Source organism: Gossypium hirsutum, chromosome A07 (assembly GCF_007990345.1).
Source record: "Gossypium hirsutum isolate 1008001.06 chromosome A07, Gossypium_hirsutum_v2.1, whole genome shotgun sequence".
NCBI lineage: Eukaryota > Viridiplantae > Streptophyta > Magnoliopsida > Malvales > Malvaceae > Gossypium > Gossypium hirsutum.
In genome coordinates, this window is record NC_053430.1 from 86,468,847 (window position 1) to 86,540,935 (window position 72,089).

General features: G+C 34.9%; 3 protein-coding genes across 12 annotated transcripts; 1 reads left to right on the plus strand and 2 right to left on the minus strand.

Moving 5' to 3' along the window:
• Positions 1-33,167: 33,167 nt before the first annotated feature.
• On the plus strand, positions 33,168-38,323 carry LOC107955637 (oxygen-dependent coproporphyrinogen-III oxidase, chloroplastic). Of its 6 annotated transcripts, none has more exons than XM_016891440.2 (9): positions 33,168-33,743; positions 33,830-33,905; positions 34,219-34,313; positions 34,807-34,890; positions 35,242-35,329; positions 35,423-35,532; positions 35,638-35,736; positions 35,872-35,961; positions 36,100-36,275. In XM_016891440.2, the coding sequence occupies exons 1-8, from the start codon at positions 33,231-33,233 to the stop codon at positions 35,938-35,940; spliced, it is 1,134 nt and encodes a 377-aa protein (XP_016746929.2). In that variant the 5' UTR covers positions 33,168-33,230; the 3' UTR covers positions 35,941-35,961; positions 36,100-36,275. The 6 variants fall into 6 exon arrangements, 4 of the variants coding, with proteins under 4 accessions (XP_016746929.2, XP_040972466.1, XP_040972465.1 ...); XR_005929829.1 differs by having other exon boundaries at positions 33,178-33,743; positions 35,423-35,547; positions 35,868-35,961; XR_005929828.1 differs by lacking the exon at positions 36,100-36,275 and adding an exon at positions 37,426-38,323 and having other exon boundaries at positions 33,179-33,743; positions 35,423-35,547; positions 35,868-35,961.
• Positions 37,087-38,511, minus strand: LOC107955638 (formin-like protein 7). The gene is made up of 3 exons (XM_016891441.2): positions 38,293-38,511; positions 37,440-38,186; positions 37,087-37,340 (listed from the first exon to the last, which is right to left on the minus strand). The coding sequence occupies exons 1-3, from the start codon at positions 38,369-38,371 to the stop codon at positions 37,309-37,311; spliced, it is 858 nt and encodes a 285-aa protein (XP_016746930.1). The 5' UTR covers positions 38,372-38,511; the 3' UTR covers positions 37,087-37,308.
• A 1,489-nt stretch (positions 38,512-40,000) lies between these two features.
• Positions 40,001-43,422, minus strand: LOC107955639 (cell division protein FtsZ homolog 2-1, chloroplastic). 5 transcript variants are annotated; one of them, XM_041116533.1, is made up of 6 exons: positions 43,267-43,422; positions 42,929-43,061; positions 41,536-42,247; positions 40,699-40,799; positions 40,332-40,535; positions 40,001-40,210 (listed from the first exon to the last, which is right to left on the minus strand). In XM_041116533.1, exons 3-6 carry the CDS (start codon positions 42,154-42,156, stop codon positions 40,156-40,158), a joined length of 981 nt encoding a protein of 326 aa, XP_040972467.1. In that variant the 5' UTR covers positions 42,157-42,247; positions 42,929-43,061; positions 43,267-43,422; the 3' UTR covers positions 40,001-40,155. The 5 variants fall into 5 exon arrangements, with proteins under 5 accessions (XP_040972467.1, XP_016746932.2, XP_040972468.1 ...); XM_016891443.2 differs by having other exon boundaries at positions 42,929-43,073; positions 43,267-43,402; XM_041116534.1 differs by having other exon boundaries at positions 42,929-42,937; positions 43,267-43,400.
• Between the last annotated feature and the right edge of the window lie 28,667 nt (positions 43,423-72,089).

The following is a 72,089-nucleotide window of genomic DNA, read 5'->3' on the forward strand; positions in this document are numbered from 1 at the left end:
AACATGATTTAGGGACTCATTTGTAAAGTTGTGAAAATTGAAGAAAAATTTTGAATTTTATCGAATATATGTGTTGTAAATTTTATATTGAAAATCTTTTAGGCTTAAAAAAAAGGAGTAAATTGTATGAATTTCATTTTCCGAGCCTAAGGACAAAATTGGAATTTATGGAAAGTTTAGGGGCAAAATGGTAATTTTGCCTAGGATGTAAATTGAGTCCAAATGAATATGAAATGTGATAAATTGATAATTAAATTCATTTATATAGATCCGGATAACTCAAATTCAAAGTTAGATCGGGGAAAGGAGAAAGTTTCGAATTAGTAAATCTATATACGTGAACAAGTGTCGAGGTAAATTAGTGTAACTTAATTGAGCATGTAAATATGTTTAATTGGATGTTGTATTTGTATAGAATTTGGTTTATTTGTATGTGAATTGTTTGGATGTTACAATATAAGAAATGAATACATGCTTGAAATTGTTTGAAAAGGGTTAAGTTCCGTTTGAATATTGAATTTCGATGTATAAATGTTATTTCCCTTATTGAATGAGGTCCTGCATTTTTTGCTGATGGGATTTAGCTCGGATGAGTAATCCTATTTACCTCATTACAGAAAAGATTTAGCCTGGACTGATAATCCTGATATAAGCCTCTTGAGCATATTTTATAGATAGGATTTAGCTTGGACGGGTAATCTTGATTAAGCTCTTATGAGCATATGTTGGAAACAGGATTTAGCTTGGGCAAGTAATCCTGTTATGTGATATGTGGCTCGAGAGTGTGCTCACTGATTATGTGCCATAATGGGTATTCTAGACTATAAAATGATGGGTTATTGAATTGTACACCTTGAGTGTACTATCTGAGTATCCATCAGAATTTATCAGAATTTTAATAATTCAATGGATACAATACTTGACATGTTATGAGAATTATAAGACGAAATTAATAATTTCTTGAAAGAATATAGCATGATGAGCTCATCTATGTTTACTTGATGTATATGAGAATTAAGTTACTAACTTGTTTGATTGAATGCATGTGTTTAGGCAATTTTGCCAAGTTGATGGAAACATGTTATTATATGCTTAATTTTAATAAATGAGATTGGTAAGTTTAATTCCAGTTATACGAACTTAGTAAGCATATAATGCTTACTAGGTTTACTTTTCTCTGTTTTATAATGCTCGGAAGTTCGCGAAGGTTGGTGAATGGTTGGAGCATCATCACACATCCACAAGCTTATTTTGGTATAAATAGTAAATTTATTTTGGTATAATGGCATGTATAGGTTAACTTGACCATAGATGGTTTGAATATGTTATTTGTAAATTAGCCATTGGAATGGCTAGTAATGGTTTGTTTTGGTACTTATAAAGTATTATGTCATGGTAAATACATATATGTTAAGTATGTATGATCAAGTGATGTTTACGTTTAGGTTATACTAAGATAAGATTATAAACATAATAATATATGCAATGATATATCATATTAGATGTTAGAATTTGCTTGAAAACAATGCTTGAATTGGTTGGTATATGAATGTAAGTTTTGGTGCAGGATATTGGTAAAATTATGGGTGAGAAATGAAGCTAGAAATGGCTTTATTTTATCCACACAGGTAGACACACAAGCGTGTGTCTAGACCGTATGTGACACATGGCCTGGTACATGGACGTGTAGTTAGATCGTGTGTCCCCTGCATTTTAAATTTGAGAAATAGAATGCTTAAAATTAAGCACACGGGCAGAGAAACGGGCGTGTGTCTTAGCCTCGTGTGCTATACGGTCTAGAACACAGGCGTGTGTCCTGGCCGTGTGAACCCTACACCTAAGTTTTGAAAAATAAATTGATCACATGGCCTACTCACATGGGTGTGTGGCTATCCATGTGGCATAAGTCAGAGAGTTACACGGGGTCGAACACAGCCTGCAGCACGGGCGTGTCTTAAGGTCACACGGGCGTGTCCCTAGACTACACAAGCAAGTGAGCCCTGTACCTAGGAAAAATTTTCAAAATTTTGCGAAAAATTCTTTGAGTCCTCGATTAAGTTCTTATTTAATTCTAATAATCGTTTTAGGCTTCGAGGTTCCATTTAAGGGACATTAAGAATAATCTTGGAAAATGAATAGTAAATTATATGAAATATTTGTAAATGTTCTGTAAACTTCGATAATACTTTATAACCCTATTCCGATGACGAATACAGGTTAGAGGTGTTACAACAATTGTGTATATGCTTCAGTGGTTAAGTATTCTGGGGTGTGTATGAGGTCTTAGGTTCAAGTCCCAAATTTGTTAATTTTTTCATTTTTGATCCAAGCCTTACCCTTGTTGAATGAGTTTTTATAAAATTGTCTATTAATTCATATAAGAATGAGCCTGATGATTCGAGTGGTATGGGAGTTGGTGTGTTGGAGGTCTTGTGTTTGAATCTCTATGCAAACGAGGGAATTAATTTTTGTCTCGTTTGATTGAGAGAGTTTGGATGGGATTAGGAGTCTGTGTGAGTGGGTGGTTGTAGATGAGAGAATAGTGGGGAGTTGGGATATAGGGGAGTTATCAGGTTTAATTTTATTTTTTTTCAAAAATTTATTTTTCTCTTTCCTTCAAAAAAATCTGACGTTAAAAATTCTTCTGTTTTCCCCTTTCTGGTATTTTATTTTCTCTTTCTCTACAAACCTTTGCTTTGTTCTTCTGTATTTCAGTTTGTTAATCTATTGTTCAATCATGCTGTGGAATTGTCGGGTTTTCCTTCTGATTCAGTAAGTAAAATTTTTTCTATTGCTTCGATTAGTTTTGTGATAATAGCGGTGTTTGATTTTTGAAAACCATTATTAGGGATTTATTCGATAAAATCCATGTTAAGTGAAGGTTGTGAGGCAGAAGATTTCACTACAGCAGCTTAATTCGAGGTTGTGGTTGTTTTTGTTAGCGGTGAGTTAGTTTTTGTATTTTTGGTTAATCCTGATAGACCCAGAAATAGGTTGCTAAAGGTTTTAGGTACTCTGTTTTTAGGTGTTGGTAGTCTCAGAAGTGGTTTCGTGTAAAAAATGTACTAAGTGTGTACCCCTTACGCAGAAAATTAAGTTTTGGTGAAAGCTGAAAAACTGCACTGTCAACACCACACGGGCTTGTGCCTGGCTGTGTGTTTGGCCGTATGCGAGACAGGGCCGTATGGTCTACAAAGGCATGGCTGTGCGCTAGACACGACCGTATGTGGTGCCAGTGTGGCTGTGTGGTCCACACAGGCTAGGCTAAGTAAGGCGTGTGGGCCACACGGGCATGTGGGTTCTAGGCCAGGTAGTGTGGGCCACACGGGCATGTGGGCCCAAATTTTTGAAATTTTCCCTAGGGTCACATGGGTCGTTCCGATCGACTGTGAGCCTGTTGTAGGGCCGATAAGGGCTAACTAAAACCTAGATTATGTGATCTGTTATTCTGATAGTATGCTCTGAGTAGGACATTTTTATGAATGTCTAATTATCCTGCTATATATATATCTGATATCTGTACACAAACATGATAAGCATGTTATATCTATATCTGTTTTTGGACAGGGTTTATATATATGGAGGAAGTGTTCTGTATGGCATTCACCGCCTATATTCTGGCAGTTTGGCTGCACTTTATCTGATATGTGTCATAATGGCATGATACGGTGTGTAGGGCTAGGTGGGTGTTTTTAACCCCACATGGCGTAATGGGATGGTTGGAATTGGTGTGTAAAGGATGGGGGGTAGGATTTTGTTTATTTGATCTGCGTATATGCATTTGTTATCCGTATCTAAAATAGACATTAGTCTGAATCTGTATCTGACTGTTTGTATTGATTTCTATATAAATTGTATGCCTAATTCTTTTGGGTTACACACTAAGTTTATGAAAACTCACATCTGTTGTCTGTTCTGTTTAGGTAATCCACAAACTTAGGCAGATCGATATGACAGAGCCTCTTGGTGACCACGAGTTTATAAACAGTTAATAATTATGATTTTATAATGATTTTAAGGATTATTTCTGGAGTTTTGTAATTTATGGACTATCCAGACTGTTTGATTTTATTTTGGAATTTGGATTTTGATTTGACTATTAATTTCCGATGGTTTACTTAAACAATGGTTTTCTGAAAATACAAACGGGATTACCAAATTTTACGTTTTATGGCTTTCGCTGTAACTAATGTTTTGGAAAATAAATAATTTAAATAAATGTTTTCCAAAATGGATATAAATGAGTTTCAACTTTGAAAACTTGAATGATTTAACGAAATGACTCTGTTTTCAAAACCAACCTTTGTAACATCTCCGGATTCGGTCATAATGTCTAGGCCGGGTTTGGGGTGTTACATTTAGTGGTATCAGAGTCAGGTTACAAAACTCAGGCTGTGAATTTTGGGTTTCAAAATTATGACTTAAAAAGAATTGGTTTCTAAATTATTGATAAAGTATGTGGTATACCGAGTCTTCAGCGCCGATCCTGTAAGTATGTCTGAACTTAGATAGAAAACTCTGAAACACTGTAGTTAGTCCTTTATAAAATTGTACTGAAATAGATAGATATTGAAACTTCTGAAAATATTTCTGAACTTCTGATAATTTATGCATAAAATATCTACTAATAAAAACTGGAACTGACACATAAAATTTTATAATGTAGATAAAATTTAAAATTTACGATGAGCACTCGTGGAACACGCTGACATGGTATTTGGGGCCGTGGTAGAGGTCGTAGAGGGCTCGAGCTGAGTCTTCCTCTCTGGGCAGTATGCCAAACTTTAGATATGAATGAGATGTCAGTTTCGCCTGCTACTGAGACTGGATCTCAAAGCCGCTCGGCTAGGGCCGACGCACTGTCACAGGCGATGTTGAGGATATTGAAGAGGGTCACTAGACCTCATTCTAGATTTAGGGGCCATGGGTTGGTAACTAAACGACTCCGGTCCAATGGTGCTGAGTTGTTTAGGGGTATCACTAGAGTCGCCCCTACTGTGGTTGAGTATTGGTTGGAGGCCACCGAGAGGATCATGAATGATGTAGATTGTACTCTCGAGCAGAAACTAAAAGGTGCAGTATATTTGCTTCGTAATGAGGCATATCAGTGGTGGTTAACGGTTGAGGAGGGTACTCAGCCTGATCGACTGAACTAGAATTTCTTTAAGACTAACTTCCAAAGAAAGTATGTGGGGGCGAGCTTTGTAGATTCTCATAGGCGTGAGCTCATGAATCTTACGCAAGATGATAGATCTGTGGCTGAGTATGGGGTCGAATTTCTAAGGTTGAACCGTTACGCTCGAGGCATGGTGTCATTTGAGTATAAGAAGTGTGTCCGTTTTGAGGACGTCTGAGACTATGTCTAAGGGTTCTGATTGCTCTACAGAGGGAGCGTGGTTTGCAGTTCTGGTTGATAAGGCAAAGATTGCCGAAGAGGTTAAGCGTGTGGAGTGCCAGAATAGGGACAGTGAGAGAGGCAAGAATTGGGACCAATTTTTTCAGCCATATATGGATAAGATCATCGTGGTCTTTATCGACGACATTTTGGTTTACTCTAAGACTGAGGGTGAGCATGATGAGCTTCTTAGAGCAGTACTTTAGATACTCTAGGAAAATAGCTTTACCCTAAGTTGAGTAAGGGTGAGTTCTGGTTGCGTGAGGTAACTTTTTTGGGGCACATGGTTTCTGTTGAGGGGATCTGAGTTGATCCTAGAAAGATTGAGGCTGTGCTTAATTGGAAGCAGCCCAAGAATGTTTTAGAGATTCGCAATGTTCTAGGACTTACGGGGTATTATCGACATTTTGTTGAGGGGTTCTCTCTGATTGCAACTTCTTTGACTAAGCTTTTGCGCAAGAGTGTTCCTTTTGTTTGGACTGAAGCGCAATAATAGAGCTTAGAAAAGCTCAAGTCTGTTTTGACTCAGGCTTCTGTTTTGATATAGCCTGAATCTGGTAAAGAGTTCGTGGTCTACTGTGATGCATCGTACATCAGTTTGGAATGTGTATTGATGCAAGATGGTAAGGTTGTAGCTTATGTGTCCCATTAGCTTAAGACACACGAGGGGAATTATTCGATGCATGACCTCGAGTTAGCTGCTGTAGTTTTTGCGTTGAAGATCTGGAGGCATTATTTGTACGGTGAGAAGTGTATCATTTACACTGATTACAAGAGCCTCAACTACCTCCTTACTCAGAAGGAGTTGAATCTTAGACAGCGCTGATGGTTTGAAATGCTCAAAAATTATGACTGTAAGATAGAGTATCATTCTGATAAGGCCATTGTAGTGGCCAAAGCTCTAAATCGTAGAGAAATAACTAATTTGAGAGTGATGTTTGCTCGTCTTAGTCTGTTTCATGATGGGAATCTGTTAGCTGAGCTGCAAGTTAAGCTGACTTGGATTGATCAGATTTGAGATAAGCAGTTGAGGGATGAATATCTGGGTTTATGGTTTTTTCAGATTGAGAGTGGCAATACTTTAGATTTTGGGCTGAATAAAGATGGAGTTCCTTATTTTCGGGGTCGGATCTGTATGCCAAATAATTCTGATTTGAGGCAGTCGATTATGAGGGAAGCGCATAGTAGTCATTATGCTATACATCCTTATAGAAATAAAATGTATCAGGATCTCCGTGAACTATATTGGTGTTTGGGTTTAAAACATGAGGTTACGGAGTTCGTTGCTTATTGTCTGATGTGTCAGCAAGTTAAGATTGAGCATCAGTTGCCTTCCAGTTTGCTACAACCCGTTAAGATTCCTTTATGGAAGTGAGAATGAGTAACGATGTACTTCATTAGTGGGTTGCCCTTAACACCCACTAAGAAGGATTCTGTTTGTGTCATCGTGGATCGATTGACCAAGTCTGGTCATTTTATTCTGGTTCAGACAGACTACTCTCTGTAAAAGGGAGCGAAGCTCTATATCTCTGAGATTGTAAGCCTGTATGGGGTTCCTGTATCGATTATTTCTGATAGAGATCCTTGCTTTACTTCTCAGTTTTGGAAGAAATTGCATGAGACTCTAGGTTCGAGATTGGACTTTAATACTGTGTTCCATCATCAGACCGATGGTCAATTTGAGATGGTGATTCAAATACTGAGGGATATGCTTTGGAGTTGTGTGATAGATTTCTGAGGTAGTTGGGAGGATTATTTGCCACTAGCTGAGTTCGCCTACAATAACAGTTTCCAAGCTAGCATCCATATGGCACATTACGAGGCTTTATATGGTCGTAAATGTCGTATTCTGCTATGTTGGACTGAGCTGGGTGAGCGTCAGGTTTTGTGTTTGAGCTGGTTTCTGAGACTGAAGATCAGGTTAGACTGATTTGGGATCATTTGAAGGTGGCTTTTGATAGACAAAAGTCTTATGCGGATCTGAAGAGGAGAGATATTGAGTACTCTGTAGGGGATTTCGTCTTTCTTAAGGTTTCTCTGTGAAAGAAAGTTCTGAGGTTCGGTCTTAAGGGCAAGTTAAGCCTTAGGTTTATTAGGCCGTATAAGGTTTTGAAGCGTGTGGGACCAGTCGCTTATCAGTTGGAGTTACCTCAAGAGTTGGACCGTATTCACGATGTTTTCCATTTCTCGATGTTGAGGCAGTATCGGTCTGATCCATCTCACGTTGTCTCTGTTGAGGAGATCGAGGTTAGACCAAATTTGACTTTTAAGGAGAAGCCGATTTAGATTTTGGATCGAGATGTTAATATTCTGAGGAGGAAGTCTATTCCGTTAGTAAAGGTTTTGTGGTGGAATCATGGCACTGAGGAAGCAGCATGGGAACCTAAGGACTAAATGTGTCAGTAATATCCTCATTTGTTCTGATCAAGTAAATTTTGAGTCGAAATTTCTTTTAGGGGGTAGAGTGGTAACGCCCTAAATAATTTATTTCTATTTCTGTAAATATCTTACGCAACTATGTATCTACTTTAGTGGTTAAGTGTTCTGGGGGTATGTATGAGGTCTTAGGTTCAAGTCCCAGATTTTTTAATTTTGTTATTTTGATCCAAGCCTTACCATTGTTGAATGGGTTTTTATAAAATTGTCTATTAATTCATATCAAAATGAGCCTGATGATTCGAGTGGTAAGGGAGTTGGTGTGTTGGAGGTCTTGTGTTTGAATCTCTATACAAGCGAGGGAATTAATTTTTGTCTCGTTTGACTGAGAGAGTTTGGATATGATTGGGAGTCTGTGTGAGTGGGTGGTTGTAGATGAGAGAATAGTAGAGAGTTGGGATATAAGGGAGTTTCAGGTTTATTTTTATTTTGTTTTTTTCCAAAATTCATTTTTCTCTCTCCTTCAAAAAAATCTGACGTTAAAATTTCTTCTGTTTTCTCCTTTCTGGTATTTTATTTTCTCTTTCTCTACAAACCTTTGCTTTGTTCTTCTGCATTTCAGTTTGTCAATCTATGGTTCAATCATGCTATGGAATTGTCGGGTTTTCCTTCTGATTCGGTAAGTAGAACTTTGTCTATTGCTTCGATTGGTTTTGTGATAATAACGGTGTTTGATTTTTGATAACCATTATTAGGGATTTAATCGATAAAATCCATGTTTAGGTGAAGGTTGTGAGGCAGAAGATTTCATTACAGCAGCTTAATTCGAGGTTGTGGTTGTTTTTGTTAGCGGTGAGTCAGTTTTTATGTTTTTGGTTAATCCTGATTGACTCAGAAATAGGTTGCTAAAGGTTTTAGGTACTCTGTTTTTAGGTGTTGGTAGTCTCGGAAGTGGTTTTGTGTAAAAAATGTACCAGGTGCATACCCCTTAGGCAGAAAATTGAGTTTCGACGAAAGCCGAAAAACTTTACTGTCAACACTATACGGGCGTGTGCCTGGCTGTGTGTTTGGCCGTGTGCGAGACATGGCCGTATGGTCGACGAAAGCATAGCCGTACGCAAGGCACAGCCGTATGTGGTGCCAGTGTGGTCGTGTGGTCCATACAGGCTAGGCCAAGTTAGGTGTGTAGGTTTTGGGCCAGGTTGTGTGGGCCACACTGGTGAGGCCAAGCTAGGCGTGTGGGCCCACACAGGCATGTGGGCCTAAATTTTTGAAATTTTCCATAAGGTCGCATGGGTCATTCCGATTGACAAGTTAGATGAGTGGCGAACCAATGCATATAAAAATTCACGCCTTTACAAGGAAGCAACGAAGCGCTACCACGACGCTCATTTAAGGCAACATAAGCAATCTGAAGTTGGAGATCTTGTCCTATTATATAACTCGAGGCTCAAATTGTTTCCTGGGAAGCTTAAATCACGATGGTCAGGTCCTTTCGTAGTCCAAACTATCTTTCCATATGGCACAGTAGAGGTAAGTCACCCATCACAAGGCACTTTCAAGATAAATGGACATAGTCTCAAACTTTATAATGGTGAGAATTTTAATGACGATAAAGAGGAGGTACGACTCCACAAACTTCCCTAAATACACCCATAAGGTAGAGTCGAGCTTAGACTCTAAATAAGCGCTTCTTATGAGGCAACCCAAGCACTAAGCTCACTAAATAGAGTTTAATTTTTCTTAACTGTTCATAGTTTAACTGTAGGAAATTTTGACATTTGACAGGGGCAAACACGGCCTGGCCCATGGGCGTGGCCAAGCCCGTACTGAAACAAGACTCTTATTTTTTTTCCCAAACAGAGGCACACGGGCTGGGACAAAGGAGCCACGGCCTTGCGATACGACCATGTGAATCCCACGGTCAAGGGACACGGGCGTGTCCCAGACCGTGGTAAAACTACACCTTAATTTTTACAAAAATTCAGCAGAGACACGGCCTACGATAAAACACCATGGCCGTGCGAGGCGACCGTAGGAGACACACGGCCTGAGACACAGTCGTGCATGAGGCCGTGTGAGGACTTTCCTAAAAATTGAATCAATAAACGAAGTCAGGATCGAACACGAGTGAAAGCCACAGCCGTGCTTAAAGGTAGTGCACAATCTTGACTAATAGACACGGGCGTGGAGGATCTAATAAAGGCGTGGGAGAAGTGAACGAACATGCACACGGCTTTGCAATTCGATCGTACGTACCGGCCACACGGGCGTGTCCAATGGCCAGTGTGCGAACCTGACTACGAAAACACAAAAAACACGAGTTGAGAGACTAACACACGGGCGTGGGCCGCAGTCGTGTGGCCCAAAACGGGGCTCACACAATTGTGGCCCTTTTTTAAATTACCCCTAACCCTAATTCCTTCCCTATTCCCTTTACCATTCATCATCTTCTTCCTTCAGCCACCCTTCTTCCTCTTTCCTTTTTCTTCCCCTTCTCACTATTCAAACCCTTTCTCTTCATCGACAACTCCCATTTTCCTTTCTTTTCCCCTTATCCCTAACTTCCCCCTCCGAAATCCTCTTCCCCAAACAACCCCAACCACTCACCCCATACCCCACCGTCGTACAACCACCGCACGTCGCCGGCCACTTCCTTATCTACTCCTCAGACGACCAACCTCCTCCCTCTACCAAGGACTATTACGTTTGTCCATTCTTTCTTCTCTATTATCTTCTTTTCTCTTACTAATTTTATGTTATCTCTTGTTTTATTTGACTGTTTTTGATTAACCTTCACACTTCTAATGATATTCTTATTTATGCTCTTTGTTCTTGTTTAGTAATTTAACATTTTAGTTGAACTTACCCTATGCATTATAATACATTTAGTCATTCTTGTGTTTCCATGGATTTTATACCTTCATGCTTTACCCACACCATATTCCATATTATCATCCCCATATACATTGTTTCCTCACCAATTTACTGGTTTTATGTCCAATATAAGTTGTCTATATTATTCACTAGGTATTTCGTTTGACACTATTCTCGTATTCCTATTGCTAAAAATGATTTGATATGTCTACCAATTAGGATGTGGTTATGAAATATTTCAATTTAGTTTCAACCTACTTGCATACTTATCCATGCTATTCGTGGGGATTATTTCTATTAATAACTTTGACTTTTTATTCGCAGGCACAATATGACAAACCCTAGAGGCAAGAAGACTTTCATCCCCGCCTCAAAGAAGCGAAAAGGAGCAGCATCCTCCTCAGGTCCTACTACCGAGATACGGCACCTATTCCTCTAATTTCCATCGGGACTTCAGGAGGAACTATTCCAGATGCTACGGGCCCGACCCCTAGGTGTGGGCCGTTACATTGATTAGACCGCACTAGAGCAAGTCTATCTAGCCGATTCAGTTCGAGCCCTCTTAGCCACTACTCCTTGGGACCGGTTCTTTGACATCATCGAGCTGACATATCTAGAATTTACTTTGGAACTAGGCTTAACTTTCCAGTTACAGACAGTGATGGTGGAACATGACAACCCAGGGACAGTTTAACTCCACCTTGGCGGTCTAGTACGTCAATTGAGCGTCCCTGAATTTGGAGTTGCCTTGGGACTCTATACGGACGAGTTCATGGATGTCGACATCTTCCCCACCTTCCACTGTTACATTCATCATTTGCATTTGGTGTGCTAGAACGACCTCCAACCTGCTACAGGTGTTTATGATCCTAGTCATTCAAAGCCATCGACACTACCTCTAGCTCTGCACTATCTCCATGCCCTTTTAGCACACACATTAACGGGGAGGCGAGAGAGCACTGGCGTCGTCAACACTCACAATGCCTACTTCTTGTGGAGCATGAGGAGAGGGCACATCTTTGATCTTGCGTACTTCATCGCCCTTGCTATTCGCCACCAGACAGAACGACACAGTAAAGGAGTCATCAGTATCGACCCATATGTGACTTGTCTAGCGCGCTATTTTAGGCTCCTGAATACGATAGCACAGTCTTCATCGCTCACTCTCATTTGCTAAATGTCCCCACAGGGCATCCAAAGTATGCTTCATATACAAATGATTGAGCGTCGGCATGGGTTCGACCCTCCTCAGTATTCTCAGTATTGACTTGCACAAGCCGCCGATGAAGATAACGACGAGGATATTCATGATGATATCCCTCTAGTTTAGGATAAGCCATATTTTCAGCCACCACCGAGACACCAGCCAGTTTATACAGCTACTTCACTGTCTGAAGTTTTAGACCACCTTCATTGCTTTGAGCAATATTGCACTCAATGATTCGACAGCATCGAGGCGACTTTACAACAAACCTGCCAACATTTTCACATATCGCCTCTAGCACCACCACCGCAGGATCCAGTTGTCGACGAGGACTTTTAAGTCCATTTAATTTTTAAATTGTTTTTCTTTTTAGTTTATTTTTATTTTTGCATTTCTTTTGGATTTTATTTATCATTTTCTTCCAAGACTTTTATTAGTTTAATTTGAATTTTATTTTATCTAGTTATTTCATTATTACTAACCCTAACAACCCTATACATATAAATCCCTTAAACATTACTGATGGCATCGCAGTTTCAAAAGGTTCAGTTGATGGGAACTACTTAGGAATAAACAAACACCCCTCCACGACTACCATGTCCTGCTCGACCAGGACCATAGCCACCACGACACCGACCACCACGATAACCTCTTTGCTGGACGCTGTGGTTGTGGAACCCAACCTCTACCACCACCTTCACCTCTGTCTACATACATATCACTTTCAATGCCTCTAAACCTGTTTCCGCTCTTTCAAAGAGTACATTCAAATTCAGGGCAGTTTCGCTTCTCTCCCTTTCTTCTGATATACTACTTATATTGCTATTATCTATCTTTGTACATTGAGGACAATGTACATCTTAAGTGTGGGGAGGATATTTATGTGATTATCAGAAAATCCCTGAATTTTTATCTATTCTTAAATAATTTTCTCATATCATTATTAAAGTAAATTCTGATTGATCTATGATTTTTATTGATATGTTTTGAATTAAATCATAGGTAAGTGTGCATTAATTGTTTAAACTTTAAGACATTAGGGAATCAAGCATGATGAGTTGGCTTTTGAGAAATAAAATTGCTAGGTTGTTTCCTGAATCGAGGTATTATCTTGAAGTTTTGATTTTACAAGATTGATATCAAATACACATAATTTTCGTGAGATTTTGAGCCTTTTAGAGCATGTATCTTTCTTGCTCACTAATTTTATTGATTATGAGTGTGTCAACATTGATTTGTTATTCTAGAACTTGCTTCGATTATGCATGTCAAGACCACACCTTTGATTTGATATACGAAAATGATAAAGGCACTTAGGTTCTAACCCATTTACCCCTTAAAAGCCTACCCACACAATTGGCCATACCTTAACTATTATTTCTTGAATTTTTCCCTTAATATTAACCCATAACTTAACCCTTTTTGATTTATTAAGAATTTCTCCTTTTTATTGACTCCCTTTTTAGTCGAGATTTAATTTGATTAGTATCATTCATTCTAGTTGCTGAATTTTTCCTTATGATGTATTCTCTAAAATACTTGTTCTTATTCTTAAAAGAAAATCGTATATTTATATTCATACAGTTACATATTAAGCTTGGATGAGTTAAAGTTGTTATGTTATGAAAAAGAAGCTCACATTATTTGCTTTTGATTGTCCAATTTCTGGCACTTTCTTGTAATTCAGTACTTCGCTTCACTCTTCTAAGTTTGGTAATTTAGTTAAATTAATCTCTATTCTAACCCTTTTTTCAGCTTTCATCCACACCTTTAACCCAAGCACCATTACAACCCTGTTAAAGGCCTTTTGATTTGTGTATCATTTCATTATAGTGGTGGAGATTTGATTTTCATGCAAGCCTATGGTAATAACTTTCCATGTTTGACTATTGAGTGCTTAATTATTAAACTCTAAACACCCTGAGTGATTTGAGTGAATCAATAGTGAGGATGTCAACCTTGTCGATTTGGAATTAAAGGTGATTACTTAGATAAAGAGGGATACCTATCATTTAATGATTGAAATGCTCGATTTGAATTGTTTGAAACTTTGATGTCTTATAGTTAAGCTCTTAATGTATGATTACTTATGGATTAGTTCGAACATCATTAATGAGAATTATAAGTTGGGAAGGATTTATTTTAACTGTGAGTTAAGGATTTTGTTTAAGGATAAGAAAATGCTTAAGTGTAGGGATATTTGATAAACTATAATATATACATATTTGTACCCCATGCTTGGCATATTTATGAATAGTTTTTTCCTTGGTTTTATTGAATTTGATGCTCCTAATCCCTTAAATTCATGTTTTATATTCAGGAAAGCTTAGGATAACCAGAAGAGCGAGAAACAGGCCAAAAACGGATAAATTAGGCCTAAATTAGTGTTTCACACGGCCTAGGCACTTTCACAGGGTGATCCACACGCCCGTGTGTCCTGGTCGTGTCGATATTATTCCAAGTCAGAATTGTACAGGGCCTGAGCATCTTCACACGGGCATGGCACACGGTCGTGTCCCTGTCGAGCCTAAGTCTAGTTCTACTCAGAAAAGGCTTGTTTTGGGCTAATTTGGGCATTTGAAAGTTTATATAAAGACCCTAGAAGGGGATTAGAATGGGAGAAAGAGAGTTGGAGGCAGAAAATACTCGCGATTAGCCATCGGAATCACCTTGGAGCCATGATCTACATCGAGACTAAAGATTTCCTTCCAATTTCTTAGAAGTTATTGGGTTTTCTTTATGTTTTGTTGTTTTCCAAACTCTGAGATGTTTTCAATTATTATGACGAACTAAACTCCCTAAATACCTAAAGGAGATGAACCCTATGATGAATCTTATTATGCTTTGATTTATATGATAAATATTTGTTCTTATTCTTAATTATAAGTTTTAATTCTTGCTTTAATATTTCAGGAAATTAATCCAAGTTTTTGATGTGCTTATTCAGTAGAGTAAAAGTCCCTGTTTAAGAGTAGATCATTCATAATTAATCGGAGTTGAATGCAATCATAGAGATAGGACGACATAAATCTGTCGGATTATAATTAATCGGAGTTGAATGCAATCATAGAGATAGGACGACATAAATCTGTCGGATTAGAGTCAAATCTATTAAGGGACTGAGTTAATATGACAATAGGGGTTTTAGTTAGAAAGAGATTTCAATTAATCAACCTAGAGTCAGTTGTTCTTAGTCTCGAGAGAGATATTAACATAAATTAGGGATTTCTATGGAATAAGTCAAGTGAATAAATCGTCTAAGTCAAAGGTAACAAGTGAAGTCTAGGTGGATTCTTTCTTGGGTATTGTCTTCTCAATTGGTTTTCCTAAAGTATTTTCCAACTTTCGCCTCTGTCGTGATCTTAAATAAATTAGAAAATTAGTTTAGTTTAAAAACACCCTTAAATTCTTAGGCTAGATAATAAAAAGAGAGTAACTACTAGTACTTTTAGTCCTTGTGGATACGATATTTCGGTCTCACCATAACTATACTACTGTTCGATAGGTGCGCTTGCCTTAAGTCAAATTATTAGTTAGTTTTTCGATCATCAAGCTATATAAATAATCCATCCAGATAGTCATTTAAGAATGTTGTCTTGACATCCATTTACTAAATTTCGTAATTAAGTGCAATAGCAATGGATAAGAGTATGCGAATAGACTTGGGTATGGCTACTGGAGAAAAAGTCTTATCGTAATCGATACCTTCTTTCTGTATGTAGCCTTTCCCTACAAGTCTAGCTATGTCTGTTTCCATTTTCCCTTCCGTATTTCTTTTATTCTTGTAGATCCACTTACACCCTATGAGTTTAATCCCAATCGGTAACTCTACAAGTTCCAACACCGTATTGGATATCATAAAATCTATCTCGGTATCAATGGTCTGTTTCTAAAGCTTAAAATCAACGTCCTGCATAACCTTCTCGTAAGTGAATGGATTATCATCCTCATGATTGGCTTCCGTATTATAAATACTACCATTATAGATCAAGAAGTCTGGTTTCTTAGAAACTCTCCTATTACGATGAATTCCCCTATGATGTTGACCGTTTGCAGGTCTTTCTTCAACTTTCTCGAGAATTAAACTTGGTGATTGTTCTACCACTTCCAAAAGTTCCTCAAGTACCACTTACTTCGAGGCTTAAAGTTTTCCATATATCTTTCCTCGAGGAAAGTAGCATAAGTAGAAACTTTAATCGTATTATCTTTCAAATTGTAGAATAATCCTTCCTTTGTTTCTTTTGGATATCCTACAAACATACGCACTTCTGTCCGTGCATCCAAATTTTTTACATCCTTATCCAGAACGTGTACTAGACAACCCCATATTATAAAGTGATTTAGAGTGGGTTTCTTTCCATGCTACAGTTCATAAGGTGTCTTACTAGTAGACTTGGTTGGCACATAATTCAAAATATAGCAAGCCGTTTGTATCGCATATCCCTAGAAGAAAGTAAGAAGTTGTGAATAGCTTAACATTGGATGAACCATGTCAATCAAGGTTTTATTCCTTCTCTCAACTACACCATTCTACTGTGGAGTACCCAGCGCAGTAAATTGGGATAAAATCCCATTCTCTATGAGCTATCCTAAAAACTCAACGGACAAATATTCCCCACCTCGGCCAGACTGAAGATTTTTTATGAATAAACCTAATTGATTTTCCACTTCCGCACAAAACTCTTAAATTTTATCAAAGTTTTCGCTTTTGAGGTGTATTAGATACACATGATAATCCACATCGAGAATAATCATCGATAAAAGTCACGTAATAATCGTAACTTCCTCGGACAATGATTCTCATAGGACTACCTACATTAGTGTGCACAAGTTCTAAAGGTTAGCTGACCCTTGTATGTTTTGCATTAAAAGACCTATTAGTTATTTTATCTTCCAAGCAAGATTCACATTGTGAAAGACTAACTTTGTAACGACCCGACAATCACGGGTGTTGAAAAGTGCATTTTTGGGACTCTATTTTTGTAAATCAAACTCGTAAATATTTATTAAAAATATTTACGAAGTTAGTTGTATGGTTAATTAGGTTTTGATTAGGTGAATTTGCATGAATTAAGAGTAATTAGGTATAAGGATTAAATTGCATAAAGGGTGAAAGTTGAATTATAGATTAATGAAAAATTAAAGGGACTATATAAGCAACTATAACATTGCTTATAAATGAGACAACATAAGATAGATATTTATAAAACTTAAAGTTAAAATATATATTATAATATTATAATATATATCTTCCTTATTAAGTATATATATTATATTATATATTATAATAAGTAAATATAATAAATAAAAGAAACAAAAAGAAAGACAGAAGGTTAAACGAAATAGAAAGAAAAAGAAAGCAAAAGAAAAAGAGAAAGAAGGAAGGAGAAAGATACAAATTATAATATTATAATATATATATCTTCCTTATTAAGTATATATTATATTATATATTATAATAAGTAAATATAATAAATAAAAGAAACAAAAAGAAAGACAGAAGGTTAAACGAAATAGAAAGAAAAAGAAAGCAAAAGAAAAAGAGAAAGAAGGAAGGAGAAAGATACAAAGCTAGGGATTTCAATTGTTCAAAGCTCAATTGGTTAGTCAATTCAGTCCCTTTTTCTTGTAATTTTTATGTTTTTGGAATTTCAGTATTAAAAACTACCCGACCCATGTCAAAATTTTAGAAATTATTGAGTTTTTAGATGTTGTTAATGTTGGATAATTTTAGTATTAGGGATTAAATTGATAGATTTTTAAGTTAGAAATGAAAAAGGATTGAATTGTATAATAAATTGTAAATTTTGAGTAATAGGGACTAAATTGTGAAAAATGCAAAATTTAGAAATTTATGTGAAAATAGGGAGTTGAATTTAGTCTAAAGTGGAATTTGCTTGAAAATAAAGAATTAAATGTGAAGAATAAAAGTTAGTCTCGGTTTAGGGACTGAATTGAAATTTAGGCAATATGTGAGTAAAAATTGAAATATTCAATATGAAATTGAATTGTGTTGTATTGATGATTTTTAATTGTTTTAATTTCGTAGCTAACCTTGTATCGGAACCCTCGACTAAAAAGGGAAAAGATAAAGTCGACGAGGAATAGCTCGGAATTTTCGATTTGTATGTCTATAATCTGAATTTTGTTGTTAATTGTTATAATTCAATTTAATGTATATGATAAGTGTTGAGGTGAGAATTGTATTTTGCAATTGAAATCGATTGATTTAGTATGTGATGAATTTATTAAATTTATATTGATTGAATTGGTATATATATTGAATATATATTGATTATTTGAATTGAATTGAATATTGGTTGTATTTTGAAAGTGAAATTAAACCCTATTAACTGTATCGGGCTGAGTCGGATATAGATGGCATGCCATAGGATTGGAAAAGTTCAGGGATTTCTTCGACTTCGAGTCGATGAGACACTGGGTGTCAATTTATTACTTCAGATATATTCGATGAGGCACTGGATGCCAATTTACTTCGGTTTAGCCGATGAGACATTGGGTGTCAAATTATACTTTGAATTATCCGATGAGGCACTGGGTGCCAAACTGGTGTGTTTGGTTGAATCTGTATATCCGTCCGAGTCCGAGTTGTGTTAATAGGGGTAATTAATTGAAATTGCATTATGATTTATGTTAGATGATATTGTATGTGAAATGAAAATGGGACAGTGAATTGAAATATGGATTGAGGCACATAAATTGTGTATTCATGAATTGGACATGGAATGAACAAAATTATTGTTTAAATGATATGTGTATTATATTGTGAAGAGCTATTTATATAGCAAATATGAGAATTGAGATATTGTGAAACAAATGAAATGTGATATGGTTATTCAAATATTTAGATTGTATATTCATGATTTCATTTTTTTTTATATTCGGATTATAAAAATACCATTGAGTTTTACTTAGCGTATGGTTTTGTTTTCTGTGCGCAGGTTAGGTACTAAATTTTGATCGCCGATTCAGCATCCAACAATGGTCCCGAACTCAAACGTGGTGATGTTTTATCCTTTTGTGTCGGCATGCACCTAGGGTGTCTAAATAATAATTATTTTATGGTTTGATTGTAAAGTAAATGGGATTATAAGTTTAACATTGGTTGGTTATATACATATAATATGTGTTTATGTTTGAGGCCATATTATGGCATATTTTAAGTTAATGCTAAAATGAACATGATTTAGGTAAAATAGATTAAATTTGACATGTTTACAAGTTGGATTTGAATGATGTTCTATTGATATGTTTTATTGATATAATTGTGGTACCTATGAGGTACGTTGGTTAGGCACCTAGGATGATTATTATGACATGCTTTGGGTGCGTTTGATTGTGTTTTGAAATTATGTCTGTTTGATCGGTAATGCTCCGAAACCCTATTCTGGCGATGGATGTAGGTTAAGGGTATTACAAAATTCCTTAAGCATACTTAAGGGACCATCTTTCACGAGTCTAGTGATTGTTTCTTCGTTAATATGACCAAGTCTTAAGTGCCTTAGGTACCCCTCATTAGAGTGAGAAGTTTTAAGCTTTTTATTCACTATTTTAGTTTGAAGCATCGAGTATTTATTTGGTTTGATAAAGTAGAGATCATTTTCCATCCATCAATAACAAATTAAAGAATGATTTTTATGAATAGCAATCCCTTTTATTGAATGTCAATGTATAACCGTCATAAAATAAATATGCTACAGAAATTAAATTCCTCTTAAATTAGGTACATAAAACACGTTCTTTAAAACAATCTTCGTAAAATTATCAAAATGTAAAATAATTCTTTCCACTGCTTTGGCTCAAACATAGCTCCTATCTCCGGTCCTCAACGAGAGGCTCCTGTCACGTAAACTTCTCGTTTCACTGAACCCTTGAAAAGAAACACACACATGGTTAGTGGCTTTAGAATCAATATCCTAATTGTCAATTGATTCTCCCACTAAGCAAGCTTTAGCCACAAAGAGTTTCATACCTTTGCCCTTTTCGACTAGGTAATCCAAATACATCTTGCAGTTTGATTTGAAATGCCCTTTCTTGTTGCAGAAGAAACATTTTATCTTTTTAGCATCTTTTGACTTCTTAGCATTCTTCCTATCTATACGTTGGAACCGAAGAATTAATCAGTTTTTTCTTTCCCTTAGCTTTCTGTTTCTCCTTAAAGAATGAGCGCCCACAGCTAAGTTTGTCTCAAGTTTCTCCTGAACCTACTTACCACCATTCAGCATCAACTCATAGGATTGTAATTCATTCATAAGCTGAGTTAAGGTAAGCATCTTATTCCCCCAGTTGTAAGCGGCCTAAAACCAGCAAATTTATTTGTTAATGATTTGAACAATATTTCAATTTACGTGTTCAGGTTTAATTCAGCCCAATTTTCCTCTACTTCTACAAAGAATCCCATCAGCTTAAGCATATATTCTTTGACTGGAGTGTCAATTTTCTATTGAGAGTTCGTCAAATTTGTAATAGCAGATTGTCGAGCCAATACAACTTGGCCTTTGAGCAAATCTTCCAATTTTTTCATGATCTCTTGGGTAGTATGAAAATTCTCATATTGCTTTTGCGATACACTACTCATGTTAGCTAACATATAACATTGAACAATCGAGTCAGAATCTCTCCAAGGATTTCTCACTTTGGGCTGAGCTTCATGAGGGCACGTTTCGTCAAGAACGAATTTGTGTTTCTCATTACTGAGAACTATCAACAAGTTCCGTTTCCATTCTCAAAATTTATCCCTATTTAATTTATTATTAGTAAGAATGCTAATAAGAGGAGTATGAGACATTTTTGAACTGAGAAAATAAAGGTTTCACTAATTACTATCTTTGTATTAAGTAAATATTTTTCATTTCAGCAACGTAGTGTGGCTAGTGTAGGAACCGGCTCGAAACTTTATCTTGCTATCACTTAAGGACCGTCAATGGAGGTCGTAGGTCTTGTTCAATAATTTTCTCCCACTCAATATATTAAAAAACATGCAATGTTTTTTTTTATCCCAAATTTCAAGAATGACCATACAATAGTCCTAGTGACATTGTTACCTAATCCAAATGACATGCTTCCAATATACGCATGACATACTATGAAAATTTTATAATATCCATTCATCAGAATTAATCAATCTTAAAACAAACAATTTTGATTCTCCACGGTTTTTCTTTTAAGGGAAAAACCGAAGAAGTAAATGCGAACCGTGCACCAGGTAAGGTCCCAGTAAAAAGAGGTGAGTAAAATTTGACCACTTAAAAACCAAGTCTTTCCTAGCCAGAGCCAATCCTAGACATGCAACTTATCATTACCACACTTCTCACAGTTATTGAACAACCTAAAGAAGTGAATAGAATAATACAACACATGTATTTTCTCATTACCACTCTTTTATTTTTAATCAATCAACTGTGGATCATCTCATATATATATATATCACAATTATAACATTACATAATATAAATATTATAAACAATTATAAAATAGATATATAATGAGATAGGTAATTAAAATAAAAATACCAGCCAAGGTTTCCATGGTTCTATTTCTAAAAGATAAATGGAAAAATAAAATTTTATAATTTTTCACCACAAGGCATTCCTTGGGTCTTCAACCGTCATCACATCTTTTCCTTGCCAATGACTCTTTTTGGAAAAATTACATTTAAGTCCTAATCGTTTTCGGCTCACAAGAATTTTATGAATTTAAAAAAAAAGTCATATATAGAGATGATAGTACACGATCTATTTCTTAAGAACCACAACTTTGGAAATAAAAAACAATTATATAATAAATATATAATATCACATTCATTCCTATATATAACTCAAAACATGCAAAAGATCTAAAGAATGTTACTTTCTATGTAATTAAATCATTCAAGAAGAAGAGAAATTTATTTTAATTATCTGTTTATATTTATAGATAGAATACAACCTGGCTCTGATACTAGTTTTTAGAAAACGTAGCGAAAAATAAATTTAGAGAAAAAACTAGAGTTTTAAATTTTTTTCCAGAATAAGATCTTGATTGTGATATCTAAAGTAATAAACATTTAGTCAGAATTGTACCATTTCGATTTGTCTAGGATGAACGCTTCGACCGAGTAGTCTTCTCTACTATCTTCAAGCTCACATTTGCCAAGTGTAGGTTCGCTTCGAATTATAAAATTTCACAACAATTATCAGTGGGGTAATTTTGCAATTTCTCTAAACTTTTGGGTCAAGTTGTAAATAAGAAAAATATCTCTAGAAATTTTCTAACATAATCTCTTTAGAAAGTTTTCTCTCTACAACTTTCTCTTGAATTCAAATATGTGTAAATAATGATCCAAGGCTCTCCTTATATAGGGAGAGTTTAGAGAGTTTGACTATAATTAAACTTAATCACTTTAGTGTTAAATTAATATAATATTTTTCAAAATAAATATTAAATTAAATTTAATATTAAATCTTATTAAAATAATAGAATGTTTATCTACAAAATATGCATTAAATTAAATTTAATATTAAATCTTATTAAAATAATAGAATGCTTATATACAAGAAAAGTATTATTAAATTAATAAAATAATATTAAGATAAGTATTAAATTTAATTTAATATTAAACTATTAAAATAATATTATTTTTAGAATAATTAATCTGAAATCAAATTATCTGGTAGAATTCCAGTAAGAATGTAACTCTTCTACTACTCAACCATTGATTACCAACCATCGCCGGCCATCGGGATGCCACCTTTGCAGCTAGTAGTACTGCTGTGTCTGGTGATGCAGGTGCGACACCATTATAGCACCCCAAGCTGGTTCAACTACTGTCGGTTTGGTTCGGGTCAGTGACGACCCGACCAATCCGATCTAGCCACTAGTTGGATCGTCGGCTCGGTTTCACATATTGGGCCTGGTTCGACCAGTTTTTAGGTCATGATCTCAGTTTTTTTTGGGTTTAGGTCTCGTTTTTTGGGCTCCTGGACCCAATTTACGATCTCAGGTTCAATTTTCAAGTTCAATTACTAATTGGGCCTTGTTTGACTTGAAAATTAATTTCCAAAAATATCATATTAATTTAATTAATTTAATTAATTTAATTAATTAAATTTTACTTAATCAAAATTAATTTTTCTAAAACTCACTTAGATTTTCCAAATTAATTTTTCAAGAAAATTCTTTAATCAAATTCTATAGTTGAACAATTCTTATGACCACTTAATTTAATTCCACATCGAATAAATTGACTCTATTAAATTATTCTCAAAGTCGTAGAATTTTCTTCTGATTCAAATGTAGTCCAATCGAGCTTTTGTTGAGGTAGAAGAGGGACCAATAAAATATATACAATTATGCTCTAGTAATTGCAATTATGTCTAGAAGCATCATTCCAATAATTTGCAATTACTTAATCATGGAGTCAGTTCATAAGAAGTATCATGATTGAAAACTCATTGTATACTCTTTACGAAAGCAATTCATCCAACTGCTTTATCCAATGACCTCGTCATATGTGTGTTACCCTCATATGATATCCTTAATTCCTTTGAGTTAAATCCGTTCACTCAAGACGATCATATTTTATCTCATTGTCACCATTGTGTCTTCTTAATGATTAATATGATTATTGTCAACAAATGACTGTGATAAATTGCTCATTCGAGAACAAACAACATATGGCCATGTTCCAAATTTATCAATCCATACAATGCTAGTGAGATGATATCATTAACTCTTTAATTGAGCCATGACTTCCACTGTTGCTAGTAAAGCCGTGCCATACACAAGTCATGTACTGAACATACCGACTATGGGCTCGATCATATTTAGAGCATAAACCTCCACTTATATCAAAGCACATGAGTTGCATACGCATAGTCAATGACTAAGGGATTTAGGTAAATCACACCATGAATGTCACAAGTGAATTAATTTACAAACGGATTCAGAATTAATTCATCATGTGTCCAGTCCAATGTATCATTCTACCAATGAATACATCTATGTCTCTACTCGTGGAGTCAACTGCTCCGATAGTCAAGACTAGCCATCTCCCTAATTGGAATTATAAATGACATAATAATTCTTTTCAGTATTTGAATCAAATGCTCACTTCGATTCTTTTACGGGATTACAAACTTATTTAGATGATCTACTGAAGCAAATTGTCTTTCTCATAATATAAACGTTCTTTACAATGTCACTTATCTTCAATTTGAACTTTAGACAATCAATGAGCTAATATTTTCTTGTCACAATTTCGCTATGCATGCAAAAATTAAAAGACAGAAAATAGAAAAGGACATAATAGTGAAATGTGAAACTAACTTTATTTATTTAGTCATTGTTCAATTATTTAGTCATTGTTCAAATAAATAGAAAATAATTACATGTTTACTACAATATGGGCACATTTCCCAACAATTCTCCCCAAGGTAAGGATACTTCATAGTAAGTATAAATACACTCTTTATTGTATCGATACTATAGCCTTTAACGATCACTAAAATTAGGCATTAAAGGCCCAATGTATCGATACCCCTTCAAATGTATCGATACCTTTTGTTGTAGGAGTCATTAATGCGTTGGTTTTTTACACCTCTAATAGCTCTATTCAATTTCTCAACAACCACAATGGTTGAAAATCAATTATGGGTTATAAATACCATCTTCCAAAGCTTCTATAACAAAAAGAGAGATTATAAAAGATCAAGAGCTATCAAGAAAGATAAAAAACTTTTATACCAACATTTGTGCTTTAAATTATTCATCTTTTTCTTGTGTGAGCATTCTTTTATTCTATCAGCTCAAGTTTTGTTATTGTGTAAGTGCTTAATTGGAAAACATCCTAATCTTGTAAGGATTGTTTTTTTTTTATTTGCTCATTTGTCTACTCTTTTGAAAGAGTTTAAGTCTTATGATTTGGGTAGAAATCTTGAGGGAATTGTAAGGCCAAACCTTGTCCTCAAAGGTTAATCAAAGTAGTGAATTTGGGAAAATTCTTAGTGGTAGAAATCTAAGGTAGTGGACTAGATAATTGGGGTTGAACCACTATAAATTATTGTGTTTATTGTCTCATTTTTTTATTCTTGCTTCCACAAAATTTTAAAAGGCCAATTCACTCCTCTCTTGGCTATTTCGGTTGATTGATAGAGCAAACAAAATGATTAATTGAAAATCTCAAATATTTGAGTTTGAACCGCAAACATAATCACATGAAAAGTGGGTCAGTTTACGATTGAGGTTGAAAATTGCTTTTGAAAAGTACTATGAGAAAGTGCTTTGAAAAAGTTTAACAGTGTTTACCATTATTGTTAAAAAGTACTTTTGAGAAGATAAAATGTCTATTTTAGACATGATGCAGTAAGATAGAATATATATTTAAATGATACTTATATAGGATTATCTATATGACATGAAATATATACACTTCAATTATAATAAAAATCATATGCAAATATACCCATTACAAATTAAAGTATATATATGAGGGCAAATAACTGTGTACTCAATATAAATATTACAAAAAAACCAAATATATTACTTTCCTGATTCAAAATGAGTTTATTAAACTATAAGTAATGCCATCCCTTATTGATTCCATTTCGTAACTAGATGATTTGTTTAATTCACCATCATCATAACTTTCTCCATTATGCACATCTTCTGGGTCTAAAATATTCTCATATGCTTCATCATTAATTTCATATTCCATAAAACCTGCATCACCTTGGCCTACATGTTTTCGAATAAAATTGTGTATTACCATTGTAGCAATAATAATCAACCTTTGTTTTTTGAAACTATAACTCGAAATATAGCTTAAAATGACCTATTTTTTAAAATACCCTAACAGTTCGCTCAATCATACCATGCAATGATGACTGTGAATGATTGAATACCTCTTCTTTACCAGATATAGATCTACCTTTATAAAAGTTAGGTAGATGATATCTTTGTCCTCTATATGGTTTGAGAAAGCCTTTCATTTAAGTATATCTAGAATCACTAAGATAATATTTTCCTATACATCATAAGATAATAAAAATAACTCTAAAATGTATACTCAAAGAATTTATAGATTATTTTAAAAAATAAATATTTCAAATATTTTACCATTTGGTGCGTGTTGAAATTTAAGTCCTGGATCTCGAATTGCATTAAGAAATATTCTAGTTTCATGCGCTGACCTTTCCTATCTAGCCACTACAAAGGTGAAGCACATATTAAAATCTCATATTGCCATGACATTTTGAGTTAGGACACATTTTCTTTTGATATAGGGAAATTGTTCATTTGGTGTAAGAATAATAACAATATGTGTACAGTCAATTGTACCTATGCAATCCTAAACAAATATGATCAAATATCAACATGCAGTTATATCAATGCTACTCCTTAAAATCAAATTTAATGTTATAATATTAAAATTTTACCTTAAAATGTGGCATGTATCTAGAACTAGTACATATTTGTTCTAGTACTGAGCTATGTTAAAGTTGTGTGACTCAAATTCATGTTAAAAATAAAATACAAGTGGTAGGATAAGGGGATCTACGAGGGCTTCCTCTATTTGATGTTGATTAGAATAAGGTGTTTTAACCTTACTATATTAATTCTTTTTTACTTTGAATAGAATAAGGTTTTAAACCTATAAATAGATATAATCGTCTCTCGTCTTGTATCATTCGAATTTGACATAGAGAATTTTCTTCTCCTTTGCCTATGGTTTTTTCCCAAAAGGGTTTCCACATAAAATTATATGTGTTCTATTTTTCTTTCTTTCCTTTACAACACATTGTCTTTGTCAATGTTTTATTTTCACAATTTGTATCAGAGCTTTTTGGGTTACTTATATCGATCATGATAATAACGTCACTGAAGTATGAAATTCCATTGTTAGATCGCAATACTAGATTTGCGTTGTGGTAAAAAAAGATGCAGGTAGATCTTGCGCAGATGGATTTGGAGGATGCCTTGCTAGGGATAGATAAGGTGCCTTCGACATTGATGGATGAAGAAAAAAAGCGTAAAGATTGAAAATTTTTAACGCAATTACATTTATTTTTGTCTAACAAAATTCTATAAGATGTGATGAAGGAGAAGATCATTGCTGTATTACGGGCAAAACTGCAGCAACTATGCATGTCAAAAACCTTGACTAGTAAGTTACATATGAAGCAGCGTTTTTATACTCATTATTTGAAGGAATGTGCGACTGTGCACGAACACTTAACTGTGTTTAAAGAAATTGTCTCGAATTTGGAGGCCATGGAGGTTCAGTATGATAAAGAAGATTTAGGGTTGATTCTACTTTGTTCATTACTCTCATCTTATTCAATCTTTAGAGACATGATTTTGTATAGTCGCGAATCTCTCATAGTTGATGAGGTCTATACTTCTTTGACCTTGTATGACAAGATGAAACATAGTGGTTGGATTCGACTCTCAGAGAGAGGGTCTCAGTGTTCGTAGGAGACAACAATAAAATACCAATTATGATCGTGGGAGGACAAAGGATCGAAATCCTCACAGTAAATCTAAGGGTAGATCAAGAGAGAGGCTGTAAATCAAAAGGGAAAAGAACTAGAAAAATTTAGTAAAACTGATGTTGTAAAAGACTACAGCGATGGTAAACTCTTAGTTGCTTTTGGCAACAATTCTAAAGTAAGCGAGGAGTGAATTCTTAATTCTAGCTACACCTTCCATATGAGTGCCAATCGGAATTGGTTTACAACTTATGAAATAGTGTCTAAATGTGTTGTTTTGATGGGAAATAATGCTTCATGTAAAATCGCAAGTGTTGGCACAACCAAAATCAAGATGTTCGATGGAGTCGTTAGAACACTTAGTGGCATACAACATGAACCAGAATTAAAGAAGAATTTGATTTCGTTGAGTACTCTTAATTCAAAAGGACACAAATAAAGAGTTGAAAGTAGGGTTTTGAAGATTTCCAAAGGTTCCCTTATTGTGATGAAAGGGCAGAGAAAAATTGCCAAGTTATATGTTTTACAGGGTTCTACTGTTACTGGTGATGCAGTCGTCGCTTCCTCTTCCTTGTCAGATGATGATGTTACTAGAATTTGGCATATGCGTCTAGGGTGTATAAGTGAGAACGACATGGTAGAATTGAGCAAAAGAGGACTTCTTGATGGGCAAAGGATTTAAAAATTGAAGTTCTATGAGCACTACATTTTTGCAAAGCAAAAGAGAGTTCGATTCACTAAAGGAATCCATAACACAAAGGGAACGTTGGATTATATTCATTCTAATCTTTGGGGACCATCTAGAGTGCTTTCGAGAGTTGGAGCTAATTATATGCTAACACTTATTAATGATTTTCTAGAAAATTTTGGGCGTTCTTTCTGAAGTAGAAAAGCAATGTGTTTTCCGCATTCAAGTCTTGGAAAACTGTGGTTGAGAAACAGACAGGAAAATAGATAAAACACCTCCGCACTGATAATAGCTTGGAGTTTTGTTATGATGAGTTCAACAAATTTGACAAATCAGAAGGGATCATGAGACACTTGACAACTTGTCATACTCCACAGCAAAACGGTGTTGTAGAACAAATGAACTAAATGATCATAGAGAAGGTTAGATGTATGTTGTCAAATGCTAATTTACCGAAATCGTTTTGGGCTGAAATAACCTCTATTGCATTTTTTTGGTCAATCGATCTACATCCATTGTCATTGAAAAAAAGATGCTACAAGAGGTATGGTCTGGTAATCATGCTGATTATTCTGATTTAAATATTTTTTGTTGTCCTGCGTATGCTCATGTTGATGATGGAAAATTAGAACCGAGATCCATTAAATGCGTTTTTTTATGTTATAAGGTTGGTGTAAAAGGATATAAGTTATGGTGTCTTGAAATATAAAAGTTTTGATTAGCAGAAATGTTATTTTTTTATGAAACTGCTATGCTGCCTAACTTATTTCTTAAAGACTCTTCAAATAAATAACAACAAAAGCGGGTGGAACTTCATATTGATCCAGTATCTACAACAGAGTCGACTCCTCAAGATAGTATAGAAATCAAAATAGAGTCGCTTCTTCACCACAATATTCTATTGCAAAAAACAAAACTAGAAGAGAAATTAAACCTCTAAAAAGGTATGCTGAGGCTGATGTAGTTGCTTATGCTTTAAATGTGGCTGAAGATATAGATGCAAATCAAGAGCAATTTACTTATTCCGAGGCAGTTAGATGTGAAGACTCAGAAAAGTGGATGTTTTTCATGCAAGAAAAGATAGAATCACTCCACAAGAACAGAACATGTAATCTTGTGAAGCTTCCTAAAGGTAAGAAAGTTGTTCATTGTAAACGGGTGTTCAAGAGGAAAGAAGGGACTCCAGGAGTTGAAAAACCTATATATAAAGCAATACATGTTGCAAAGGTTTACAATCAGATTCTAGGTGTGGACGTCACAGATATGTTTTCTCCAGTTGTGAAGAATAGTACGATTCGAGCCTTGCTTGGTATTGTGGCCATGTATGATTTGGAGCCCAAATAGTTAGATGTAAAAATAACGTTCTTGCATGGAGAACTTGAGGAAGATATTTACATGCAACAACCAGAGGGCTTTACAGTATCAGAAAAAGATGACTATGTTTGCCTGCTGAAAAAGTCCCTTTATGGCTTGAAACAGTCACCAAGACAGTGGTACAAGAGGTTTGATTCTTTTATAACTACTCATGATTTCAAAAGAAGCAGCTTTGACAGTTGTATTTATTTTAAGAAAAATAGTGATGGTTCTTTTGTGTATCTACTCTTCTATGTTGATGATATATTGATAGCAGTGAAAGATAAATGAGAGATAAAAAAGGTCAAGGCCCAACTTAGTGAAGAATTTGAGATGAAGGATTTGGGAGCAACAAAGAAAATACTTGGTATAGAGATTCTTAGAGATAGAAAAGCAAATAAATTGTACCTAAGTTAGAAAGAGAACATTGAGAAAGTTCTTTGCAGGTTGAATATGTAGAGTGCTAAGCCTGTTAGTACTCTTTTAGTAGCCCATTTCAGACTTTCATCAGCTTTGTCTCCACAATCAGATGATGAGATTGACTACATGTCACATGTTCCATATTCTAGTGCAGGGGATCTTTTATATATGCTATAAATAGACGTAATTGTATCTCCTCTTGTATTATTTGAATTCAATGTAGTGAATTTTCTTCTCCTCTACCCGTGATTTTTTTTCGAAAGGGTTTTCACCTAAAATCTGTGTATTCTATTTTTCTTTCTTTCCTTTGCGATACATTGCAATTATCGACATTCTATTTTCATAAGCTAAAAGAACAATCATCTGGTGCAATTATATCAATAATCATCTTTGAAACTTTCTCAAGCACAATTCTAAAGTATCAATTTATTGTTCTTTTGAACCTTTGAAATCTCTTTCGACATTAAGAAACTTTTGAACCAAGGTTACAAATATACACAAAGATGCTCAACATTTCTTGAGAAGACATATTTATTAAACCTTGCAAATTGTATTGTGCTTCCAAAACCTTTAGCAAACTTTTGAATACAATACTTGACATTATAAAATTAATCATGCAACATGATTCATGACCACTAAGGATTTCTCAAATCCATGCCTCACCCGACTATTTTGTATAGTTATTTCAATATATATTTCTAATAATGCATTTGCACAGAATAAGTTTCAACACTAAGTAACTTATTAAAATTGTTCACCTTTTGTAAAACCTCATTCCTTTCTTTCTCATCATCACTTTCATCATTATTAGAATCGTTGATGTCACTGTTAATTATAATCTTCACCTCTAAAAAATTTCCTATCAATATTAAATATTTCAACAATATAAGACTAATGCTAAACATAAAGACATCCACCAACATACAAACATAAATAAATAACTAGGCATCATCAGATAAAAATACATCGTCCAACCAAAGAAAGTAAACATCCTTAGCAAACGTAAATAATGTGTCAAATATTATCAATCTCAAATGGACTTGTAATTGTCCAAAGCAAACTAAGGATTAAAACATAACTATTAAAAGTAAAAGGAACCTAGAGAAGTTCAGTGATGCATATCTCAAGGGTTAATAATACTAGAAAATTTCAAACTCTTCTCCACTTCCTTCTTAAATCACCGAACTTTAATATTCAGAGATATTGATAAAAACACATTCACTTCTCCTTGTTGATTAATAACTTGAGAGCGATAAAGTTAATTAGTTTTTGGAATTCCCTTTAACAAGTTATCAAACATTTTGATAAATTATGAAATTCCATATGGATTCATAACAAGAGTCAAGAAAGACATAGTTTGACTCATATTGTCAACTGCACTACATAAATTTTTTATTTTGTTAAGTAATCATGTAACCCCTCCAATTTATTTTGAGAATTTTTAATTTTAAAATGAGATCCAACCTCAATAGATTTCCTTTTTTGATGTAATTGTTAAGGCTCATATTGAAATTCATTAGTGTGATTCATTCCATCTTAGCCACATCTTACTCGTCTTGTCATATGAATATCATTAATTGCATTTTCATCTTTTATTTTCTTCGTGTCTCATTAATATTAGAGAGTGTATCCGAAATATACTGTTCAAAATCAAAATGAAAAAAGAAAAAAAAAAAAAAAGGAGATGAAGGACTTACCTTGAACCGTGGATTAGCTTGGAAGTAGAGATGTCAAAGTAAATGGCCATAATGACGCTTGGCTTTATGGCAGTGTGAATTGAAAGTGCAAAGCTATACGGTTGTAACTATTAATAAGGTTTAAAATGTAAATGTATTGAAAAATCACTTTTATTTTTTTGGGCTTGGATTAAAAAAATCATTTATCAATTTTTTTATTTAAAAGGATGGTTTGGATTGAAATACCCTAGACCATAACATAAACATTAATTTATTCATTTCATTCGATTTTTTTATAAAATAATCCGAAATTTTTTATTAATTGAAAAAACATTCACTTTTTTTATTATACACGTAAATGACCTAAAATGAATAATAAAATTTAGTGGATTTAAAGAGATTGACACCACCACATGCCACGTCAACAAATCATTAGCTGCTAGAATTAAAAAAATTAATTTTTTGGTGAGCCAATCTATTTGGCGTGATTTATATAAATACTACTTTAATACTAGTATTTCTAAATATTTCGGGGGCCAAAAAATAAATAATAGTGGTGGAGCCAAATAGATTAGTGCCACCACCTTTATTATGTTAATATCTTTTTAAGTGATTTTTATTTTAATTTTAAAACTAAAATTATTATATTATTTGGTGGAGCCGTAGAAAATGGTGTGACCAGCATGTTGTCATTTTTTGAGTTTTCGTTTAAATTGTTTTTTTAATAAAAATAAATTTTATTTTGATAGAACTATTCTTTTTGGCGTAATCTAAGGACTATATATACCTCAATGGCAATTCAGTCTAAGGTGAATATTTTTTTTTTAATTTTATTAAGTTAGAGGATGAAAGAGAGGGAGATCATGATTGTTTTTTATTTCATTTTTATGTTTTTGTCTTTCTGTTTATTTAGAAAATTTTATAATTTGAAGGTATGTTTTAATTAACGATAATCTGGCGGAGCTTTGGCAAAAATAAATTTAATAGTCCTTTTCGGGAGTGTAGATCTGATTCTTTAATTTCATATGCGCTGAAAATTTTAAGTCAAAATAGGGGTCTCAGTTGCTAGTGATTTATTTGATAACATGTTCAAATTGATTATGTAAGTCTTTTCGTTGTCTGTGGTAGGACGATAACGAGTTCAAATTGGTTTTGTAGCTAATGAGTGAATTATTTGGGATTCTCTGGGTCATCGAGATGTTTAAAAGTCTATTGGAATCACAAATCGAACCGCATGGGTGAGATTATCAAATATCAGCAGTGTCTGAGCTGCAAAATATTAACACCGAAAAACTTACTCGGTCGACTTACTCATGTTGCAATTAAACATGATATTTTTTAATTTGTAAGACAAAATACTATTGGTCTTGAACAAAATCAAAATCATAGTTTTTTTCATTTAGCTCCACCACTATTATTTATTTTTTGGCTCCCAAAATATTTAGAAATATTAATATTAGAGTGATATTTATATGACTTACGCCAAATAAACTGACTCTATTAAAAAAAAAATAATTTTAACTCTCAGTGATTGGCTGGCATGAGAAATAGGTGACCTTAATTTATTATTATTGTTTTTTTTACTCCAACAACTTTTATTATTAATTTTAGCTAATGAGTCGTTTTTATAATTAATAAAAAAATTTGGAGATTTTTATATAAAAAACGATTTCATTCCCTCCTTTAACCTTTTTTAGTTTCAAAATTTGTGTTAAATTTCTGCAAAACTCATTATCCGTTCCAAAATATTGCAATGCCAACAGCCACTGCTACCCTTTCCGTATCTTTCGCTCCTTCCAAGAAACCTCACTTAAGCTTCTGCCCTTTTGGCGCCACCTCCATCACCCTCACCAATTTCACTTCTCCTCCCATCCGCAGACCCATGACGACCTCCGCCGTTTCCATCGAGAAAGAAACTGTAATCTCCGAGAGGCCCCACACTTTCCTCCGTCAAACCGACGGCGAAGATAACGGGTCCATCAGGTCGCGCTTCCAGAGTATGATACTGGAGATGCAGGAAAGCGTGTGCGGCGCCCTGGAGGCTCTCGACGGAGCCGGGAAGTTCAAGGAGGACGCTTGGACCAGGCCCGGAGGAGGTGGAGGAATTAGCAGAGTGTTGCAAGATGGTGCTGTTTTTGAAAAAGCTGGTGTTAATATCTCTGTTGTTTATGGAGTTATGCCTCCTGAAGCCTATCGAGCTGCCAAGGCTTCTGCTGCCGATCAGAAGCCCGGTCCCGTTCCCTTTTTCGCCGCTGGCATCAGCTCCGTAATTCATCAGTTATCGCTATTTCTTTCAAAGGAGAAAATGCGGATACTTGCTATCGTTTTGGTAACTTTTTTTTTTTGTGGCAGGTTTTGCATCCGAAGAATCCGTTTGCTCCTACATTGCATTTTAATTATAGGTATTTTGAGACTGATGCTCCGAAAGGTACTTACTTTATCGTCAATTATTTATTATTAAGTTCTTGAACAGTGAATATTGAAGTGGTAACTTTAGAACCCGGGTAGTTTTACAGTGTTACCTGATTTCAAGAACTAAGCTTCCGTTAGGTAGAGACTAGAGAGTCGTTATCTATCCCCATAATAATCTAACAAAAACAATGCATTTCTTCTTATTTGCAATTCAGTAGCAATGTATATTATGCTGTATGGTTTGCTTTGGTATGAGTTGCATTAGGCATTTTGAGCTTTGAAGTTAAGTGCTTTAAGCTTAGGTGGTAACCTCTCTTGAAAATGTGCAGATACTCCTGGAGCACCTAGACAATGGTGGTTTGGTGGTGGAACTGATTTGACTCCAGCTTACATCTTTGAGGAGGATGTCAAGCACTTCCATTCAGTAAGTTGGATTTTTCTTCTTTCCATGGTTTTGTGGCAATTTTTTGTATATTATACTAACCCGTAATAAAGCTTGAGAATCTGCTTTTTGCATGATTCAAATACCAAGGAGCTGACGTAGTTAAATTAATTCAAATACTGATACTTTAAGAAAATAGAAAACCAACATGAAGAAATTCAAGTATTTGAGCAAAACCTTCATATTTCAATATCTTACAAATATCATATAGCAGATTTTGTTGTAAGCACATAGATTAAATTCTATAAGAGCAGCAACCTCTGTTCCTTTTACATATTCGTATTAGACGGATAGATACACTGGAGATTAATGTTTCTACTGCTAGTGCATTGCACATCTCAGCCTTATAGAAAACTGCAAAATTCTGTAACTATGCTATGTCTGTATGTGCAGAACATTGATTTAAGTCTTGTAGACTTTGAAAATGAAATGTTTTGCTGAATGTTTGTTTGCTAATGTTGGCATTCTTTTCTAGGTACAAAAAAGGGCTTGTGATAAATTTGATCCATCCTTTTATCCTCAGTTCAAAAAATGGTGTGATGACTACTTTTTCATTAAGGTATGATCTTGCCACAATTTTTTTGGGGTATTTTGTTAGTTTCTATTTATTTCCCTGAGTTTTAGAATATGTGTATAGCATTTGAATTAACAAATGGGCAGATAATCACTTTCTCAAAATGTACATCTTTTAAACGGTTTTCTAGAGTAGGATGGAGGCGGTGCTATTCGGGGTGGAAACGTTGTAATTTTTAGTAACATCAGTAGCCTTCATGGTGATCATATATGTTCTAAAACCTTTCTTTTGATAGAAACATATTCTCTTGTTGCATATTCTCATAATATTACCTGTTTTCCCATTCAATTATGGATTAAAATTTTAAATTCATGTTTACTTTTAATTTTTATGCAGCATCGAGGTAAGAGACGAGGGCTTGGAGGAATATTTTTTGATGATCTAAATGATTATGATCAAGAAATGCTTCTTTCATTTGCCACTGGTAATTCCTCATGACTGAGATTAACTGTTGGATGTTAGCTATTCCAGGGGATTTGCTGTTTTTCTCTGCATCATGTTTCTATTTGATCTGCAGAATGTGCGGATTCTGTGGTTCCTGCATACATACCCATCCTAGAAAAAAGGAAGGATACACCATTTAATGAGAGCCAAAAGGCATGGCAACAGCTTCGGAGTGGCCGCTATGTAGAATTCAACTTGGTTTTGGATTGAGCTATAACTAAACTAGAGAGATTCACATCTAAGATTTCTCCAAACCAGATCCTTATAATTTTGATTTGTTAATGAAAGGTCTATGATCGAGGTACAACATTTGGACTGAAGACAGGAGGTCGAATTGAAAGTATTCTTGTGTCTCTTCCTTTAACTGCACGATGGGAATATGATCATGTAAGCTTTATTTACCTATTTCCATCTTCCCGTCCAAGTAAACTTTGTTACACATTTCGTGAAAATGTTTGTGGTGATATATTACCAAGGAGCTATAACTGATTATGAGAGGCCTATTTCTTGCTTGACAAGCAGAAACCAGAAGAGGGAAGTGAAGAGTGGAAATTGTTAGATGCCTGCATGAATCCTAAGGATTGGATCTGATCCTTATGCATCAACCCCAAGGTATGTCTGATATTGGTTGAGTTTCTTTGTATAATTTTGACGTTTCCTTTTCATTCCCATATTTCCAGTTCCTCCCCCTCGCCCCCCAATTCTCTGTCCTATCTCTTTTTCTATAAGGGGGTCTTTTTCCTGTGGCAGAAGTTGTAGTTATCTTGGTGGTTCTATAGCATTAAGGTGATAGGGGGACTCTTATTATAAACCATGTGAATGTGATCCGATACTTCTTCCTATAATACACATTGTCTAGATGCTACAAATTGCTAACAATATTTTGAATCTGTTGACATCCGTGTTTAATTAAGGAGTTTTCTAGAGATGAGATCTGTTAATGTGTTCAAGCAAAGATGTTAATACAATCTGGTTAGCTATTGGAACTAAGCAGAATTTAAACTCCCATGTAGTACAAAGCCTCTGATTTATAAGTGTTCATTTTGATCTGACATACTTAAACCAATAGTGTTCTATTCATTTTCCCTCCTTTCCTTTCCCCTCCTTTTAAGAGAACCCATTAAAGCACGTGTTTGCTGGTGAATTAGGAATAATAAATAATTAAATATTATAGTTATATTTACATGATAACTCTTTTTCTTTCATGCCTGTTTATATTATTTTCAATTTTTCTTATTTTTGGTATTAAGAATAGTAATCTCAAAATTTTATTCATAATTGTGGTTACATTGGTTTCAGTTAAAGTACAGATTTAGTTCATTGCAAGCGATAGTCAGAAACTTCAAGCATGAATAATGGTTTTGAACATTAAAGTGTGCTTATTTTCCATTAAAAAATTGGTTTTGACAACGGAATAATCTTTTATCTTTCCCCTGTTCCTAATTTTTTAAATGTTTTTTTTAAACCTTAATAAATGAGTTATTTTACTAATTTAATTTAGGAAATCTGAAATTTCTTTAACAATTAATGAGGTAATCCATATTACAAAGATAATATTGACCAAGCAATAATATCTTGTTCATTTCTGGCTTCCCAACCAAAGAAAGTTTGGGAATAAATCTATTTCATAATATTTTGTCTCAAAAATCTGCAATTTTTTCTTTAAATAAAAATTCGCAAGTTTTTGTTTATGCAATTATTTTTGTCTTTGGCAACAAATCATAAGACATTATGATAATCCCTTTTTCTTATATACATTATGATATCATAAAACCATAGACTAATATAAAGGCACTATTCTTTAGACCCTATCAGCTTCATAGAATGAAACAAGCTAATAATTACCAGCTAAATAGGCTGCTCAATAGCTGAATTAAATTGCTATATGTAAGGAAAACTGCTCGTTCAAACTCTGAATAATTGGTCTTCCAAAATGGCTCTTTTGTGTGTCATGGATGATCAGTTGTTTCTGAACTGACATTTACCGAAACCTGTCATTTTTCATTGCAAAAAAAATTGTTACTAAAAATGAGAAATTCATTAGTTTATTTTTCTTCGCATATTGGGAAAGTTCAGATTCAGAAACTTACTAGGATCAACTGTAACAAGCATGGCAGTTCCTCCAAAATCACAAGTGCCACCGCTCCCCTTTTTGTTTTGCCAGTAGCTGTTGAACGCATACGATGCATGAGAGATCATCGTGTTGGGTTGGAAGCAGGCCTGGTTGGGTTGAATCGACTTGCAATCCGCACCAGACCCGCATGCATAATCCATGGCTGCTTGGATCAATGAATCAGGCACTGTTGGCTTAGCCACACACCAAGTACCAGACCGTGACCCTTTGTGTGGGGTAGAACGAGGTGGTGGGTTCAGCACCGGCGGTTCAGAAATGGGTTGGCCTGGAACTTGCTTAGGGGGCGTTGACACATTTTTTGGTGGGTTAGGTTGATGTTGAGGTGGACTTGAGAAAATGCTAGGTGGATTGAACCCATGCTCGGGAGAAGCTGCTTCCGGTGGATTTGCTGGCGGGCTATGGATGATGTTACTCGGTGGTGGAGGTGTTGGTGGGCTGTGGATGATGTTACTTGGTGGTGGAGGTGTCGGTAGGCCGTAACTCGCCGGAGGTGGCAGAGGGTTGGAAGGCGATTGTGGGGTAAATGGAGGAGAGTGGTCAGGCTGAGGAAGTAGTGGTGATAATGAGTCAGAATGTAGTAGGTAGAAAGGTGAGTCAAGGGTATATGGATCACCATCGAAGCCGATACGATCCGTTGTTTTTAGCTTTTCATGGAGGTTTGAGCCTTGGTGCTTCTTCCATATATGAACCATGAGTCTGGCATCTTTACAGAATTTGCACACAAAAGAAACAACAAATCATACGAAGTACATTCATTCAATCCATTGATTGAAAATGAATAGAATGGGAAAACAAAGGAATTTACATACCAGAATGAGTGAAGAGAATGGAGGCTAAAATGCATAAGACTGCATAGAGAAAGCTTAAACAGTGGGGCCTTGACTCCATGGCTAGGGTTGTAACAGAGATGAGCAAGGGTTGGGGGATGATCCAGGCTGAATAAATATATAAGAAGAGGGGCAAAGCACATCTGGTGGACAGGGAGAAGGAAAAAGGAGTGAAACAAGGTGGGGGCAGAAAGGGGAACCGTCAACATAGGGAAACTAAAGAAGATCCAAAGGCAATCAATGCTGTAATCAGATTCTAATAATTTCTTTCAGCTTCGTAGAATATATGCTTGCTTGGGCATGGGGAAAATTGGAGGGTTTTCAACTTTTGATTTTGCTTGCTTTCTACTCAGACAAAGAATACTACTTATTTGATATTCATTAAGCATCCGATGAAAATAAGGGTGCGTTTGGTTCGCTGTATTGGATTAGAGGTGTATTGGGATTAGAAGTGTATTGGATTAGAGGTGTAATAGCTAATTCACTGTTTGGTTGAATGTAATGGAATAGAGGCGTAATAGTAATTTTGTGTTTGGTTGAATGGAATAGAGGTGTAATAGCATAATGGAAAAAACTAAAATGACTAGAATACCCTTAGCATAAAATTGTTTTGGTAAATGATTATTGTTATTGTTATTTAAATTTTAATAAGATTATTATTATCAGTAATAAATATTTTAATCATATTTAAACATAATTATTATTAAATATATTTTAATTAATAATATATAATTTAATAAAATTCTTATAATTAGCAGAAATTTGTTTTGGTAAATTATTATTGTTATTGTTATTTAAATTTTAATAAGATTATTAATATTAATAATAAATAATTTAATCATATTTAAACATAATTATTATTAAATATATTATAATTAAAATATATAATTTAATAAAATTCTTAATAATTAATATTCTTATATGAATTTACTCAAATCATAATATATGATACTGTAAAATATAAAGTAACATAATTATTATTAAATATATTATAATTAAAATATATAATTTAATAAAATTCTTAATAATTAATATTCTTATATGAATTTACTCAAATCATAATATATGATACTATAAAAGAAAATTTGAAATAATTAATATTAAATATATTTTAATTAAAATATATGATTTAATAAAATTTAAAATAATTATAACTAATAAATTATATTTCCAACTGAAACAAGCCAAACAACATAAGCAGTATTAGAACGGGGATTATTAAATCGACTTTTGTAGTATAAAGTTCCAAAAAAAATTTTCTTTTATCTGTAGATAGAGAGAATCATGTTCATAAAACATATAAAATTTGACGTTGATGAACTGCAGTCTCTTCCATTGTTAATGCAGGTTGAAAGGCTTGATTTCAATAGTGTTACGGCCTTTGTATTTAACTTCAAATAGAAGTTTGTACAATTGCTCCAATTAATATTTTTTTCTTTGCTTCTATTGGCTGGGTTAGAAATTCAAAACAATATTTTTGAAAGACTTGTATAATTTCATCTGCTCAATAATTGAAAAAACTCAATTTGATTTCTTCCTTTAATTGTCTCTTTTTTAAGTACTAATTATCAGCAACAGGCAGGGCGATTTAATGTGGTCAAAACAACCACATCAAGCACTCTCATCTCTTTGTTTGCAGCAAAGATGAACTCAACAGCTTCAAACCATGGCAAAATAAGTACAACATAGATAACCAAAACAGGATATGCTTTCTTCAATAACATCTCAACTTAAATAACGGAACATTCATATTATGTTCGGAACACAAAATAGGTAACTTATAAAGTACTGAATAAAAAACAGAAGTGTCCACTGCCATGGTTTATGCAAAGTCCTACCAATTCCTCAACGATTGGCCTTGGCAACTCTCTCGATTTCGTCCTTCTTCTTGATGGCATAGCTGCACAAACAACACGAGAATGATGAAGCAAGCTGTGGTAAATAAATGGGATTGCAAGGACAGTTCCTAGTTTCAAAGCAAAATAAGGTTCAAACACGGGAGTTCAAAGGCTGTTATTTACCTGTTAGATGATCCCTTTGCTGCGTTAATAAGCTCATCAGCTAAACATTCAGCGATAGTTTTAATGTTTCTGAATGCAGACTCACGATTACCAGTGGTGAGGAGATAGATGGCTTGATTCACTCGACGAAGAGGAGAAATATCAACAGCCTGACGCCTCACAACACCAGCAGAACCAATACGAGTAGCATCTTCACGAGGTCCACTGTTATATCAATCAAAAATCAACAAGGATTATCAAAGATTGATCCAACAAAGATAACCCAGAATTGGAAGATGTTTTAATTAACATCATCTGCTACTTTAAAGATTAAAGTCAGCTAGTGATACATTTGAAAAAGGAAATTCTTAAAGGTCATATAGGCCACCTGTTGATAATGGCATCAACAATGACTTGAATTGGGTTCTGATCAGTCAGGAGATAAATAATTTCCATAGCATGCTTCACAATCCTGACTGCCATAAGTTTCTTTCCATTGTTTCGGCCATGCATCATCAATGAGTTTGTAAGCCTCTCAACAATGGGGCACTGAGCCTTTCTAAAACGCTTAACTAAGTACCTCCCAGCAGTGTGTAAAACATATGATAGATTATACACTACTCCACATGTAAAACATTCAACTAAAAGGTTACATGGTACTTTTGCCTCAACTAAACCTATATCCAAAACCACACATTAGAATTTCTCGACAAACAAGCCATAATAAGACCCAGAAATACTGAAAATCGAACATCTTGAAGATTATAGATGCTACTTTTTAAGTAACTTCAGATCAAAACTAAAATCCAAAAATCAAGTGACTTTAGATCAAAATTAAAATCCAAAACAATGCTAACTTATATGGCTATAAACATACACCTGATGCTTAGCATGTAATAACAGTTTGCAGTTGCAGAGATAAGACATGACTTTCATTAAGATTTCAGTCAATTGAATAAGTTCCATGAAACAAGAAATTGCATATAAGTAGCAAGATTAGTTTTATTTACCATATGATCAATGAATATTCACCATAAATAAGAAGCTTGAAACATTTTCATTGACACATATTCTTGACCAGTTTCATAGTGGGGTCTAGTTCATGGTAAGTTCTTTAAAAGCCTAAAAAAAGAGGTAATTTAAATTGAAACCACTCATGAAATCAGACTGTAACAGTACAAGTAATAATTAAAATTCTAACTAAATGATAAGGATGCAGACTTACAGTAACAAAAACCATATCAGCACCATAAAGAGCTGATTCTATTGACTCCTTGCTTTCTTTGGCAGCATTCATACCAATCTCTGGGTTTCCACCAGCACCAAGACCCCGAGTTAGCTCCTGACCAATTTGCAAACGGTGCTCAGGAAAGACAGGTGACAATTTCATGGCTTGAATATCAGTGTTAACAATCCAGAACTCTACACCCTTCAAAGCACTCTCTATCATACGGTTAACAGCATTTGACCCACCGCCTCCGACACCAATGACTTTGATCTTAGCCTCATTATAATTACTTGAACCCGTCATGCCCCCTAAGCTCTCGGGACTAGAGCTATCCTTTCTTGGGTTTGTTACTATAGGATTCCCTTCACCTCTAAGCATCGAAACTTCTGGGTGCATATTCAGAAAAGGGTCCTTATTTTGATATGGACTAACGCTATGGGAGTTGTTGGAACATCTAAAATGAGGCATATTAGACCTTTGGCTCGGACTCGAAGACCCGCATCTAAGTTTCCCTAAAGGATTCTCCATTAATATTCTCCCACCAAGAACATTAAGTACCCCCATTGATCTCGTATCTGAAGGTCTAAAATATGGCGATATCGATATAGCATTCGCCATTTTCCCAGCACTATGACACAAACTAGAAAATTTAAAGAGTCCTAAATAGCTTGAAGTTCAATTTTTCACAGTCAAGTCCTCTTTTCAGTGCCTGCATAAAACATAGAATAAAAGAAACAACTATATTCAAAAAGATTCATAATAAAGAAAGACCAATTAGCGCAAATTGTAACTCACTTAGCAGTATCAGCTTAAAACTACAAACTTAAAATAAAAAAATAAACCTTAAACCCAAAGATAAATTATAAAAAGGCTATACTTCTCTAAATTGAAGAGCAAAAAGAGCTTATAAAAAATTGCAGCTAAAACCCAGAACAAGAAAATTAAAAAAAATGTATAAATTACATGAAATGCAAATAGAAATTAGAAAAAAAATGGAATCTGGGTCTTAAAAGAGAAAGAGGAAAAGAAAAGGAAAATACCTGAAAGAGATGCAAAGTCCAAGATAATAGAAAAAACGAAGTTACCACTGGAAATGGGAGAAAGGGGAAAGGGGTTTTTCTTTTATATTTATATAATTTTATTTTGTAATTTTTATATTTCAGGGCTTAAATTGAAGCTCTTTTTGGCTTTAGCTCCGGTGAAATTCCTTTGTCAGGTTGTAGTTGATAAAAATAAATAAAGTAAAAAAATAAAAATAAATAAAGTTGTATTTCGGAAAATAAAAAAGAAACTCAAGAAAACTGAATTTATGAGATTAAAGAGCATTAGAAAATAAAAGAGAGAAGAACAACGCAAAATGAAATAAACATAATTTAGGTTGAAGATTCACCTTCTCCCTCTGGTTGATCGAGAAGCACGATCCAGGAAAAAGGAAGAAACAACAAGAAATAAGAAACTCTTCCACCAGAATCCAAACCTCTCAAAATCCTAAACTCTCTGTTTCAATTTCTAAGAGAGAAAAACTACAAGAAATACTAAAATTAAAGCTACGTCAACAATGGAATCATAATATAGAAAATTAAATATCTGAATTAAGTAAAAAGAGAGAGAAAAATCTAAAGGAGAGACAAATAAGGGGACAATGTTGAAGACAATGTTGAAAAATCTAAAGGAGAGAAAAATTAAAACAGAGAAAGCCGAAGACAATGTTGAAGCAAAGATTCATACCTGAAATCGGCCTCCGATGAAGACAATGTTGAGGATTTGTTATGAAAGCAGAAGAAATGAGGACAGAGCAATACCAATGGAAGAAGAAGCAGAAATCTATGAGGGCAAAAAAAGAAACGAAAATAAGAAATGGGTAAGGATTCTCAAATCGGTGCTGGAGGGGGGTATTAGCTATTACGGGACCGGGTGTATTAGGGAAGGAACAGATTTGGGACGTAATGGGAATACAACCAACCAAACAACAGATTAAGGGAGGATTAAGTGGGGCCCACCGATTAGGGGTGTATTGGCATAGCCAATACACCCAACCAAACATGGTGTAAATTGCATTTACTGTTTAGGATATTGGGGAATGTTTTAAAAAGCGACTAATAATTGAATTTAAATATACTTGTTTATAATTAAGTAACTCAAACATTTGAAGGTTAGAGATTTACGCGGTTGTCGGGGAAATCAACTAAAAATTTGACTAATGGAAGTGTATTTATTAATTAATAGTATAATTACGGTGAGTAAATATATTATTTTCACGAAGATTAAAAATATTAGTAATTATTATCTTTCTGTTATTTAATCGATAAATTCAAATTATTGAGTGAAAATTAAAATTAATTAAATTAATTGCTAACGAACATGACAAAGAACAATTTAGGAAAATAATTGAATAATAAGCAAGAAGCAAAACAATATTCAGAAGAGAATTCACTTAGACTTCATCTGTCACTATTAATATAAATTAAACAATTTCTTCACTTAGTATCTTGATCTGTAAAAATCCTTGAATTATGTTAATTTTTCTTTCGATAATAAGAGCAATTGACTCTAGGTTAATTAATTGAAATTTCTTTCTAATTAAAACCCCTATTATCGCATTAACTCGGTCTATGATTACCCCTATAAAATTTGACTCTAATCCAGTTTATTTATGTCGTCTTATTTTTAGGATTGCATGTAACTTCACTCAATTACGCTAGATTTATTCTAAACAAGGTCTATTCCTCCTATGATTTAAGCACATCAAACATGAATCAATAGTTTAGAAATATCAAACCAAGAATTAAACACACATAATTAAGAACAAGATCTAAGTATTTTATTGTGTAAAATAAAAATCAAACAATAGAATTCATCAGAGGGTTCATCTCCCCTATATATTTAAAAAAATTAGTTCATGCTTGAAAATAAAACATTCAAGAGACAATATAACTGAAAGAAATAAAGAAACTCATTATAATCTCCTGAGAAATCAACTAGGAATCTTCAATCTTGACGAAAATCTGCTTTAGAATCAACTTCAATAGTATATTTCAAGTTGTTTTCTTGAATATTTTATGAAGTGTAACACCCCGAACCCGAAACCGACATCGGGGTCGAACACGAGGTGTTAACTGGCTTTAAACTCTTACAAAATTTATTTTCCAGACACTGCCCAATCTGTGTACTAGTCGTTTTAAAAATCATATCTTGAGTTTCGTAACTCGAAAATCAGTTTCGTAATTTTTCCCAGAAACTAGACTCATGTGCCCATCTATGTATTTTTTTCTAGAATTTTTGGTTGGGCCAATTAGTACAGTTTATTAGTCAAAGTCCCCCAAGTTGCAGGGGTCGACTACACTGACCTTTGCCCATTACGACTTGGATATCTCTCTGCACGGGGCTTCAATACTGTTGCCGTTTGTTTCTATGAAAACTAGACTCAGAGAGGAATCTGTACATATATGGTACGACCCCTAATTATCTCTGGTTAATTTATAATGAATTTCCAAAGTCGGAGCAGGGAATCCAGAAACCGTTCTGGCCCTGTCCCACTAAAATCTGATTATCTCTTAATATACTGCCCATATGATCTTTTCGTTACTTCCTCATGAAAGCAGACTCATCGAGCTTTGATTACATAATTTATTCATCAATTAATTCCACTCCTACTATTTTTAGTGATTTTTCAATCTCATGACACTGCTGCTGCCAGCATCTGTTACGAAAGTAACTAGGTCCATTTCATGCCTACCCTTGATCCAATTCAATCGAACATTCGTGCCATTTTCGCATGGCTTAAAGTTTACATGCCATAATTCAAACACAACGTACTAGCTTATACATGCCAAAATGATCTTCTAAACACACTAAGAAGAAAGTACCAAAACTTGCTATCCGGTGTGATGACTTCAATGACGGTCCGACCCCGCAAAAATAGATGAGACCAAGCAACCTATAGTGGGTGACAAGGAAACATCGAGTGAGTTTATAACTCAGTAAGTCATAAGCAATGCACTACCATCTATCAACAACATTATCACAAGAGGAAACAAAATGGAACGAGACAATTTACTCTATCCATACCGAACCATACCATAGTTCCTCCAACTTATCAATTCAATTTCATATCAATTCATGCATTCACATTCTATATACTCATCAATAGGACATTGAAGCAATTTCATAAATCGATTTATTTTCGTTACAATCAAACGACTATACGACCTTTCACCCATCCTACGATAAAACTTATGTACGTGACTTCAAGTATATTTGTCACATAGGTTCGAACTTACCGAGCTCAACACCAAGTATAAGCATAGCACCTATTAGCCACGTGCTCAAGACACTTACCCGACCCGCTGTCCGCGATCGACTCAATAGTGTCGCACACATAGTGTCCATAATGATTCACGAATGTATATTGAGCCCGCACACTCAGTGCTATACAATCAAATCGCACACTTAGTGCTACATAGTTAGACTCGCACACTTAGTGCCGCATGGTCAATTCGCACACTTAGTGCATCATATTCATTTCGCACACTTAGTGCAACATAGTCGAATCGCACACTTAGTGCTGTACAATTTAATCCCGCGCACCTAGCGCCAATCTCATGGTCATAAATGGTTATCCCGCACGTTTAGTGCCGAGATCAACAACTCATTACATCTTACCTCTTTTCATTCATTCAACAATTTCATCATCACATACGTACATGCATATATATATATGTATATTTATTCATTCCAATCAGCATCAATACATACACATTATGACCATTTGAAATAATACCCACTACATGCTTAATGACTTACTTTATGTTGGGTAAAATAATTCCGAGTGGGCTACTCGATGACCTTCGATTTCCCCTTGTTGGACGCCTCTCCTTTAGGTTCTTGAGCTTAAATAATACAAATAAGAGTATTCAATATTTAACTCAATAACATGAATTTATTTATCACATTCGGCAATCACACATCATTAAATTTTCAAACCAAGATGTCATTATATGACCACATATACACATATCCATATACTCAAGCTCAATAATTATAATGTAATATCATGTACCCACTTTAAGTATATTGCCGAATATACTTAATCATACATACACCTAACCAAAACAATTTCCTAAAATCTTCATATCATTTATACACTAGGCCGATTGCCCTCACCAAGTTCACCTATGTTCTTCAACAATTCCTTCATTGATCAAGCACATATTCGGCTAAGAAATGGCAATTTTAGCAACCTTCGATTTAGTACTTAACTTTTACCACATATCAAATAACTCATTTCCTTACTCATGTGACCACGTATATTCGGTCATGCATACACACATAAAATCAATTTGGAGACTCTATCAATCCCACATACATTCGGCACCTTCATCCACCATTCTACCAAGCATGTAACATTCAAACACAACCAAACTCACATTCGGCCCTAGCTCATAACAAGGTAGCCGATTCTTTTTATAGTTCAAACATTCCTCTATCATCATTCACCTAACTTTAACATGAAACCACAAAACTCACCATTTCTCATCCAACTAACATGAACAACAACCATTCCTTGAACACTTTCTCATGACCGATTGCTCATGTTATCAACAAGATTCAAGGTTTGAACATGGGCTATTTAAAACATGCATGCATCTCAAAGACAACATCAAACATACCTTAGTCTAGCAAACCACCATGGCCGATTTTCTCAAGCTCTTCCCCCTTCCTTTTTGCATTTTCGGCCAAGGATGATAAAAGATGAACAAATTTTTTTCTTTCTTCTTTAGAACATTCGGCCAAGGGGAAATGAAGAAAGATGGACACTTTTTTTTTTGTTTTTCCTTCTTACTTTCACGGCAAAAGGGGAGGAAAGAAACAATTACCACCCATCCTTTCCTTTTTCCATTTCTTTATTTCCCCATACTTCTTATTATATTTCATCCTACATACCTCACTAGGCCAACATGTTCCCAACATGTTTCCACCCATAGCATGGCCGGCCACTACATATTAGGGAGGGGGAATTTGACATGCAAGTCCCCTTTTTCTTCCACATGCACTAATAGGTCCTCATGCATTGACCTATCACATTTTAAAATTTTCTCATATAAGTCCTATTGACTAAATTCACATGCAATCGACCAAATCGAAGCTTGAAATTTTCACACATTCATTATTACATATTCTAGATAATAAACATCACATTCAAACCTTTCGGTGACTCGGTTTAGCGGTCCCGAAACCACTTCCCGACTAGGGTCAATTTTGGGCTGTCACAACTCTCCCCCACTTAAGAAATTTTCGTCCTCGAAAATCTTACCAGTAAATAGGTTTGGATATCGTTCTTTCATCGAGCTCTCGGGTTCCCAAGTTGCTTCCTCGATCCCGTGTTTGAGCCACAACACCTTAACCAACGGAACCCTTTTGTTTCGCAACTCTTTCACTTCACGAGTTAGGATACGAATCGGTTCTTCTTCATAGCTCATATCAGCCTGAATTTCAACCTCCGACGGACTAATTATGTGCGAAGGATCAGATCTATAGCGCCGAAGCATCGAAACATGAAAGACGTCGTGAATCTTTTCAAGTTCAGGAGGCAAAATCAATCTATATGCAACCGGCCCCACTCGTTCGGAAATTTCGTACGGCCCAATGAATCTCGGGCTCAACTTGCCTTTACGGCCAAACCTGAGTACCTTTTTCCAAGGCGAAACTTTGAGGAACACTTTATCTCCCACCTGATATTCAATGTCCTTCCGTTTCAGATCCGCATACGATTTTTGACGATCTGTGGCTACCTTCAGACTTTCACGGATTACCTTTACTTTCTGTTCGGCATCTTTAATCAAATCAACTCCGAAAATTTTACTTTCACCGAGCTCGGTCCAAAACAATGGTGTACGGCATTTACGACCGTACAAAGCCTCGTAAGGTGCCATCTTAATACTTGATTGAAAACTATTGTTGTAAGCGAATTCAATCAAAGGTACATACCGTTCCCATGAGCCACTAAACTCAAGGATGCAGCATCTCAGCATATCCTCGAGTATCTGAATTATCCGCTCGGATTGACCATCGGTTTGGGGATGAAAAGCGGTGCTAAAATGTAGCTGGGTACCTAAAGCTTCTTGCAATTTCTTCCAAAATCGCGAGGTGAATCTCGGATCTCTATCCGACACGATAGAAATAGGTACTCCATGTAATCTCACAATCTGAGAAACATACAATTCGGCTAGTTTATCCAATGAAAAATCCGTACGCACGGGGATAAAGTGAGCCGACTTAGTCAACCTATCAACAACAACCCAAATCACATCCTTCTTACTTGCGGACAATGGCAGTCCGGACACAAAGTCCATTGTGACTCGGTCCCATTTCCACTCGGGTATCATGATCGGCTGAAGTAACCCTGAAGGCACTTGATGTTCCGCTTTCACTTGTTGACATATTAAACATCTCGAAACAAAGTCGGAGATGTCTCGCTTCATACCATGCCACCAAAACCGACGTTTCAAGTCGTTGTACATTTTCGTGCTCCCCGGGTGAATTGACATTCGGCTACAATGGGCTTCGTTCAGTATCATCGGAATGAGTTCCGAATTCCTTGGAACGCACAAATGACTTCTAAACCTCAAACAACCATCATCATCAATCTGAAACTCCGATTCCTTGTTCGGAACACACTCAGCTCGTTTTGCAACCAATTCATCATCGACTTTCTGAGCTTCACGAATTTGATGAGTCAATAATGGTTTGGCTTTTAATTCAGCTACTAACACATTGTCAGGTAGAACAGACAAGTGTACATTCATCGCTCGCAAAGCAAATAGTGATTTCCGGCTTAAGGCGTCCGCAACCACATTAGCCTTTCCCGGGTGGTAATCAATGACAAGCTCGTAATCTTTCAACAACTCAAGCCAACGTCTTTGTCGCAGATTCAAGTCTCGTTGAGTCATCAAATATTTGAGACTTTTGTGATCCGAAAACACATGGCACTTCTCACCAAACAAATAATGTCGCCATATTTTCAATGCAAACACAATGGCGGCTAGTTCGAGATCATGGGTCGGATAATTCCTCTCGTGTGGCTTCAATTGTCTTGACGCATAGGCCACAACTCGACCTTCTTGCATCAATACGCAACCCAACCCAAGTAGGGATGCGTCACTATAAACAACAAACTCTTTACCCGATTCGGGTTGTACCAAAATTGGAGCTTCAGTCAGATGAGTTTTCAGTTGATCGAAGCTTTTCTGACATTTCTCCGTCCATTCGAACTTAACATCCTTCTGAAGTAGCTTCGTCATTGGTGTGGCTATCATCGAGAAACCTTTGACAAATCATCGGTAATAACCGGCGAGCCCTAGAAAGCTCTGGACTTCGGTAACATTTCTCGGAGGCTTCCAGTTAAGTATGGCTGAAATTTTGCTCGGGTCAACTCGAATACCCGATGCGGATACCACATGACCCAAGAAGCTAACCTCTCTTAACCAGAACTCACACTTACTGAACTTAGCATATAACTGCTTATCCCGCAAAATTTGCAACACTTGCCTCAGATGCTCAGCATGTTCGGTCTCATCTCTTGAATAGACCAAGATGTCATCAATAAACACAACTACGAACCGATCCAAATACGGCCTAAAGATCCGATTCATCAAATCCATAAACACCGCAGGGGCATTAGTGAGCCCAAACGGCATCACTAAGAACTCATAGTGACCGTACCTCGTTCTGAAAGCAGTTTTGGGTACGTCCGAATCTCGAATCCGCAACTGATAATAAACCGATCTCAAATCTATCTTTGAAAACACCGATGCCCCCTTTAATTGATCGAACAGATCATCAATACGCGGCAACGGATATTTATTCTTTATCGTCACTTTATTCAGTTGACGATAGTCAATGCACAACCTCATGGTTCCGTCCTTCTTTTTCACGAACAATACTGGTGCACCCCAAGGTGAGAAACTCGGTCGAGCGAAGCCTCTATCCGTCAATTCTTGCAACTGAGCTTTCAACTCTTTTAACTCGGTTAGTGCCATACGATACGGAGCGATCGAAATAGGCGTAGTTCCAGGTACAAGCTCAATACCAAACTCTACCTCCCGAACAGGTGGCAAACCCGGTAACTCTTCAGGAAAAACATCCGGGTATTCACAGACCACTGGCACCGATTCGGGTTTCTTTTCTAACTCCTTGTCATCAAGTACATACGCGAGGTATGCTTCGCACCCTTTCCTTACATATTTCTGGGCCAACATTGCTGATATTACAGCTGGCAACCCCCTTAAGTCCGCAGACTCAACTCGGATTATTTCGTTATTTGCGCACCTCAAATCGATAGTCTTGCTTTTGCAATTCACAACCGCATCATGCGCGGTTAACCAATCCAAACCAAGAATAACATCAAACTCGTTGAACGGCAAAAACATCAAATCAGCCGGAAAATAGGATTCTCGGATTATTAGAGGGCATCTCTTACACACTTTATCAACAAGTACGCATTGACCCAAAGGGTTTGATACTCGAATTACGAGCTCAGTAGACTCAACAGGTAGAGTCTTACTGGTTGCTAAGGTTTCGCATACATATGAATGAGTAGAACCAGGGTCAATCAATGCAATCACATTAGTATCAAAGAGAGTGAAGGTACCAGTGATGACGTCGGGGGAGGTTGCCTCCTCTCGTGCGCGAATGGCATATGCTCTAGCAGGAGTACGGTTCTCGGCGCGATCGGCCGTATCAGAGGCCCCCCTCTGACTACCACCCCTGCCTCCTAATATTCTCGGTGGTCTACCTCTAGATGTCACTCCACTAGGTCTTGCACCTTGAATCTTATTCTTCTCATCCAGCTCCGTGCAATCTCTAATGAAGTGGTCCTTCGAACCGCATCCGTAACAGGCCCTGTTAGTAGACTTGCCCCAACATTCACCTAGGTGTCGTCTTCCACATTGGGGACATTCAGGTTTCTCGTGATGATTATTGCCCACACTAGCTACCGAAGTAGCTCGGGAGCCCATCGATGGTCTTGCCCTGATGGAAATTCCCGCAGTCGCCCTCGACTTATTAATGTCCTCCCTGAACTTCTTCACAGCTGAGAACGGAGCTTTACTCGTCGATCTTTTACGATAATCTCTAGCTTCAAATTCAGCCTTCCTCTTCTCCTTTCCAAGTTCCTCCGCCTTGCAGGCTCGTTCGACTAGTGTTACGAATTCCTTTATTTCCAAAATACCCGTTAGTAGCTTTAAATCTTCATTCAATCCTTCCTCGAATCTTTTGCACATAGCAACCTCATCAGCTACACACTCTCGGGCATACCTACTAAGTCTTACGAATTCATGTTCGTATTCAGATACAGTCATACGGCCTTGCTTGAGTTCCAAGAACTCCTTACGCTTCTGGTCAATGAACCGTTGGCTAATAAATTTCTTCCGGAATTCCGTTTGAAAGAAGTCCCAAGTTACTCGCTCGTTCGGGACTATGGAAATCAAGGTCCTCCACCAATAGTAGGCTGAGTCTCGCAGCAAAGATACAGCACATTTTAGACATTCATCGGGTGTGCATGACAATTCATCGAACACCCGAATGGTGTTATCAAGCCAGAACTCGGCCCTTTCGGCGTCATCAGTTACTATGGCCTTGAACTCCTCGGCCCCACGCTTCCTAATCAAGTCTACAGGTGGCTTACTCAGCCTCACAGGATCAGCGACTGATGGCCTTACAGGCTCTTGGGGTGGATTATTCAAATTTGGGAATTGTTGGACAGCCGGGTTGGCTCGGGCATATTGCGCGACCCACTCATTCATCATGGTAAAGAAGGCTTGTTTAGCCCCCTCACCTTGATTATTCGCAGATGACTGAGGTTCAACAGGTGGCGTCCCTTGTGCAGGAGCAGCCGCTACGCTCTCAACGTCATCCGCTAGGGTTCTTTCTTCATCGGGATCCATTTACTAATCAAGACAAAAACATTTCAACCGTCAGAAGTCATCACCCTTTTAAACATTAACATTATGGCATGTATAGCTAGACTCATACGTGCTATGGTAGTCCTAGAACCGACTAAACCATAGCTCTGATACCAATAAAATGTAACACCCTGAACCCGAAACCGACATCGGGGTCGAACACGAGGTGTTAACTGGCTTTAACCTCTTACAAAATTTATTTTCCAGACACTGCCCAATCTGTGTACTAGTCGTTTTAAAAATCATATCTTGAGTTTCGTAACTCGAAAATCAGTTTCGTAATTTTTCCCAGAAACTAGACTCATGTGCCCATCTATGTATTTTTTTCTAGAATTTTTGGTTGGGCCAATTAGTACAGTTTATTAGTCAAAGTCCCCCAAGTTGCAGGGGTCGACTACACTGACCTTTGCCCATTACGACTTGGATATCTCTCTGCACGGGGCTTCAATACTGTTGCCGTTTGTTTCTATGAAAACTAGACTCAGAGAGGAATCTGTACATATATGGTACGACCCCTAATTATCTCTGGTTAATTTATAATGAATTTCCAAAGTCGGAGCAGGGAATCCAGAAACCGTTCTGGCCCTGTCCCACTAAAATCTGATTATCTCTTAATATACTGCCCATATGATCTTTTTGTTACTTCCTCATGAAAGCAGACTCATCGAGCTTTGATTACATAATTTATTCATCAATTAATTCCACTCCTACTATTTTTAGTGATTTTTCAATCTCATGACACTGCTGCTGCCAGCATCTGTTACGAAAGTAACTAGGTCCATTTCATGCCTACCCTTGATCCAATTCAATCGAACATTCGTGCCATTTTCGCATGGCTTAAAGTTTACATGCCATAATTCAAACACAACGTACTAGCTTATACATGCCAAAATGATCTTCTAAACACACTAAGAAGAAAGTACCAAAACTTGCTATCCGGTGTGATGACTTCAATGACGGCCCGACCCCGCAAAAATAGATGAGACCAAGCAACCTATAGTGGGTGACAAGGAAACATCGAGTGAGTTTATAACTCAGTAAGTCATAAGCAATGCACTACCATCTATCAACAACATTATCACAAGAGGAAACAAAATGGAACGAGACAATTTACTCTATCCATACCGAACCATACCATAGTTCCTCCAACTTATCAATTCAATTTCATATCAATTCATGCATTCACATTCTATATACTCATCAATAGGACATTGAAGCAATTTCATAAATCGATTTATTTTCGTTACAATCAAACGACTATACGACCTTTCACCCATCCTACGATAAAACTTATGTACGTGACTTCAAGTATATTTGTCACATAGGTTCGAACTTACCGAGCTCAACACCAAGTATAAGCATAGCACCTATTAGCCACGTGCTCAAGACACTTACCCGACCCGCTGTCCGCGATCGACTCAATAGTGTCGCACACATAGTGTCCATAATGATTCACGAATGTATATTGAGCCCGCACACTCAGTGCTATACAATCAAATCGCACACTTAGTGCTACATAGTTAGACTCGCACACTTAGTGCCGCATGGTCAATTCGCACACTTAGTGCATCATATTCATTTCGCACACTTAGTGCAACATAGTCGAATCGCACACTTAGTGCTGTACAATTTAATCCCGCGCACCTAGCGCCAATCTCATGGTCATAAATGGTTATCCCGCACGTTTAGTGCCGAGATCAACAACTCATTACATCTTACCTCTTTTCATTCATTCAACAATTTCATCATCACATACGTACATGCATATATATATATGTATATTTATTCATTCCAATCAGCATCAATACATACACATTATGACCATTTGAAATAATACCCACTACATGCTTAATGACTTACTTTATGTTGGGTAAAATAATTCCGAGTGGGCTACTCGATGACCTTCGATTTCCCCTTGTTGGACGCCTCTCCTTTAGGTTCTTGAGCTTAAATAATACAAATAAGAGTATTCAATATTTAACTCAATAACATGAATTTATTTATCACATTCGGCAATCACACATCATTAAATTTTCAAACCAAGATGTCATTATATGACCACATATACACATATCCATATACTCAAGCTCAATAATTATAATGTAATATCATGTACCCACTTTAAGTATATTGCCGAATATACTTAATCATACATACACCTAACCAAAACAATTTCCTAAAATCTTCATATCATTTATACACTAGGCCGATTGCCCTCACCAAGTTCACCTATGTTCTTCAACAATTCCTTCATTGATCAAGCACATATTCGGCTAAGAAATGGCAATTTTAGCAACCTTCGATTTAGTACTTAACTTTTACCACATATCAAATAACTCATTTCCTTACTCATGTGACCACGTATATTCGGTCATGCATACACACATAAAATCAATTTGGAGACTCTATCAATCCCACATACATTCGGCACCTTCATCCACCATTCTACCAAGCATGTAACATTCAAACACAACCAAACTCACATTCGGCCCTAGCTCATAACAAGGTAGCCGATTCTTTTTATAGTTCAAACATTCCTCTATCATCATTCACCTAACTTTAACATGAAACCACAAAACTCACCATTTCTCATCCAACTAACATGAACAACAACCATTCCTTGAACACTTTCTCATGACCGATTGCTCATGTTATCAACAAGATTCAAGGTTTGAACATGGGCTATTTAAAACATGCATGCATCTCAAAGACAACATCAAACATACCTTAGTCTAGCAAACCACCATGGCCGATTTTCTCAAGCTCTTCCCCCTTCCTTTTTGCATTTTCGGCCAAGGATGATAAAAGATGAACAAATTTTTTTCTTTCTTCTTTAGAACATTCGGCCAAGGGGAAATGAAGAAAGATGGACACTTTTTTTTTTTGTTTTTCCTTCTTACTTTCACGGCAAAAGGGGAGGAAAGAAACAATTACCACCCATCCTTTCCTTTTTCCATTTCTTTATTTCCCCATACTTCTTATTATATTTCATCCTACATACCTCACTAGGCCAACATGTTCCCAACATGTTTCCACCCATAGCATGACCGGCCACTACATATTAGGGAGGGGGAATTTGACATGCAAGTCCCCTTTTTCTTCCACATGCACTAATAGGTCCTCATGCATTGACCTATCACATTTTAAAATTTTCTCATATAAGTCCTATTGACTAAATTCACATGCAATCGACCAAATCGAAGCTTGAAATTTTCACACATTCATTATTACATATTCTAGATAATAAACATCACATTCAAACCTTTCGGTGACTCGGTTTAGCGGTCCCGAAACCACTTCCCGACTAGGGTCAATTTTGGGCTGTCACATGAAGGCTCTCTCCTATCTTTTTATTTTTGTCATATATACGTCTTAGAATGTCTGAAAAATATAAAAATTATATTTTTCCGCTATTTAGGCTGCAAATCCATGTAATCAACACAACCTTCCACATGGTTGTGTGGTAGCTTGTGTGACTCACATGGTCGTGTAGAAATGGTCAGCCCATGTGACTCTTGTAACTTGCTCTGATTTTTTGGTTTTCATTTGTTTTTCGCTCTTTTTGCTCCTAAATGTTTTCCTATGTATAAAAACATGAATTTAAAATATTAGGAGCAAAAAATTCACTATCAGCATCGAATAATCACCCAAAAATGCATTAAGAATGAGACTAAAACATGTTACTTTTAACAATTGACTCTATGGATGTATAATATTGAAAATTACTATTGTCTTAGAAAATGTTGGATGTATCCATCCCACCTCATTCCGTCTTGTATTGCTTCAATTTAATTTTTGTTATCTTTAATATTTTCAATTTTTTGTAAATCAAGTAAATATTTAAATATGATTCTTCAAAAAAAATATTTAAACATAAAATATATGACTTTTTATGTTACGTTATTATATTTTTATCCTTTTAATAGTTTACATATACAAAGATAAAATGATAATTTCATATGATGGAGCAAGGTGAGGCAAGACAAACAATTATCATAATTGCTTCATATTCTTTTATCCAAAAGAAAAAATATGCTTCGCCTATCTTGTATCTACTTTTCAAAAAAAAAAAAATCTATTCCATTTAAAACAAATTGATTTAAAATCTATTGTGTGATTCAAATTTTACAATCTCTATTCATACTTCAATTTATTAAAATTCTACGTTAGGGAGTGACTATAATCCAAAGATTTTTTTGTTGAATTCAAAAAAGAAAATGAACATCAAGATCCATCATACATCAATCCATCTTCCTTTAATTTTTAATTTGTTGTTTAATCTTTTCAATTCTTTTATTTTTATTTTAATTATTTAATTCTAGATTTTACACATTCTGAATCTAACGTTGAGAATTCAAGATTAGTTCTTTTTTATCCGTTTTGGGTTTCACTTATCAAATTCGAAATTTGGAGCAAAACAAAAATGAATTAAAAATATCAATTTGCATAATATTTTTCTTATAAATTTTCATTTTATACTTTTTAAATTATTTCAAGTTAATTTATAGATTTGAATTAATTTTTATAAACAGGCTAATTTAATATAAAATATACAATTAGATTTTGTTTGAGTAAACTTATGAATCAAAATTAAATATAAAAGATTTTATTTATTCAAATCAAAATTATATTCAATAACATAACTACTTTTATACATATTTAGTCAAAGATATTTCTCCCACCTTATTCTATTAAACATGTTCCGCTATAGTCACATTCGCCAATTCTCTCCTCACATCAAATCATATTATTGATTTAATAATAAACTACTGAATGTCAAGTCTACCTATTAAAGAATAACACGTGGCATGAAGAGGTTAACCTTGTAGATGCATCTCCTATTCTTTAGTAGAGGATTTCTCTCTCTTCCTAACTCCCCACTCTTTACCACAATACATCAGCTATCTCTTTCTATTATCATTGGGTATTAAAGATAAATGTTTGATCGAATTAAATGAAAAAATTTCGAGTTGATAAATGATATTTTATTATCTTAACTTGATTTGAAATTTTCTCGAATCGAGTAGAGTGAGCTGAAATTTGAATTAAATCGAATATATTTGTTCGAGTTAAATTAAAAAATGACTTTGGGTCCTTATAACCACTGTCATCTACCGTAATCCAATTTGTTATTAACTTTCATCCCCTCATAATTTATTTATTAATATTTTATATATAGGTTAGCTTTTTTGTTTGCTTAGTTGCTTCAATTATCTTTTGATTCTCGTCACTATATATTTTGAAATTAAAAAAATATATTAAATGTAAAAAAATATGAATTTTAAATAAAATTTATCTTAAAGATAAAATGTGAAATTGATACTAACATAAAATTTTAATACAAATATTTTATGACATCATCAATAATTCAATTTTAACAGAAATTTATAAAGATTTAATATGATTAAATAATTCAATAATATAAATAGTAATAAATGTGAAATTTAATTTAATAATATAAATAGTAGATATAAATAAAATTATTACAATTTAGGTTTAAAAAACTTTTTGTTTGATTTCTGATTTGGAGTAGAGGGTGAGAAGTAAAAGTTTAGGGAGAAAATAAAAAGTTTTAAAGGTTTGAGGGGGTAAAACTTTAAAGGGAAAATATTCAAAAAAAAAAAACTAGGGGGAAAATGGGTTGAGGTAGACTGAGTGGGGGTAAAAGTTTTGGGGAAAAAGTGGGAGGGAGTAAAAGTTTTGGAGGGAAAGTAAAAAGGTTTAGAGGTTTGGGGTAAAAATGTAAAATATTATAGTTTGGTATTCAGTTTATTTTAATTATTCGAATTCGAAAACTCAACTCAATTCGAACTCAAAATTCAAAAAAAAAAATTCTAGTTGACTCGAATAACTCGATTTGTTTAACTCAAAATTTAAAATTTTTTCGAGTCAAATCGAGTTTTCTCACTCCTAATTCTCATCTTATGACTTTTTATCGATATAGGGTGAAGCACCATTCCTCCATTAATTTTGTTTTCTTCCAACCCATATTTTTATTATCAACAATTGATTCGATGAGTATGAACGAACATGACTCACTTTGGAGACATTACCACAAATAGAGATGAATAGGAGCCATATTAGACCAGTTCATAGTAGTAGTTTCCCCAACACTAACTAGTAATGTAATATTAGGATTTGAAATATTTAAATAAAGTTGTTATTATCTTCTATCCTAGTTTTGAATTATTTTATTTTATTTCTATTTTAAATGCAATTGTTTATCTTTACCTCTATAAATAGAGGTTTCTATCCCATGCTTTTTTCTAATGACATGCTTTTTGATCTTGGCCTATATGCATTTTTTTACCTTTTTGCTCAAACAAGTATATTCTCGAATCTTTATATAACTCAAATATTTAGCCCTTTTTGGCTCAAATAACGCAATCTCTTATTCTCTAACTATTTACTCTTATTTACCAATAAATTTTCTTTATTACTAGCCAATCATCGGTTTCTATCTACCAATTCAAAATGTGATGTTTATGCTCGATTATCTTAGTAGTCAGTTAAAGAGCCTTGCCTAATGGATGTCAAACCACATTTTGGATTCAGTTTTACGCTGTCATAATTCACAACAAGAGTTCGTCATTTCAACTTGTGACGCCCTCAACCCGATCCGATTTTACCAGATTCGAATCTTGGGTGTTACTTCACATAACTTAGCAATATTTCAAAATAGTCAACTTGAGGCTAATGAAATTAAACATTTTTCTTAACATTTTATCAAAAATGTCACTATTATTGAAACAAAGAGAAGTATTTAAAAATTTAAAATAAAATAAAATAATAAATGAAATTGGTCACAACTTAATACAACACAAGGTTTATAAAAAGACATTCTTAAGGCATAATCCTACTGAATGCAAGTTTTCCAAAATGTCCACTGTATGCATAGTATCCCTGTTCATTGCTTTTCTGGTGTATTCTCGGCGTTGTCCCTCCAAACAAACTCACTTAAATAGTAATACCTAAAATATAAACATAACATTCATAAGTTCAGAGGAACTTAGTGAGTTTGGACACAACATGCCTTTTTAACCTTTCTTGCTGGATTCTTTATTTTGAATTTTTGGATTTCCCATATTTATCTTCGGGGGATACCTTCACACCGTCAGTTATATAATTACATACTTAAACTCCACTTACCATTCTTAACATATCATCATTCATCTAACTAATTGGCTAACTCCAAATGTCAATAGACGATACTAGCTTTTTCTTTTCTCTTAAGACAACTTTCAACGGTTATTCTAGAATAATTATGTAATATCCCAAAATAGGGCCTAGTCGGAACAATGGTTTCAGGACCACAAATTCAACATTGAAATATTTATTTTATAATTATTATGAGGTCCAGAATATGAAAATATGCATGTGTTAAAGTTTCATGAGGAAATTCTATGAGTAAGGTGTCCAATTGGAAAATAAGGACCAAATTGAATAAAGTGCAAACTTGGATTCTAGAAGCAATTTGTATGAAATTGATTTAGATTATTAATCAGAAGTCCTTAAATAGAAATTTTCCCAATTTTTAAGTTTTGGAAAAAAATGGGCATGTATGGATGAAATTCTAAAAAAGGGCTTAAGGGCATTTTGGTTATTTGGCTAATTAATGAAATAAAATGGGAAAATGAAGGCAAAAATCAGCCATTCTTCTCCCTCATCCAGCCGAATTTATCAAGCCTCCATAGCTAGGGTTTTCAACATTTTCAAGCTCAATAGTAAGTGCTCCCAAGCCCCGTTTTTAATGTTCTTCGTATTTTTGAAATCTCGGTAGCTTACTCTCTCCATTTCTAACCATATTTTGAGTTAAGGTTCATGTTTGAAAAGTGACCCATGTGTGAAATGTTTATTCTTTGATGTTTTATGGAGGAATATGAAAGTTGGATGTGTGTTAAACATCTTTTTCTAGGTGATTTTCATGAAAAACCCCTAAAAGGACCTTTTTGCAAAAGGTGTAAAATATGTGATAGAAATGTAAAATAATGGAGAAATATGGGCTGCCATAAGAGGAAAGAACATTCGGCTAGGCTTGGGTAATGTAGAAAATTCATACATTTCATCATACGAGCCTAGGGACTAAATCGTAAATAATGTGAAAGTTTAGGGGCAAAATGGTCATTTTGACCTAGGTGAAATTTGGACTCAAAAAGTATAATGTGAGGTATTAATAATTCATTTTTATTGTTATAGACCCCAAGGAGCAAATTTCGAAGGTCGATCGAGGAAAACGAAAGGTTTCGGAATAACCGAAACACGAAACCAAAATGAATACCAGGTAAGTTCGAATAACTTTAAGTAAACTATTAATATGCCTAATTACATTTGTTATGAATGCATGATATTTAGTTATAATGATGGCATGAAAATCCATGAAATATGTTAATAATAATGATATGATAATAAATGTCCCGGTTGAAGTAAAAAGGGAAATTCGATGGATAAACCGTGGCTTACATGACTTGAGATCCTGCATGTGTTGTAGAAAAAGGATTTAGCCCGGACGGGTAATCTGTTGATCTCAAATACAGAAAAGATCTAGCTCGGACGGATGTTCCTTGAATGATCGAACCTCCCGAAGAATATGTGTGCATTGTGGATTTAGCCCGGACGGGTAATCTGACTAGGATCTGAATTTAGCCTGGACTGGTAATTCAGATCCGAGCTCATTACGGGTGCTTGTCACTACAATGGATTTAGCCTAGACTGGTAATCCCGACATCACCCTATAAGTTGATATTACGGGGGATTTAGCCTGGACTGGTAATCCCGCCGCATGATGTGAGGTTCGCGAGAGCGCGTACTTGAGATGATCACTCTTATGACTTAACGGTAAATGGATAACCTATCAAGATTTCCAAGAAACTCAACGGGATTAATATGAGATGTAAAAACGAAATTGCTGGATGATGAGCTCATCTGAGACAAATTACATAGTGTATTGTTATGGGACTAACTTGTTGATTGAGTGCATGTGATAGGGAAACTATTTCATGCTTGTTGGTTTTATTGCCTAATATGTATGCATGCTAATTAATCGGTAAGTTTAATTTCCAGTTATTCGGGCTTATTAAGCATGTAAGTGCTTATCCCTCTTTTTTCCCTATCTTACAGAGCTCGAGGACTCGTAGAGGTTGGAAGACGGTTGGAGAATCAACACACTATCATCTTGTCTAGCTTTGGTATATAGATACTCTTATTTTGTTCAATGACATGTATAGGGCTTTTGTTATTTTGTTATATGTGTCATTTGATTAGCCAATATGAAGGATTATAAAAGTATACATATTCATTTGTATATGGCCAGGGGAATTGGCTCATTTTGGTGTATGTTACGACCTACCTAATTGTGCATGATTATGTTCCAATGTTATTGTGATGACTAAATATGGTGTGTTACAATTAGTCATATGTAATATGACCAAATCACATGGGGTGGTTAGGCCACAATTTCGCAATGTGTTAAGACAATGAGCCAAGCTTAATCGAGTTACCAGTCATAGAAATCCTTAATATAAAGGGGATAACCAAGCATGTATAAAATCGATGAGATGTGGTTTACATGCAATGAGGTATATTAAGGTCATTTAAAAGTATAATTAGACCATGTTAAGTGTTGCTGAAAACTATAAGTGGGTATGAACATTAGAGGGTGACCAAAGGCTTGGAAAATAGCCCAATAAGGTCCACACGGATAGCCCCATAGGCATGTAGTCAGTTCGTGTGTCCCTTGCACCTAAAAGTTTTAAGTCAGAATGCATAGTAGTAAACACACGGGTAGAGGCACAGCCGTGTGTCTCAACCGTGTGGAGGGCATGGCCTAGCACACGGGCGTGTGTCTTGGCCGTGTGCCCCTAAATGCATGCTGACGTCATAAACATAATGTCCAAGTTCTTGGACACGAGCGATCACACCGGTGTGTCTAGGTCGTGTGAGGGGCACGGGCTAGGGACACAGGCGTGTGCTCAGCCGTGTGAAAACCCCTATAGGTTCGAAATAGGAAATAAATTCAATTAATTCCACATGGGTAGGGGATATGGGCGTGTCCCAAAGCACACGGGCGTGTGCATTGTCTCCACACGGGCTTGTGAGACATTAACCTAGAAATTTTCTTAAAATTTTCTTAGGTCCTCGGTTTAGTCTCAGACCATTTTCAATGTATGTTTTGGGCCTCGTAGGCCCATAATAGGGACACTAAGATGTTGTTTGATTGGGTTTAAATTAGAATGAAATTTTATAACCCGTATTTCCCAAAAATATCCGAGTACGTACCTAGTAATGCCTTGTACCTGGTCTCAGTCTCGGTCTCGGGTACGGGTAAAGGGTGTTACAAATTAATTGCAGACACTATTCTTGGCGGATACCACTTTCACACTTTTGGCAGATTCTCATATTAAACTTGCTAAATCAGATCATCAATCGGATCATACCCTAATTCAACCCAACACATACTCATACTGATGAGGAACACTCTAGATCATTTAGAAGAATTTCATATATCTTTGTTACAGGGACCAGACACCCAAGATAGCGAACAACTTAGATTCCATCAAATATCAGAACAAGACATGATACTATTCAAATATAATGAATACTAGATAACTCAGAATTCCACCTTACATAGCACATATAAACTCAAACTGACAGACTCTTATATCGAATACGCCCATATACTAAATTGACAGATAACCACGGCGGATACCCTCTTTGAACATACTGATTCATACTTCTTTTCAAGAAACTTCCTTTAAGACTTGCTCGATTTCCTAACAGTTCTTTTCAAACCAAATAACTTCAAACAGATCATATCCTTAACATAGACTTATTAGAGTATGCCACAAGGGCCAATCATAATATGCCACAAAGGTAACATACATAATATGCCACAAAGGTAATATACATAATACACCACAAAAGCTAACAGATTATGCTACAAAGGCTAATAGAATACCAAAAGTGCCAATCAGAATGCAAGGCCAAACAAAATGCCACCCAGGCACCCCATGAGCTGCCGTGTTTGCAATATGGATTTGATTAAACTCACATCACGTGAGGTTTGCCCATCATCGCCCTGGGACACGTAGAAAACCCCAATCGATAAATACAACTCATTTTACCTTTCTAGAATGTAACATGACCATGGACTTTCTTCAAAATTATCATGCCGAAATTCATGTTTACTGTCTGGATGGGCTTTATCGAATACTATCGCTGTGTCAAAACTCACATCAGATAAACTCCTAACTCTCAGTTACACCCTATTTCCCTAACATTTTCAATCACACATCATATACCTAACATAAGTATACATTCAGGTAAGCTAAACTTATTTTCTTGACCAAATCATACTTTAATACACGTTTCATACACATCAACACGATCACGTATCACAGTATACATCTAAGGCACCCATACATAGTTGCTTCACAGAATCACATGCACTCATACATACAATCCATTACATACTAGACTCACAAAGAGACATTACCAAGGTTTCATACATATTTTTAGCATCCATTCAAGTACTCATACACCATTACTAGAACATCGATCACAAAAGATCTATCTAGAGGGACTTGTAGGAGTCGATATTAGGAACTCACCTGAGACTCACTACTACAGCTTAAAGCTCCAGACTCAAACATCCTTCTTGAACCAGCAATAACAGCTGCTTAAAGAGCATGGATTCACCATTAAAACCCATTTACAAAAGAATTGCTAACATTTCATGTACAGATAATCCCATGCAGGACCTCTTATTCATAACTTACTGCCTATATACTTCATAGCATCCTTAGTCTTAACATGCAAAGTTATTAGACTTACTAGGATATGGAACATCCTGTGTTTATTCCCAAGAATCCTTAGCTTCCAGTTTACATAACAAGAGAAACCAACAAATAACATTTAAATTTTAGAAAAAAAAAGAGTAATCTTGGAGGAAGATGAAACTTTTCTATAAACCCTTTTAAATAACCTCATCCTATTTAGTGGAACTTGACAAGTGTCATGAAATTTCAGAATTTGTCCTTCCTAATGGCCTATAGATTCCGGATGAAACATAAATGAGACTTGTCCATATGCTATTTGATCAGTTAGTGCAGTTGGTTTCTAAATAGATCTAGTTACCAAAACCTACTCTTCACATCACTTGACACAAACTAGGTGTATTATACCTTTGGCCGTAACCTACTCAAGACTTTATTTTCTTTTATCAAATTCTTTCTTTTTTTGAAAAAAATGTCAGGAACTAAATCTTGATATACTTCTATGGGCAGATATTCAATTCGCCAAAACATTAGTTCGCTAGAAGCTTATAAATTGGCAGACAAACTACCAGAATGCGCCAGAACAGACAACTTCTAGTCTACAAGCCTTCTATTTGAATAAGCCATATTTGGAGTGTGACACAACATCCTTAGTTGGAAAATCCATTTTTCTTTTTACATCAAGTTTTTGTGCTTTTTTCGTAATTGTCAACCCAAGATTGTTGCTCTATCAACCATCAATCTTGTAAGGGCATAATAATGTAATCTTAGAATTTAAAATGTTCATACAAAGTTGTTATTATATTTTATCCTAGTTTTGAACTGTTTTAAATTATTGTTTTATATTTTTTCTATGTTAAATATAATTATTTATATTTTCCTCTGTAAATAGAGATTTTTGTTAATAAATCAAGTGAAGTGACTTCATAAGACTCATTCTTTGAATACCCACCAACTTAATGCAGACTAAGGCATAAAACATTTTTATGTATTGCATAAATTAAGAACAACTGGGATATAAAAAACAAGGAGGATATTGTAAGCTGTAGAAGATAACTTTAGGGTAAATTACACCAATAGTCACTCAACTTTGGGGTAGCTAACAAAATAGTCACCTAAGTTTCATTTCAGTCACTCAACTTTTGAAAAATAACAAAATAGTCACTAACATTATAAAAAAGTGACAGAACAGTCACTTATTAATAGTTTCCGTTAGTGTCTTAAAGGGACCACTGATGTGGCTAGTTAACTTGCCACGTTGGATGTCCACAGTGGGAACCCACCTAATTTAAGAAGAAATTGATAAAAAAACCTAAAAAAACCTTTAATAATAGAAGAAGAAGAAGATAGGGATTACCAATTTAAACGACCCCTTCAGCACCAATTTAGGGCTTTAAAGGCATAAAAAAGAAAATAAATGTTGTGTTATGAGTATTCTTTTATCTAAACGCATTACAATTGATTTCTTCAATTGTATCTAGATTGGCATGTATCAGATAAATGGATAAATCAATCTAGGTACAACGAACATCTGTTCTTCATCATTATGAAGTTAGTCTATTGTTAAGCTGAAGTTTCCTTTACGGTTGGTAGTAGGTAGCCCGAGAAGAAGCATGGGCTAAAGTTTCGGCCCTTGAACTTGAAATAAATGCTACGATACATGATCTTGATTATGAGAGGAAGAGGCTAAAAGGTGTCAGGGAAAAAATTATGCTTCGGTATGACTTCTTTGACAATAGCTATTGTTTGATCTTTAGTTGCAGATTGGTGTAAGCATTTTGCTGAGCAAGGTTCTATCCTTTTGTATATTGTGGCTTTGGTATTAACATTGGCTGCCATCAATACCTAGGAATTTTATCAATTGAGGATGGTGATATTTTTGTGGTTGCTTCCCAAAGAAACATAGCTACGAGCATTTTATTCTACAACTGAGGGAATCTCCATATTGTTTGCAAAACAGCAAGGGGATGAAGGGGGCTGAAGGGGTTGTTTAAATTGGCAATCCTTATCTTCTTCTTCTTCTTCTTTTTTGTTATTAAGGGTTTTTTTTTCAATTTCTTCTTAAATTGGGTGGGTTTCCACTGTGGAAATCCAACGTGGTAAGTTAACTGACCACATCAGCCGTTAACTTGCCACTTCAGCGGTCTCGTTAAGACACTAACGAAAACTATTAATCATTGACTGTTTTGTTACTTTTTTATAACGTTAGTGACTGTTTTGTTATTTTTCAAAAGTTGAGTGACAAAAATGAAACTTAAATGACTGTTTTATTAACTACCCAAAATTGAGTGACTATTGGTGTAATTTACTCATAATTTTATTATTCACAAAAAAGAAATATTACAACCTGCAACTACAAGCGAAAAGAATAATATGCATGCCTAACAGCTATGAAAGCTTCGCTCATGGGTTCGATGGGGCCCTCCATCATCCCCTCTTCAATGGTTATCGAAACCTCATTCCGATTCAATCTGGGTAGTGGCGGGTGGGAGAATCACTTTGTCACAAGCCTGTCCCTAAAGTTCTCCCATGCTTTTCTATAAGGGTTCAAGAAGTCAATATCCACCTCAATTCCCTTACAAACATCCATTTCTATATCGCCAAGATCAAACGAGTCAGCACAACTTGAATCGCTAAAATGGTACCCGTTTGAAAATAAGGTACCACACGATTAACCTCCACCATAGCAGCTTCCATGATCTCCGCATTCAACTAATCCTTCGTTGCTAACTATTTCTTCTAACTTTCTATTTCCTTATCTTTGGCAGCCACTTATTGGTTCAACTCTTCTCTTTCTTCATGAGCTTATTCTGTGCCTTCTCTAAGGCCTCCTCATGCTCCAATTTTATGGCAACTACCTCAACCTTATGATTCTTCTTCAGCTTCGCCAACTCAGATTCATATGGTTTCTTCCATGCTACAAACTCCGCAACATGATCATCCACCTTCATCTTGTATTCATTCATTTGCATCTCCAAGTCATCCTTACCTTTTCCTTTTTCAAATTCTCATGATTGGTTTTTAGCAGATAATGGGTGGATTTCAGCGTTGCTTCTTGGGTGGAGATATCCGTAAGCAACTTTTTAAACTTCACCGCTTGCTCAGTGGCCTTGTTAATAGAGGCCTTTAATGCATTCTTCTGAATATGATTACTGGTAGACATGGAATATTAAAATTTTAAGAAAGTTATATTGTTTCGAATGGTTCATTGAATATTTTATTAGGAGTGTGGCGACAGCTTTTGAATTACCTGTCAAATAAAATATAATATTGAAGAAAGTTATATTGTTTCAAATGGTTCATAGAACAAGCAATCACAGTGTTTTTTTTTTAAATTGAATAAGTTAATACCTTAAACACAAATAAAACAAACGTTAATTTTGTACTTGTAATTTCTTTTTACATTTCATTGATAAAAAATTGTCAGAAAATAATTTTCAACTAATAACGTAAGAATCACATTTCAATTAATTAATTTTTAAAAGTGCTAACTTTCCATCCTACTAAACATTTTCTTAAAATATCAAAGACTATTAGAAAAATCACCTAATAATTAAATTCGTATATATTTGTTTATAATTATACATATATAGTATGTCCAAATAACTATTATGATTAATTAGTTCTATTTATTTGAGTGCAATTATATACTTCAATTCTTACAATGAGAGTTGAAAATCGAGAGAAATATTTTCACTAAAAAAAATCGAGAGAAATATGTGAAGTAATTATCATGATACCTTTCAATTTTTTATCCTTTTTAAAATGTTATTACACTCTAATAATCAAATATATTTATGAAATTAGAATTCCTTGTAACTATAATAAAGTGTAATTATTATTTAATAATTACTATTTTTTATTATTACTGTGGTGTTCAAACACTTTGACTTATGCTTAAAATGGATGAAATTATTAATTTTATTTGTTTAAAGGAAGAAATATGAGTAAATTTGTAATGAATTTTTGAATGAGAATCAAATATATTTAAGTTGTTTTATCAACATAGAATTCTAGCCCTTGTTCTTAGTTTTCAAGGCATCTTGAAATACATCAAACCAACTTTTAAACTTAAAATAGTCATTTTATCGAATTATATGTAACGAATTACAAATTAGATAACCTTTACCTTATTAAATAAATTATGTGACTATCATGTGATTTCATTAATCGGCATAAGTATGACATCACTCGATTAAATTAAAATAGGAAATATGGCTTGGGTTTTTTAGTTGGCGGTTGAGTACCTTAAGTCTATATATAGGATGTTTTGTTGAGTAAACTACACTCTATGTCACCTTAAGATAGTGTTGTTTCTATTTTAGTTATTTTAAAATTTTTTGTCAATTTAATCACGTTAATTAAGATAATTGTTTGAATTGATCATTGCCATTAAATATTCTATTAATCTACTGACGGAGTGCTGATGTGATAATTTTTTTTATTACTTTTGACTAAAAAAGCTAAAAATCAAGAGATAAAATCTGATTTTTCATACTCCCATTAAAAAGGGACAGTTTTATACAATCTCTTATCTATTTATAACATAAGAACCACCAATTCTCATCACCACTCATCTCCTACTCCCTCATCTTTATCGCTGTTCACTCCATCGTACCTGCACCATAACAACCACCTTATACAAGCATTTGATTTCCAGCCAAATCAGCAGTTTGCTATTATTGTCAAGATCCCAAAAAGAACAACTAAAATTCAATCATAGGTGGGTATCCGATTGATAAGTGTCACAGCTTGCCTGAACAAGGCTTCCTTTAATTTGCTTTTTAGTTCGTTCTAATTATTCAGATTTCAAGAATGCAGGACTAGTTCTTTTTTAATCGTTTTCAATTTCATACATCAAATTCGGTATTCGGATCAAAACGAAAACGAATTAAAAATATCAATTTGGATAATATATTTTTTATAAATTTTATACTTTTTAAATTATTTCAGTTTAATTTATATATTTAGTAGTGTTTTATATAAACAGTGAATTTTTTTAATTTAAAATATATAATTCGGTTTTGTTTGAATATAGTTTTAGGTTTTAAACTTATGAATCAAAATTAGAGATCGCAAAATTTGAACCATCCGATAAATTTTAAATTGGTCCATTTCGAATGGAGTGGTTTTTTTTTGTTTGACAAGTGGATGCGGGGCAGTGTGGGGTGCATTTTTTTCTTTTAGATAGTGGGCATAGAACGGTTATAGTAATTGTTTACCTCGCCCCGACCCACTCCACTATATAAAATTATTATTTGATTCTTTTATATAAAACTTATTAAAAAAGATAAAAATATAATAATGTAATATAGAAAAAAAATCATATATTTTATGTTTAAATATTTTTTGAAGAATTATGTTGAAACATTTACTTGAATTTAAAGTTTGAAAAAAAATAAAAAGATAAGTAGCAAAAATTAAAACAAAAAGGAACGGGGTGGGGTGGGGATGGATGCATCCAACATCCATGAAGGTGGTAGTTGTTTTCAAGATTATATATCCAAAGTGGAGTAGGACAAGTGGTGGAGTAGAGCGTTCCAATAGTGGAACGGTTGTGGATTTAGCACTATTCGCCCTCACACTGCTCAATTGCCATCCCTAATCAAAATCAAATACAAATTATTTTATTTATTCAAATGAAAATCAAACTCAAGAACACAAGTATCATTACACATATTGAGTCCGAGATACCTTCGCCACCTTACTCTATAAGACATGCTTGCTATGGTCAAATCTTCCAATCGTCTCCTCCTCCACAAGAGCTACTATGCTAGAGGTTAAGGTTACACAAGTCAACTACCCTTGATAACCTAGTTACTCTAATGAGACAACTATCATTGGCCATGCTGGACCATATTATTGACCTAACAAAGAACCATTGAATGCCAATCTATTAAAGAATAACATGTTGTATGGAGAGGTCAACCTTATATACGCATTTTCTAACCTTTGGTACGGAATCTCTCTCTCTCTCTCACACACATTCTTTTTTCGTTTCCTCCTCCTTTCCTTCAAGTTTCCCGCTCTTTATCATGTTATCTCAGATACTTCTTCCTACCGTCACCCTACAACTTTCTATCAATATAGGATGAGCCAACCCTCTTCCATCGTTTGTTGTTCTTATTGGCTCCTCCGCTCTATATTTTTACTATTAAAAATTGGTATGGTGAGCATGGGAAAGCATGATTCAGTCTAGAGACATTCTCACAAGTAGATATTAACAAAAACAACCTATGGACAAACCTTAGACCGGTTCATGGTGTCACACCTAAAATTTTGATCAAAACTTGGCCATATTGGATCAGCGATCCTAAGTTATTTTATATGATTTAATTAAATCCTATGACATCCTATTTTTACCGAATTGTAAAATTTGAGGGGAGAATTAGGCATTAATGATGATTGTTAATTTTTCTGAAAGGCTTGTTGGGAAGTAATGACTTGTTTCTAATATTTTATCTTAATTTGGGTTAGTGATTGCATGGAAAGTGTTGAGAGGTTAATAAGAGAGTGGCTATTTAAGGGGAGAAAGAAACCAGTGAAGATATATTTTTCCTTCTTCCAACTTCTTCTCAACTATCCTTTTCTCTTTGGGTTTTTTGGAATAAAAGACAGATGAACGAAGGGATTGAGTTGCATGCTGGTAAAAAATAGAAAATTACCTTAATCAAATGCAAAATTGGTGAGTTGGTAACGTTCCTATACTCTTCAGTATCTTTTAATTTTGAAAGAAAGAAATAAACTACGGGCATTCAGCTAAATGTTGGTTGTGGATTGTAAGGAAAAGAAGAAAGTTAAGTAGAGAATTTACTCTGCATGTTGTTAGAACTTGATTGTCTTACACTTAAATGTCTTACGGCCGATGTAACATCCCGAATTAGGGACTAGTCGGAACAATGGTTTCAGGACCACAAATCCGACACAATAAAATTTTCTTATTATATTTTTATGGTATAAATTTTTACGGGATGATTTGGTGAAAATTTCGTTCAAAAATTTTGACATTTGGGCACTCAATTTGGTCAAAATGATTAAATTGTAAAAAGTGAAAAAGTTGAGTTCTACATGTTAGAGGTGTCTAATTGTTATGAGATTTTAAATTGGTAGCCCTTAAATGGTAATTAGACCATTGGATAATTTTTTGGACAAAAATGGACATGAAATGGGTGAAATAGAATATTTTTAAGTTAGGGGCATTTTGGTAATCTAGTAATTAAAATGAATTAAAAACAAAATTAAAAGCCAATTTTTGTCCATTTTCTATCCCATGGCTGAAACTTGAATGGAGAAGACATAGCTAGCATTTTCAAGCTTCCAAGCTTGATTGTAAGTCCGTTCTAGCCCCGTTTTTAATGATTTTTACGTTTTTGAAATCCTTGTAACAAGATCTACTCATTTCTACCCATATTTTGAGCTAGGGTTTGTGTTTAAAAATTTACTTATGGATGATATGCATGTTTTTTGATGTCTAATTGTATAATATGAATGCTCGGTGTGTAATGAAGGACTTTTACTAAGTGATTTTCGGTGAAATTATCAAAAAGGACTGTTTTGTAAAAGTTACAAAATTTGTCATAAAAGTGTGATTTAGTGGAAATTAGGGGCTTCTACAGTTATGAAAATGATATTTCTAGGCTTAAAATGCAAGGAAATTGAATAAAAATTATTTTACGAGCCTAGGGGCCAAAGTGCAAATATGTAAAAGTTTAAGGGTCAAAATGAAAATTTGTAAAAGTATGATTTTTGGACCCATATGAATAATGTGACTAATTAGTAAGCTAAATGTGGTATTATAGATCAAGGAAAATGAGATTCA

Excerpts from the sequence above, each read along its gene's own strand:
- LOC107955637 (XM_041116532.1), top strand. The coding sequence starts at position 33,231 with ATGCCAACAGCCACTGCTACCCTTTCCGTATCTTTCGCTCCTTCCAAG. Across the intron at positions 34,891-35,241 it reads ATGACTACTTTTTCATTAAG|CATCGAGGTAAGAGACGAGG; the intron begins GTATGATCTTGC and ends ATTTTTATGCAG. Across the intron at positions 35,737-35,871 it reads CACGATGGGAATATGATCAT|AAACCAGAAGAGGGAAGTGA; the intron begins GTAAGCTTTATT and ends CTTGACAAGCAG.
- LOC107955638 (XM_016891441.2), bottom strand. The coding sequence starts at position 38,371 with ATGGAGTCAAGGCCCCACTGTTTAAGCTTTCTCTATGCAGTCTTATGC. Across the intron at positions 38,187-38,292 it reads CATTCTCTTCACTCATTCTG|ATGCCAGACTCATGGTTCAT; the intron begins GTATGTAAATTC and ends AATTCTGTAAAG. Across the intron at positions 37,341-37,439 it reads GCTTGTTACAGTTGATCCTA|GTTTCGGTAAATGTCAGTTC; the intron begins GTAAGTTTCTGA and ends GAAAAATGACAG.
- LOC107955639 (XM_041116533.1), bottom strand. The coding sequence starts at position 42,156 with ATGGCGAATGCTATATCGATATCGCCATATTTTAGACCTTCAGATACG. Across the intron at positions 40,536-40,698 it reads GTTGATGCCATTATCAACAG|TGGACCTCGTGAAGATGCTA; the intron begins GTGGCCTATATG and ends TTGATATAACAG. Across the intron at positions 40,211-40,331 it reads GCAAAGGGATCATCTAACAG|CTATGCCATCAAGAAGAAGG; the intron begins GTAAATAACAGC and ends TTGTTTGTGCAG.